Source organism: Amblyraja radiata, chromosome 19 (assembly GCF_010909765.2).
Source record: "Amblyraja radiata isolate CabotCenter1 chromosome 19, sAmbRad1.1.pri, whole genome shotgun sequence".
Taxonomy (NCBI): Eukaryota; Metazoa; Chordata; class Chondrichthyes; order Rajiformes; family Rajidae; genus Amblyraja; species Amblyraja radiata.
Genome location: NC_045974.1, coordinates 22,527,878 through 22,599,966, shown reverse-complemented (window position 1 = coordinate 22,599,966; position 72,089 = coordinate 22,527,878). Strand labels below are relative to the sequence as shown.

The following is a 72,089-nucleotide window of genomic DNA, read 5'->3' as shown; positions in this document are numbered from 1 at the left end:
TAGTTCTGCATCTCCATTAAGTGCCCGCTCAGACGGCCCCCTGAGCCACCCCACCCCAGGGCAATAAATACTCAAACAAATCTCATTCCACTGAGCGAAGGGATTTTCACACAATCTCATTTATCTTGAGACCGTGAACCCTAATTCTAAGCTCACCAACCAGCGAAAAGGAGCTTTTTGGCACCCGCTATGAATAATATAAAATTCTTACATGCCCTGGCAATGAGATCACAGCTCCTTCTTCTAAACCAGAGAATATAGACCCATTCTGTTCTACGTACTGTTACAGAATAAAGGGGCTATTCACTTTCACCTCGACCACTCTCTTTACGCTTCAGGCTTCTGGTTCCTTTTTGACAAAACCCAAACATTCAAAAAACATCAGGCACTAAATTAAAACATCAATAATTATGAAAATCAAAAACAAAAGTCAATAATTTATAATTACATACTGCGTATCAATGGCCCGTCCGGCATTTGTAAAGAAACACAGTCTGCTATAAATAATGTTAAAACATCCACGTGAAGCTGCCCAGTAATGGAATTCATTAAATGCTTCGTCCTGGAGAATATTGATTGAATGTTTCTTGGCGATTCAGTCTGCTGGGTTTACAGCTTAAACCATTCCAGCGTCTAATAAGCTAATCTGATATCTGCAATGGACAGAGTTTTTTGCATTTCCATTTTCCATTCCTGTGTGCTAGATTCCACTATGCGTACCCTCATTCTCGAACCTATATGGGGCCAAAAACGATAACAATATATTATTTTAAAAGAAATGGACAAAGGAACAAGTCTTGTGTTTTACCCCCAAGTGAACGATTCTAATCATGTTTTTAAAATTATTGGATGCTGAAAGAAACCGCGATGGCAAGAGGTAACATTTTGTTCTGAAGAAGGGTCCTGACCCTAAACATCACCCATCCTTTGTCTCCAGGGATGCTGCCTGACCTGCTGAGTTACGCCAGCGCATTGTGTCTATCTTTGGTATAAACCAGCATCAGCAGTCCTTTGTTCTAACATTTTGATATGTCTCCTAATGGTTACACTGCAATTAAAAATATAATGTCAAATTAGAACTGGACGATAAATAAATAACTCCAGAAGGAAAAAAATCCAAATAAAACCCTACTTGTACATTACTGTGCATTTACTGTGTTTATAAATTATCATATCGGACTATATTTTTGCTTCAAGTTAAGATATGTGAGGTAGTTATTCAGCAGCTAGACTCAGAATAATGATGTTCCGTCTTGTATTACTGATATAATTGATGTTCATTCTTCTGGAGAAAAAGTCCAAAATATATCCCTGACTTGTTCCATTTCAGTGCAGTACATTAAAATAATGGAGAGCGGACTGCAGACTTTGGCAGTGGGTAATTGCGAAAAAAAAGCAGGGAGAATGACTTTATAAATTTCTGCAACATCATACAGGTTAATACACTTTTTTTAAATGAATAGAATCGCTGTATCTAAGGGGCGGCACGGTGTCGCAGCGGGTAGAGCTGCTGCTTCGCCACGCCAGCGGCGCGGGTTTGATCCAGACCTCGAGTGCTGTCTGAGTGGCGTTTGCACGTTAGTCTTACTTTAGTTACTTGCTGACCAGCGATCACCCCTTACACTTACACTACACACTAGGGACAATTTACAACTTACCAAAGCCAGTTAACCTACAAACTTGCTTGTCCTTGGAGTGTGGGAAGAAACCGGAACACCTGGGGAAACATACGGTTAAACATACAAACTCCGTACAGACAGCACCCGTGGACAGGATCGAACCAGGTCTCTGGCACTGTGAAGCAGCAACTCTATCACTGCATGACAGCGCCGCCCGTTCACCCAGTGACCACGTTGGTCTCCTCCGGGTGCTCCAGTTTCCTCCCATGTCCTAAAGACGTGTGAGCTTGTAGTTTATTTGGCCCTCTGTAAATCGTCCCTAGTGTGTAGGGAGTCAATGAGAAAGTGGGATAACTTAGAACTCGTGTGATCACTGGTCGGCTTGGACTCGAAGGGCCGAAGGGCCTGTTTCCATGCTATATTTCTAAATTAAACTAAGCACTGTTTACTCTCAATGGGTATCCAGATCAGAGTGGACACGGAACCTTTGTTATGGAGGAAGCCATTTGGCATGTGCTGGCTTTCCCCACAAACCTGTACATTTTGTCTTTTCTAAATACTTATGCAATTCCCTATTGAAAGTTAGCACTAAATCTGCTTTCACCAACTTTTTTAAGTCAGCTCGTTCCAGATCACGATAGCTGAATGTGTGTAAAAAGTAGTCTCCCTTCACCTCTCCCATTGTTAATCTAGTTACAGTCTCACTTGTCAGTGGGAATAGTTTATCATTCTTTTCTGCATAACTACTCAGTGTTCATAATATTAAATCTCTACAGAACATTCTCTGCTGCAGGAACACCCCAGGTTCTCTATTAACTGGTCCAATATATCTGCCAACCTTTCTCCTTTAGACTCTTGGCAAGTGTGGACGCAGATTCGACTCGATGGGACGAATGGCCTAATTCTGTTCCTATGATTTATGGACATGGACTTCAGAAGAGCTCTAATCGGGGTGATGTACTCCCAGATTACACTTGGGTAGTTTATAACCAAATGATATGAACATTGAATTCTCCAACTTAAATAAATAGTCCCCTACCTCCTCTATCTATCCCGTGCCTTCCACCCACCTGTATCCACCTATCACTTGTCAAGGTTTACCTTGCTCCCATCTCTCTTTTCCAGCGGTCTCCCTCCTATTCCATCAGTCTGAAAAATGGACCTGGACAAAAGGTTGTGTGTCTATTTCCTCCCTGTATTGCTGCCTGACCTGCTGAGCTCTGCCAGCACTTTGCGTTTTGCTTGATATACCTCCATGTTGTTATCAGGAATGTGTGCATACCATATGGCCGGTTGGAGAGGTACATAAGCATCAAGGACATTAGAGGTCTGCACAGTTTTTGCAGATGCCTTACAAACCGCATATCAAAAAGCCACTGGGGTTTGCATTTGTAGATGACTAATATGCTGGGTTATATACATGCGCAAGAGAAAGAGATACTTTGCACAGATACACCTCAGAAAGCACAAGGTGATAACTAAACTCAGAATGGCATTGCACATGATAAAAGGGTTCAGCAAAACTATTTAGGTTAGAGATGCAGCGTGGAAACAGGCCCTTCGGCCCACCGAGTCCACACTGACCAACGATCACCTGTTCACACTAGTTCTATGTTATCCCACTTTCTCATCCACTCCCTACACACTCGGGGCAATTTACAGAGGTCAATTAACCTACAAACCCGCACGTCTTTGGGATGTGAGAGGAAACCGGAGCACCCGGAGGAAACACACGCAGTGACAGGGAGAACGTGCAAACTCCATATAGCTAGCACCCTTGGTCAGGTTCGAACCCAGGTTTATGGAGCTGCAAGGCAGCAACTCTACCGTTGCAGCCACTATTGTTTTTGTAAGGAGTGAACACAGATTTATACATTCATAATATGTAGGAAAGAACTGCAGATGCTGGTTTAAACTGAAGATGGACACAAAATGCTGGAGTAACTCAGCGGGACACACAGCATCTCTGGAGAGAAGGAATGGGTGACATTTCGAGTCGAGACCCTCAGTCTGAAGAAGGGTCTCGACCCAGAACCTCACCCATTCCCTCTCTCCAGAGATGCTGCTGTCCCACTGAGTGACTTCAGCATTTTGTGTCTATCTTCGGTTTACATATTTATAATCTGCACATAATTCAGACTAACCCAGAATTAGGACGGCCTGTGTATTTACTGCCTCGGTGAGGTCTGCTATATTATTTTACTGGGTTGTAGGCAAAACAAAGCATTTAAATGTACCTAGGTACATGTGACAATAAAGTATCAATGGATTAAAGTGTAATTGAATAAATAATTGTTTAAATGCCCATAATCTTATCTTGAATTCTATGACTCAATTAGATGACGTAAAATGATTATCGTTCCATCAGGATGCAAATCTGTTTCATTCCAGTCACTACGCACATTCCAACCATTGCACCCTGACTTAACAGAGGGTGAGATCTCAGCAAACAGTATGCCCTGTAAAATACCTACCCGTGCTGAGCTAACAGAACACATGCAAACTGCTACACACACACATTCTAACCTGTACACTGAGAATAACACTAAAGACTGACCAACAAACTCTTTTGCCTTTTCTCCTACACGCCTAGACGGAGTGATGTCTGATCAAATTCAGATTCCTACCATATCCTCATTGTAATTCTGCTGAATGATACATTACAGCAGATCTCTTTCCTCAAGTCTGCATAACACAGGAATATAGGAAGTTGAGTGGGCTATTTGATCCGCTAGGTTTAGGTTTATTATTGTCACATACCACGGTGCAGTGAAAAGCTTTGTTTTGCATGCTATCCCAACAGATCAGATCATATGAGCCTGCATACATAAACACTATCAAGTCAAACAATAGACAGAGCAAAGGGGAAGATATAGAGTGCAGAATATAGTTTTCAGCATTGTAGTGCACCAGTTCCAGAGTCCAATGTCTACAAAGGGGTAGAGGTGAATCAGACAGTACCCTAGCTTACAGAGGGGGCGTTCAGAAGCCTGTAAATAGACGGAAAGAAGCTGTTACTGAGAGAGGCTGCTCTTGAATCCTCTACTAATCAATGAGACCACTAAACATCCCTTAATTTGATCTATCAATATCAATTTATGAATTGGCCATTGCCTAGGTATTATGTACACACAAGGATCTGCAGATACTGGCTTACAAAACCCCCCCAAAGTGCTGGAGTAACTCAGCAGGTCAGGCAGCATCTCTGAAGGACATGAATAGGTGACGATTCAGGTCGGGACCCTTCTTCAGACTGCAGTCTTCAGTCTGGGGAAGGGCCCCGACCCGAAACGTCACCTATCCATGTCCTCCAGAGAAGCTGCCTGACCTGCTGAGTTAATCCAGAACTTAATGTTTTCTATAGCATGGGTATTGTTTGATGTGTGTGGAAGAGTGGTCCTAATTTGCAATAGTGTTTCCAGCTTCCCTCCTAACGGGCTTTTAATCTTTGAACTGTTTTGCCCCCAGTTGTAAACGAAAATAGACTTCATCCAATTACCTATCAATCCCCGCCTAACATTTGAGTCAGTCTGAAGAAGGGTCACGACCCGAAACTTCCCTATTCCTTTTCTCCAGAGATGCTGCCTGTCCCGGTGAGTTACTCCAGCAATTTGGGTCTATCTTTGATGTAAACCAACATCTGCAGTTCCTTCCTCCCCATTTAACATTTGACAAGCGTAATTTTCATTAAAAATAGAATCAATTAAAAGTGACGGGTATATCGAATGAGCCGCCAGAGGAAATAGTTCAGGCAGGTACTATAATGGCATTTAAAAGACACTTGAACAGGTGCGTGGATAAGAAAGGTTTAGAGGGATATGGGCTAAATGTGAGTAAATGGTACAGGCTTAGATTGGGCATGTTGATTGGCATGGACAAGTTGGGCCGGAGGGCATGTTTCTGTACTGCATGTTTCTGATTCTATAACACTTAAAGCCATTTGTCAGTTTAATAACTATTAAAAATAACTCCTCAACCTAAATTCCCAGCAATTACATATTTTAGCTTTAGCTTGGAACAGCATGGAAAATCTCATAGGTTTAGGTTTATTATGGTAACCTGTACCGAGGTACAGTGGACAGTTTTGTTTTGCATGCTATCCAAACAGGTCAGATAATATTATATGTAAATACAATAAATATAACATAGAACAGTATAGCACAACAACTTAATTTATGTGCCAAAACTAACCTGCCTGCACATAGTCCATATGTCTCCATTGTCCTGCATTTTCATGTACCTAACCAAAATAATTTAAAAGCCACTATGATATCTGTCCCCACCACCAACTCGTTCCGCCACCCACCACCAGCGCGTTCCAGGCACCCACGTAAAACACTTGCCCCTGTCACCAATGTATACAAGTCAAACTCTTTTTGGTCATTTTCCCCGTGGAATACAGGTCGTTCTGTGCTGCTGTCGACACTGTGGTAGATTTCAGCCGCTCCAGCACGTCCTCCCAACTCAACACATCTCTCCTAAGAAAGACACAAAGTGCTGGAGTAACTCAGCGGACCAGGCAGCGTCTCTGGAGAACATGGACAAGCGACGTTTGGCAACACCCTCTATCCATGTCCTCCAGAGCTGCCGCCCTGACCCGCTGCGCTACTCCAGCACTTTGTGTTTTAATCAATATCCACTCTGTCAAGGCCATTGGAGTCTTGTGTCTGAAGACGAGTCCAGACCCGAAATGTAACCTATCCATGTTCTCCAGGGATGCTGCCCTGACCCGCTGAGTTACTCCAGCACTTTGTGCCTTTTTCTTTTGTAAACCAACATCTGCGGTTCCTCGTTCTCTACATCTCTCCTAAGAGGTAGGACAAGGACAAAGAGGCGAGGGTGAGGGGAGGTTACTATTGTTCTGTGGTTAGGGGAAGAGTTTGGGGGGGGGGTCTCACCTCTACAAGGGGTTACTGCAGGGCAGTTTCACGCCGCGTTGTAGATGCCCACACCGATGCCCCGTTGTGCCAGCTTCTGCCGGCTGCTCTGCACCGCTTCCATGGCCCGCCGGTTCTGATACTGCACCATGCCCAGGGTGATCAGGGCGTTCCAGCCAGCGTCCTGCGGGCACCTAAAGTCCAGCTCCCTCCTGTCCGTCATCACCACCGTGAAATACACATACTTCCCCTTCCTCTCCACGCTGTCCACCGTCTTCATGTCGTCGAAGCGGAGCTGCTTGGCCCCGTTGCCGCTGGCTTCTGTCTGGTGTTGGGACAGCTCCAGGTATTTCCTGGGACGCAGCAGAAAGAGACCTTCATCGGTCAGGACACAATGTTTCTTCTTCCACAGTTGCAGCAGACCCTCGCTCCTCTTCTGTAACACCCCTTCCTTCATCACCTCCCCACTCCCCTCCTGCATGCTGCCTGGCCCTCTGCTGGGTGCTTGAGAGGGAGAGAGAGCGAGAGAGACAAGTTCTTGATCTTGTGGAGCAAGATCTCAGCAGCCAGTGCTTCCTTCTTCCTGCTTGCAGCCTGGATTTCAGAGCCCCTCTCCCCTCCTATCTCTCCCCCACCTCCCGCTCCCATCTCGCTCTCTGCTCCCACCAACCGGCCGCCGGAGGAACTGCGGCCCCGCACTCCACCACGTTGTAAACGCTCAAACCTCGTCAGAAACAAAAGGCAGAGGGGGAGCCTAGAAATTGTGACCTTTCTGTGCAGGACCTCAGAGTGAGGTCAAACGCAAATTGGAGGAACCGCACCTCATATTTCGCTTGAGCAGTTTACAGCCCAGCGGTCTGAGTTTTGATTTCTCTAACTTCAAGTAATCCCTGCATCTCCTCTCTCTGTCCCTCCCCCACCCTAATCGTCCTACCAGTTTCACTATCTCCTGGTGACTTTCACTATAACCACTCCTCATCAGCTTCCCCACAGCCAACAATGGACCATTGTGGGCTCCACCTTTCCTTGATCATCGATGCTGGCTTTGATTTGTATTTTTGCGTGTCGTCCATTAATTTGTTCTATGTATCTTTATTTGGTTCCCTCTCCCCTGACTCTAAAGTCTGAAGAAGAGTCTTGACCCAAAACATCACCTATTCCTTTTCTCCAGTGATGCTGCCTGACCCGCTCAGTTACTCCAGCATTTTGTGTCAACCTTCAGCCTCAGCAGAGTGAGTGGCTTGAAAATAAAATGCAAAAATAATTGACAGGGAAAATAGTATTAAACGTAAAAACATAGCTAATTGCGGGAGGTATCAGAGAAGGGTGGAGAAGGAAGGGTAGGAGGTGGAGAGGAATATATTTTAGTCATTTCCTAAATGTTTCATTCTCTGAAAATATGAAGCAAAACACTGAGGACTCACAGCACCTGCGAAAAGAGAAACAATATATGTCTTAGTGACATGGAACCGTACAGCATGAAACCCTTTGGCCCATCTCATCCATGCCGTTCAGGTTGCCGTCCTGCGAGCGTCCTAATTGCCTGCGCCTGGCCCATATTGCTTTAAATCGTTCCTATTGACGTGCCTGTCCAAATTATTTTAAATGTGGTAATTGTACCTTCCTCTACAACTTTCTCTGGCAGCTCGTTCCATGTACCCACCACCCTCTGTGGGAAAAAGTTGTCCCTCAGATTCCTATTAAAGCTCTACCCTTTCACCCTAAACCTATGCCTTCTAGTTCTAGATTCCCTTACTCCAGGTAAAATATTCAGTGCATTAACCCTATTTATTCCCCTATTTTATGGAGGTGTATAGAATTTCATAAATTAAAATTGTATACACTATAAAATAACTTTGTCCTCCTGCGCTCCAAGAAATAAAGTTCTAGCCTGCCCAACATCTCCCTGTAGCTCAGGCCATCGAGTTCCTGGCAACATCCTCGTAAATCTTTTGTGCAGAATTTCCAGTTTAATGACATCTTTCCTAAAGTAGGAAGACCAAAACACAGTACTTTTGTATTGAAAAATGCTTTTCTCTTTTACCTTAAACCTATGCTCTCTAGTTTTAGACCAAAATCAACACCAAAACCAGAAGGTTGTAAAGTGCGCAGTCAGAAGAGCTACTGTTCCTCAAGTTTGTATTGTCCTCCTCGTAACAGTGCAGGAGTTGTGTAATCAATTAGCACAGCAGTGAGGTGTAAGGACCATCTAACCATATTTAACCTGCACTCACCCTAGCAGATATTTGCTTTGTCCTTTCCATCCCGCTCACCATTTCTGCAACTAATTTGCTTCTCTCCCTTCCCCAGTTCTAACGAAGTCTTGACCTGAAACATTAACTCTATTTCTCTTCCCACCAATGCTACACCCATTAGTTTGATTTAGTTTAGTTTATTGTCACGTGTACCGAGGTACAGTGAAAAGCTTTTTTGTTGACATGATTACAATCAAGCCGTCCACAGAGTACCAATACGGGTTGTGTAAGATAAAGTTCAGTAAAGTCTGATTAATGATAGTCTGAGGGTCTTCAATGAGGTAGATAGTCGCTCAGGACCGCCCGATAGCAGCAGGTAAGAAAATGTCCCTGAATTTGGAGGAGTGTATTTTCACACTTCTGTACCCCTTGCCTGATGGGAGAGGGGAGAAGAGGGAGTGACCAGGGTGAGACTGGTCCTTGATTTTGCTGGTGACCTTTCTAAGGTAGCATGAAGCATAGATCGAATCAATGGAAGGGAGGTTGGCTTGTGTGATAGCCTGGGCTTTGTCCACAATTCTCTGCAATTTCTTGTGGTCTTGGATGGAGCTGTTCCCAAACATGTTGTGATGCATCCTACAAACCTGAAATGCCCAAGCTTCCATGCACATCGGAAGTCAGAGTAGACAGCAAAGTCCCCGACGACCCAATTGCTTTGGGTTTGATGCAGGATGTTCCGAGATCTGGATTCAAAGCCCAGAATGGGGTCAACCATTACACCATGACCACAATCAATCTCATTCAGTTTCAGAGGGATGTGCTCAGCTGTTAGAGACATAACTAGAGCCAGGATGTTTAGGCACTAAAAAACTCCTTTTTATTATACCTTTGATTTTTCCAGCATCTGCAGTTCTTTCTTAAATAAATCTTGGAGAAGACTGAACCAGCGGGCAGCGGCACGACCGAATGAATGACCGACAGTGGTGCCCCCGGTTTCACCACGGTGGGGGAAGTTTTTTTGCAAGTTATATCATGTTAACAAATTAATAATAACATTAATATCAATGTTAACATAGAAAACGTCATTGTAATCATGGTACAACTAGAGAAAATAACACAACCTTTTAGCAAAACGGCAAAAAAAAAAGGCTGATTAAGGCATTCGATTGTGAGAGGCATTATCCTGGTGAAATCATCCAAAAAGGCATGAAAAGGCACTGATGGCAAAATCCTGGCTCTATCACTTCCTTCTTGCATATAAATCAAATAGCAGATTTGTGGAGAGGGGCAGGATTTTCATTTAATGCCAAACTTGGAAAAGAATGGCATGGAGGTTGTTTATAGGACAAACTAGCAACATTGGCAGATGTGTAGGAAGGAACTACAGATGCTGGTATATACCGTAGACACAAAATGCTGGAGCAACTCAGCGGGTTTGGCAGCATCTCTGGAGGAAAGAATTAGGTGACGTTACAGGTTGGAACCCTTCTTCTGACTGTGTTTGCCGATGAAATTTAATTTGGAGGAATGAGAACATGATGAATTTTGGAAAGAAAATAAGAGGCCCAAACAAAATGGTAATGGGTGTGCAGGGAGACAGGGGACCAAGGGGCTGCATTCATAAATCTCTGAAGGAGTTGGCATGAATTGGTAGAGCTGTAAAAGACTAAATAGGATTCAAGGCGAGAGACGCATGACCCTGGTTAGACTTCATTTGTGCTATATCTTAGGTAGGCTGTCAAAGTCTTGGGAGATGGTGCAGAGGTTTAATGGAATTCATAAATGCAGAGGATGCTGTTTCACATGCATTTTCAGAAACTATTTGACATATCCCATTAAAAGGTTGTCCAACAAAATTGGTTTACAATCAATAGAAAGGTCAGGCTTGATAAAGAAATTACCTCTAAAGGACAGAAAGTAGTCATTTATGATGGTTTTACTGATTAGAAGATAGTAGACTGGGAGACCTCAATCACTTCATCCTGGGTCTATTCCTGACCTCTGGTGTGGAGTTTGCATGTTGTCCCCATGTTCATTTCCTCTGGGCACTCCATTCTCCTTCCCACAACACAAAAACAGGCATGCAGTTAGGTTAAGAGCCACTGTGAGTGAGGGACGGAATCTGGGAGTTGATGGGAATGTGGACAGAATAAAATGGGATGAGTGGAAATAGTTGCTCGATGGTCAGTACAGACTTGGTGAGCCATTAGCGCCCGTTACTGTGATGTATGGCGTTACGACTAACGACTGAGATTTGATTTATGTAGAGCAGTAGTCTTAGGAAAACAGAAATTATTGTTATGGCCCAGTGCCAAATGTGCTTGTAATTGACACATTGGAGATCCAACGGCATTTCAATAAGTTTTTAATTCTTTGAAGTGTAGCTCTTATTCCCATAATTTCACCAAAATTGACATTATAGTGGCAAGCCACTCAAAAAGCTGTGCTGCCTCACAACACTGACCCAAGCGCTGCTCATTAGCTTTCATCCAGTATTTAAATTTATGCAGGCAATGAATAGTGCAGGCTAATTTTTCCATGTTACTTTGCATGCACATTACAAGGAAGTCTGCATGGTAGAAGTAGATACCAAACAGTTGTAATAATGACATTCAAAACCAGCTGACATCCTGCTTAGACTGGCGACCAGCAATTAATTTGCATTACAAGCTGCCTAAAGAAGCCGCTAACATTATTACATGTTTTAATTCCCTTCCATGGAATCTAATTGGCCCAGGCCACAATGGCATTCAGACCCAATGGGCCAAATGTTTTTTAATAACTTTCCTTCTTCAGATCTTTGATCTGCTGAAGACTCAATATGAGTACAGATTCTACTATCTTTGAAATGTGTAGCAAGCTTTTACATGTGGTTAATTAGGCTCTGGCAAATCAAGTGGAACATTCGAGCAGGCCATTCAGCCCCCGAGACGAATCCATCTCACACAGGCGGCACTCTATCTCTAACTGAATTCCATGAATAGAAGCGAGGGAGGGGATTAAACCACATCCTACGAGGTTTAACGCTTGGAAAAATCAGACCCATTGATTAATAAATTATAATTTGTAACAAGCAAACTATTTTCATAATTACTATTAGTACTGTCCAATCTCACTGTGGTAGAATGTTACTGGCACTTGAAGCAGCCTTGATATTTAAGGCTCAAAGAATTACTGTTAAATTGGATAACTGGACTAATTGGCCTGGTAATAAAAAGCTGACAATAAATGGCAATTGACAGCAACGTGAGGTTTAGGGATTAGATCCAAATGTGCTATATATAGCAACAGATGTGTTCCACTGCCATCTGAGCTGGGTATTATTTGAAGAGACTATGACTAATGAAGCAAATGGTTGAGAACACCACACACATTCTCTGAGAATTGGCCCAGATAAGAGAATAACATTGCAGCATGCCCCAGAGCCAAAAAAAAAAATGGCCAAGTTATTAGGACAGCCTGCTTTTAGGGAGAAAATGTATTACAAAGCATTGGATCATGCCTGCTGCAGATATTGCCATCAAATGCTGAGCACTTAAAGTTGGGAATGTTGAAGGAGTCAAAATTAGAGTAAATGTATAGGAGGGAACTGCAAATGCTGGTTTACACAGAAAATACACAAAATGTTGGAGCAACTCAATGGGACATGCAGCATCTCTGGCTAGAAGGAATGGGTGACATTTCAGATCGAGACCCTTCTTCAGACTGAGGGTCCGGGGAGCGGGAGACAGAGATAAGGAAGGGTAAGGTGTGAAAATTTAACCGAGGATAGTCAAAGAACTAGGAAAGGGGAGAAGGTACACAAAATTGCTGGGGAAACTCAGCGGGTGCAGCAGCATCTATGGAGCGAAGGAAATAGGCGACGTTTCGGGCCGAAACCCTTCTTCAGACTGATGGGGGGTGCGAAAGAAAGAAGGAAAAGGGGAGGAGGAGGAGGAGCCCGAGGGCGGGCGGATGGGAGGAGACAGCTAGAGGGTTAAGGAAGGGGAGGAGACAGCAAGGGCTAGCCAAATTGGGAGAATTCAATGTTAATGCCATAAGGACGCAAGGTCCCCAGACGGAATATGAGGTGCTGTTCCTCCAATTTCCGCTGTTGCTCACTCTGGCAATGGAGGAGACCCAGGACAGAGAGGTCGGATTGGGAATGGGAGGGGGAGTTGAAGTGCTGAGCCACCGGGAGGTCAGGTAGGTTATTGCGGACTGAGCGGTGTTCGGCGAAACGATCGCCCAACCTACGCTTGGTCTCACCGATGTAAATCAGCTGACATCTAGAGCAGCGGATGCAGTAGATGAGGTTGGAGGAGATACAGGTGAACCTTTGTCGCACCTGGAACGACTGCTTGGGACCTTGAATGGAGTCGAGGGGGGAGGTGAAGGGACAGGTGTTGCATTTCTTGCGGTTGCAACGGAAAGTGCCCAGGGAGGGGGTGGTGCGGGAGGGAAGGGAAGAATTGACGAGGGAGTTGCGGAGGGAGCGGTCTTTGCGGAAGGCAGACATGGGGGGAGATGGGAAGATGTGGCGAGTGGTGGGGTCACGTTGGAGGTGGCGGAGGATTATGTGGTGTATTTGCCGGCTGGTGGGGTGAAAGGTGAGGACCAGAGGGACTCTGCCCTTGTTGCGTGTGCGGGGATGGGGAGAGAGAGCAGTGTTACGGGGTATGGATGAGACCCTGGTGTGAGCCTCATCTATGGTGGCGGAGGGGAATCCCCGTTCCCTGAAGAACGAGGACATTTCCGATGCCCTGGTATGAAATGTCTCATCCTGGGAACAGATGCGGCGTAGGCGGAGGAATTGGGAGTAGGGGATGGAGTCTTTACAGGGGGCAGGGTGGGAAGACGTGTAGTCCAGATAGCCATGTGAGTCAGTGGGTTTGTAATGTATGTCGGTCAGGAGTCTGTCCCCTGCGATGGAGATGGTGAGGTCAAGGAATGGTAGGGAAGTGTCGGAAATCGTCCAGGTGTATTGGAGTGCAGGATGGAAGTTGGTGGTGAAGTGGATGAAGTCAGTCAGTTGTGTGTGGGTGCAGGAGGTGGCACCAAAGCAGTCGTCAATGTAACGGAGGTAGAGGTCGGGGATGGGGCCCTGGTACGTCTCGAACAAGGATTGTTCAACGTACCCGACAAAGAGGCAGGCGTAGCTGGGGCCCATGCGTGTGCCCATTGCTACGCCTTGGGTTTGGAGGAAATGGGAGGAGTCAAATGTAAAGTTGTTGAGGGTGAGGACCAACTCTGCTAAGCGGAGGAGAGTGTCAGTGGCTGGGTATAGGTTGCTCCTCTGGTCGAGGAAGAACCGGAGGGCTCCGAGGCCATCCTGGTGGGGGATGGAGGTGTAGAGTGACCGGACATCCATGGTGAAGATGAGGGGGTGAGGGCCCAGAGAGTGGAATGCACGGAGGCGGCGGAGAGTGTCTGAGGTGTCTAGAACATAGGTGGGGAGGGATTTGACCAAGGGGGATAGGATGGAGTCAAGGTATGTGGAGATGAGTTCGGTGGGGCACGAACACGCAGAGACAATGGGTCTGCCGGGAGAGCCGGGTATGTGGATTTTGGGGAGAAGGTAAAAACGGGCCGTGCGGGGCTGGGGAACGATGAGGTTGGAGGCTTGGTCAGGTAGGGCGTGGGAATTGATGAAGTCGGTGATGGTGCTAGAAATGGTGGCCTGGTGCTCGTCAGTGGGGTCATGGTCCAAGGGTAAGTAGGAGGAGGTGTCCGAGAGTTGGCGCGTGGCCTCAGCTTTGTAGAGATCGGCGCGCCAGACTACCACGGCACCTCCCTTGTCGGCTGGTTTGATGACCCAATCTGGGTTTTTGCGGAGTGATTCGATGGCAGTGCGTTCAGAGGGGGAAAGATTAGAGTGAGACAGGGGAGTGGAGAAGTTGAGGCGGTTGAGGTCGCGGCGGCAGTTCTGAATGAAGAGTTCCAGAGCCGGGACTTTATGAGGGGGGTTGGAGGGGGGAGGGGAGAGAAGGGGAGAGATGGATAGAGGTAAAGCAGGGGTTACTTGAAGTAGGAATTAACGGGTCCTTTTCAGAATGGCAGGCAGTGACTAGTGGGTTGCCGCAAGGCTCAGTGCTTGGACCCGTTATTAACAATATATATTAATGATTTAGACGAGGAAATTAAATGTAAATCTCCTAATTTGTGGATGACACAAATCTGGGTGGCAGTGTGAGCTGCGAGGAGGATGCTATGAGGCTGCAGGGCAACTTGGATAGGTTGGGTGGGCAGATGCAGTATAATGTGGATAAATGTGAGGTTATCCACTTTGGTCGCAAGAACAAGGGGGCAGATTATTATCTGAATTTTGTCAGATTAGGAGAAGGGGAGGTGCAACGAGACCTGGGTGTCATCAGTCACTGTGAAAGTAAGCACGCAGGCAGTGAATAAAGCAAATGGCATATTGGCCTTCGTAGCGAGAGGATTTGTGTACAGGAGCAAGGAGTTCCTACTGCAGTTGCACAGGGCCCTGGTGAGACCACACCTGCAGTATTGTGTGCAGTTTTAGTCTGCTAATTTGAGGAAGGACATTCTTGCTGTTGAGGGGGTGCAGCGGAGGTTCACCAGGTTAACTCCGGGGATGGCGGGACTGACATAGGATGAAAGAATGGACTGGCTGGGCTTATATTCACTGGAAGTTAGAAGGATGAAAGGGAATCTTATAGAAACATAAAATTCTTAAGGGATTGGACAGGCTAGATGCAGGAAAATATTCCCGATATTGGGGAAGTCCAGAATCAGAGGTCAGTTTAAGAATAAGGGGTAGGCCATTAAGGACAGAGGTGAAGAAAAACATTTTCACCAGAGTTGTGAATCTGGAATTCTCTGCCACAGAAGGAGTGGAGCCAAATTCACTGGATGTTTTCAAGAAAGTTAGATTTAGCTCTTAGGGCTAACGGAATCAAGGGATATGGGGAGAAAGCAGGAACGGGGTACTGATTTTCGATGATCAGCCATGATATTGAATGGTGGTGCTGGCTCCTGCACTATTTTCTATGTTTCTAAGTTAGAGAAGTCAATATTCATACCGCTGGGCTGTAAGCTGCCCTAGCGAAATATGAGGTGCTGAGCCTACAATTTGCACTGGGCCTCATTCTGGCAGTGGAGACGGCCCATGACAAAAAGGTCAGTAGAGGAATGGGAGGGGGTGTTAAAGTGTTTAGCATCCGGGAGATCAGAGGTGTCGGAGGACTGAGCGGAGGTGTTCAGCGAAATGATAGGCGAGCCTGAGTTTGGTCTCGAACCTCCATCTCACCTGAAAAGACTGTCCGGGTCCTTGGACAGAGTCGATGGAGGAGTTATAGGGACGGGTGTTGCATCTCATGTAGTTGCAGGGAAAGGTGCTGGGGAGGAGTTGGTTTGGGTGGAAAGGAACGAGTTAACCAGGGAGTTGTGGAGGGAACGGTCTCTGCGGAAAAGTGTGGAGTTGGAAAGATGTGGCTCGAGGTGGGATCCCATAGGAGGAGGTGAAAATGTCGGAGAATTGTGCTGTAGGCTGATTGGGTGCAAGGTGAGGACTAGGGAGACTCTGTCCCTGTTGCGACTGGGGGGAGGGGAAGCAAGAGCGGAGCTGCGTAATATCGAGGAGACCTGTGTGGAGGACTCATCTATGAAAAGGGGAACCCCTGTTCCCTAAAGAATGAGGACATCTCAAGATGTCCTTATATGGAACCCTTAATCTTGGGTGCCGAAATAAGAGTAATTCAGGCAATAGGGAAGTTAGCGGGAAACAAAGTGCTCGAGTAACACAGCGGGTGAGGCAGGGTCCCAACCCATAAGGACCCCTATCTATGTTCTCCAGAGACGCTGAGTTACTCCATCACTTTTTTTTTTGTAAAGCAGCATCTGCAATTCCTTCTTTCTACATGTTGCTGGGGGTTTTGCTATAAACCCAGAGCAGGATCTGAAACAAGGATGTGAACATTAAAGATGGCATTGGTCAGAGCTAGTGACGCTGGAATCTTGCCATGCGGACTTTTTCAGTTAATTTTGATTTCTTGATAATAATGTCAGAACATCTGGAAAAACTGCAGATGGCGAAAATGTAAAAAAACTGGAAATACTCAACTAACATCTGTGGATAAAAGAAAAAAATGAGTCAATGATCTTTCTGATGCAAAGATCATTAACTTCCTGTAAATAGAAGCACAGCTAAAACATAAACCTCGAGGCATATTCAGATTCATTACCTTTGAGAAGAATATTTTCACTTTGGAAAAAGAGCTAACAATATCCCATTACATTTACGATCAACACTTAGGATCCAGTGGGTGCATAAATGTAATTTATTTATCTTTACAAGGCAACATGTACTGAATCATCTATTTGGCAATTACATTAGTTAGGCTGCCAGTTGAAGGACTGGATTTGGAGAAATATTTTAAACTTATTCTCTGGCAAGGCAATATCCAGTGTGCTGTTTTCAGATTTATAGACTGGGTGAGCTCAATGCTGAAATGGCACTGTAAAAAGGCAAAGGATTAGGAGCAATTTAGAATTTGGCAGAAGTGGTTCTAAAGGTTGAAACGAGCAAAGGTGCACTAAGAACAAACTGGGAAGGAATACATATGTACAGTGTAAAGGTTTCTACAAACATGTAAAAATAAAGATTAATGAAGACAAATGTAGATAGAATCTACAACAAGGTAACAAAGCAACCCATTTCGACTAAGCACTCTGGGTATTACCCACATCCCAAATATGAACTGATAGGTTAATTAGCTAATCCCGACGCCGGGGCAAGACCACCCGGTGAGAACGGCCAGGGACATCGGGCCTCCGTAGAGGCAATTGCGGTGGCCTCAATAGACCTGGCTTTGGGGTGAACATGGGGTGGGGACTGGTCATTGTGCCTTCCTCCACATTGGTATCCATTGTGGGGGTTGATTTTTTTGTCTAATTTGTAGTCCTGTAGGTCTGTGTCCAAGATGGCTGCCGTGAAGAGAGAGTGGACGCTGGCGCACTTTGGCTGCCGCTGCTCTCTCTTCACACTGTGTTTTTGATTTTCTGTTTTTGGATTGAATTGTTTTTAATTTGTGTCTCTGTGATGTCTTTATTACTTGTTATATTCCGATTATATGTTATTCCGATTACTATGTAAGGTGTCCTTGAGATGTCTGAAAGGCGCCCATTAAATAAAATTTATTATTATCATTATAATACTAATTAAAATTAATCATTAATACAAGTCGCAAAAAGATTGGACGTTGAAAGGCATCTGCAGCAGAATAAGTTGCAGGGTTACAGGCAAACTAAATTATCCCTACAGTAGAAACAGGGAACTGTGGATGCTGATTTATCCCAAAGGCACAAAGTGCTTGAGGAGCCCCTCTCTGGAGAAAAAGGATAGATGACATTTCAGATTGGGATCCTTCTTCAGTCGGTGGGTGTTCGATTTTATGGGAATGTGATGAAAATAAGGCTCTGGGAAAATTTGTGGATGAAGAGCATTGCCTTGTGAGCCAAACTAGATGGGTTAACATAGAAAATAGGCGCAGGAGGCCCTTCGAGCCATGGTTGATCGTCCCCAATCAATAATCCGTGCCTGCCTTCTCCCCATATCCCTTGATTCCACTAGCCTCTAGAGTATCTAACTCCATCCAGTGATTAAGCAGCCTCCTGTCACAAGGAAATATGATTAAAGGTCTTTAGTTGGACACTTGACTCTTTCCTACAGTCGTATGCTGCCTGCTCTGCTGTGTATTTTCCGTTTATTAATGTAGGTTTTCAACAGATGCAGTACTTTGATTTTTTTGAGCAGAAATAATGATTGTGCCCGGTACAGGCAGAATGTTACCAAGTTCATATTTACAGAGCATAGAGATACAAGGACAGCATTGAATATTATGGAACATGTTTAGAGATACAGCATGGAAATGGGCCCTTCGGTCCATTGAATCCACGGTGACCATCATTCACACTAGTTCTATGTTATCCCACTTTGTCTTCCACTCCCTGCACAGTAGGAGCAATTTACAGAGGCCAAATAACTTACAAAATACACATGCCTTTGGGATGTGGGTGGACTCTCAGTGGAAACCCTCGCAGTCACAGGGAGAACGTGCAAACTTCTAGACAGCAGAGGTGAGGATCGAACAAGTTCTCTGTGCTGAGGCGGCAGCTCTATCAGCTGTGCCACCCACAATAAAACATGGTTTCAACAATTAGCTCAGGTCCAACTCAGATTACAAAACACCTAATATAATTTCAAGCACCAGCAAAGGAGGGAATTGTTGGTAGCTGGAGCTAGACTTTGTGGCTGTAGTGAAAATAATGAATCAAACCTTCTCAACATGTAATTGGAGGAAATTCCTGCTCCTCCACAGTGTGACACAGAAGCAATGGACTGGTTGAAACAGGGTGGTGATAAGAGCGAGCTGAGAAATGTCGTATTAATGGTAAGATTACACTTTAAGTATTGTGTTCAGTTTCGGTCACTGCTATAGGAAGGATATCATTAAGCTGGAGAGTGTGCAAAGATGATAGATGTTGCCAGGAATTGAGCGGCTAAGGTATTGGGAGAGGTTGGAGATACAGCGCAGAAACAGGCCCACATTGACCAGCGATCCCAGTACATACACTAACACAATCCTACACACACTCGGGACAATTTACAATTTTTACCGAATCCAAATTAACCTACAAACGTGCATGTCTTGAGTGTGGGGGGGAACCGGAGCATCCGGGGAAAACACACGCATTCACGGGGAGAACGTACAAACTCTGTACAGACAGCACCCGTAATCAGGATCGAACCTGGGTCTCTGGAACTATAAGGTAATGACTATTGCTGCACCACTGTGCGCCACAAGCCTCTGTACTGTATGACAATGAAATAGAGAGCCAAATTCAAGTTAAACACAGAGGAAACAATTCAAGGCAGAGATATTAAGAATTTCATCCTTACACATTAAGACTCAAAAAAGTCAAGTGTTTTTTCCTAACACACAGAACTATTTATTTGAATAATACCCAAGCAGAACTTATCCTTTATATTTATTACATTTTAATTTTATCAAATTGGCTCAGACCATTAAGCCACCTTAACAGGAAGGTTTTTTAATTAAAATATTCGAATTAGTTAAATTTTACTGAGTTGGCCAATGGCACTTTTGACAAAGCAAGATACCTGACCAAATCAGGAACTCGTAACAATGAATATGACAACTATATACGAATATATTTTATTCAACTCCAGTAATCATAAAGAAATCATTGCGCAATTGAGGGCAAGAACGTCCACAAAAGGCAAACAGAGGTGATTTTTATGATGCAGCAAATGTAAAAATCAGTGAGCTGAAAGAATAATTGGAAGTCGGGTCTGAAATCATGTTGTGACTTGTATATAATACACCACACAAGTTGGACAAGTAAGAAAATCCGAAAATACTAGTTTTTATTCACAACCCAAGTGGCACAGCAGGACCTTTCAGGTGACGGTTAAGCTATGTTGTTCACAATCTCACATTAAAACAAATGAACAAAATCATAGCATAATTAAGCAAACATGTATGAACAGTACAGATGGTTGGACATATTGTAAACCTATTAACTACTCTGCAACTCCATTAATAGAGCAAGCCACATTTTTCAATGCGTCTCCCAGTAGGTAACTGACTGGAACTACGTGTTATACAGGAACACGAGTAATGAAGGCACAGCCAGTGTGAGCACAGACATGTTGCACAATTTTATTTCTATAATTTTGTATAAAGTCCACATTACACTCATCCAGCTACAAAACAAATCTTTCCACAGTATTATATATTTAGACAACAGAGCTGAAGAAAAGATTAATTACTTTGGTTGATTGTTCTCCAGCAAGATATTTCTCAACATATATTGGTCTCTGTATGCTGCTGTTCCTAAAGCCAATGGTGGTGCCTCTAACAAGTTATTTTGAAGAACCCAAATTTTTTAGCACTGGAATGACAAATTTTGGGACTTTTATAAACTCCATTTCATCAACAACCAATTAAAAAAAAAACAATGCAAGAGTACCAACCATATTCTGAACTGGCTGATTTAAGGGTTCATGATTAACCAAAAAAATGTTAATTGAAATTTGTCCTACCAAGAAAATACAAAACATTATAAGGCTGTTAAGTAACTATTAGTTGTTTATAGTAAGCCAGTACAGTGCAGTTGTTCAAGGCCACATAAGCAGGCTTCACTGCTGCTTGCACTCAGAGGGTGGGTTTGGATCCTTCTGTTGAGAGAGAAGAGCAAATGAGAATTGGCAGAAGCAGAGATGGCTTGGAAAAAGTATCTGCAACACTCCATATATCATTTTGTTCTCCAGCTATCATAACTAGTTCAAGTATCCACATTGGAATTCAATTTGCATACTTCAAAAATGATTAGTGACATTAAAGAGACTTGGTATATAACATGGTACACAGGAGAGCTTTCAGCCCTTGATGCCTGTAATTATGTTAAAGTAGTCCCATCTGTCTGGCCCACATCACTCCATTCCCTGCCTGTCTAAATGCTTCTGTTCATAATCCACTGCACTGTGTTTTGGGGAAATGGGTGCTGGAAAGTAGGATAACATCCTTTATCTACGTACATAGGTACACGTGAATATGTTTTACCAAACAGAGGACAGCAGGATTTTACATCACAAACCATGTTGTCAAATATACACCGTCGTAGCCCAAGAAGACATCGTGAATCACATTTTCTTTGAAAAAATGCGAGGTGAATGATCAAGGTCAAACTGAACAAAACAAGCCTGTATATTCAGTGACGCTTAAGAAGTGTAGTTCCAATTTCCCAGTCAAATAGACATTGATCAAACTTAAATCTTAAATTGTTGACACTTTATTTTGCTTCATTTCCAGAAATTATAAGATCACAAAAAAAAGCCAATATTTTGGATACATTGGCAGACCGAGAATCTGGAACTTTAAGCCACATGCCTCACGATTTTATGAATTCCAAATCTATTTCATAAAGTCAAACAGCATGGAAACAGGGCCATCAGCCCAACTCGTCCATGCTGAATAGGATATCTATCCAAAGTAGACCCATTTACTTGTGTTTGGCCCAGGTCTCTCAACCTTTCCTCTCCATGTACCCATCTAAATGTTATTTATAATAATGTGAGCAACATTGTCACCCAGATAATTTATGCAGATGACCGGCCATACAGCCAGCAGAATTCCCTGTGGCACATTACTGGTCATGGGCCTCAAATTTGAATAACAACCATTCAGCACTACCCTCTGATTTCTCCCACCAAGCCAATTTTATATCCAAATGTTTAACCTACCCTGGACTGCATTTGATAGAACCTTACAGACTAGGCTACCGTGTTGGACCTTGTGAAAAGCCTTGCTTAAGTCAATGCGGACTTGTAACACGCTGCCCTTGTTAATCCTCTTTGTCATCCCTACAAACAAAGTTAGACGATATCCCATGCATAAATCCATGCTGACTGTCCCTAATCAGTCCATACTTTGCCAAATGTAGTAGGTCCTGTCTCCAAATCCCCTCCAGTAGTTTTCCAATCATTAATGTTAGTCTCATCAGCATCTTGTTCCTTGGCTTGCCCTTGTAGCCTTTCTTCAAGGCCAATCTCCAGTCTTCTGCTACTTCACCCGTAGTTAAAGATGATGCAAATATCTCAGCCAGGCCTCCTGCAATTTCTACCTGGCTCTCCCCGATGGCCTAAAATATACTTGATCAGGCCACAGGGATTTATCCAACTTTATGCTTCATAACTTCCAGCACCTCTGCGTAAATTGAATATTTTCAAACACGTTGCTATTCATTTCCCTTAATTCTTTGGATTCAATGGCCTTCTCCATGATAAATACAGATGAGAAATATTTAACAACCGAATCTCCTGCGATTCCACACAGATGACCACATTGATAGTGGGTGTATTCTCTTCCTTGTTATTTCATTGCTCACAAATAATCTTGTAGAATCTCTGAATTCTCCTTTAGCTTAGCTGCCAAAGCGATTTCATGTCCTCTTTTTGCCCACCTGATCTCCCAGCTGCCTTTCTCTGACCAACTGTCTATTCCTCAACAGTGCCTCAATACTCCTAGCCAACCAGCTGGGATTAAGTGAATCTCTTGCAGATAAGAGATGTAAGAATATGTCATACTCTTATCAGGGAGATCAAGAGGGCAAAATTATGTGTTAAATGAATAGAGGACAACATGCTGGAGTAATTCAACAAGTCAGTCTGAAGAAGGGTCCTAATTATGTTCTCCAGAGTTGCAGAGTTACTCTTAACACCAAGTGTTTTTTTGTAAACCAGAATCTGCTGTTCTTTGTATCTATGTGTTAAATGAATATGAGGTATTGGAACATATTCATATTATAACAGAAGAGATTCTGCAACCCTTATCTTCACTCGAACAAGAACGTTGTCCCTGAACTCTCACTTTCAAAAGCCTCCCACTTACCAGACGTCACGTTACCTTCAAACATCTTCTCCCAATCAACCTTTGCAAGTTCCCATCTAATTCCTTCACAATTTTGCCCTGCTCCAATTTAAGACCTTAATATGTAGACTAGTCTTATATTTTTCAATAACTATTTTAGGTTTTGGGTTAACATTCTGCGCTATCATCTAGATTCCCCCCCCCCCCCCCCCCCCCCCCCCCCCCAAGTATTAGGAGTAAAGTCAATGAGCACAGCAAGTTTTAAATTCCACAGCAGTATTTATCTCGACAGTGAGTTTTGTGCTAAAATGAAGAGAATCCACCGAACCACGATCCCAAGTGGTTTCATTCTCTCTGCATTATACAGCTTCAATAATAAGCATCACCACTGTCATTAGTTGATAATATAAATGGAGCAGAATACTTGGATAAGCAGAGGGAAGTAAAACATCTACGTGCCAGATGACAGCTCTCACAAATTGGCTGAAGAATTGGCGTGCTAATGTGTCCATAAATCTGCAGCTTGAAACAAGTCCAGAAGTGCAGTTTTAAATAAATCCAAACTCAGCAATATTTTCAAAATACTTCACTGATTGTGGCAATACTATTGAACTAGTACACCAGTGTTGACCAAGCATTTCATTGCACTTGAAACCCATTAGTTAAGGCCAAAATTTAAAACTTACTGCACCACACCAAGATGTCTTAATTTCCTAACATCTTATTCCTTTTTTTGGGTGGGTGGGGAGAGAATTGAGGAGGGAGGAATTGGGGTACAGTTAGACAGGGGTAAAAGATGAGATAGATAGTCAGATCTTAGTGGGGAGTAATGACTAATCATTCAAATCACTTGCTTAAAAAAGTTCAAGTCATTTGAAGTTGGGGTGACAGATGATGTCAACCGGTAAACAAATGTAAATAAAATTAAAGGTAGACAAAAATGCTGGAGAAACTCAGCGGGCGAGGCAGCATCTATGGAGCGAAGGAATAGGTGACGTTTCGGGTCGAGATCCTTCTTCAGATTGAAGAAGTGTCTCGACCAGAAACGTGACATATTCCTTCGCTCCATAGATGCTGCCTCACCCGCTGAGTTTCTCCAGCATTTTTGTCTACCTTCGATTTTTCCAGCATCTGCAGTTCTTTCTTAAATAAAATTAAAAGTCAATTGCTCTGTATTCTCTCAAATCTATAACAATTCCTTCCTGCAGTGCTAATATTATTTGATTCAAATGTGATCGTGCTTTGAAAACAGCCACAAAATCATTCCAATTTAACGTCAGTATGGTCTCCATGTTTAACTAATGTAGTTATGAGTTTTATCTTCTGACACCATAGACAACTGATGCAGTGTTGTGGATAAACCTGTTGCAAGGACGTATGGCCAATATATTGTTCAGCTCCTCTTCATCTCATCACCTAGCAGTATCAAGCAGGGTCCTCTTCACTGGCAATCCAAGTTCTATCTCAAACACCAGAGCGTACACAAACTCCACAAAGCAACATATATTTTATCAATTTAGCTCTTTACAATACAGGGGCAGAAAGAAAATAATGGTGAACTTGGGATGATCAAACACATTGGAGATTACTACAAAGCATTTGAACGTACTTAAAATATAGGCAGTCAGTGAAGATTTAAAGTCCTCAAAAACCACTCTTCTATATTCAATTTCTCCAATTTCGAAAGCAGCTCAGATCAACACATTCAATATCACTTCTATAAAAACTTACACAGCACGCAAAATATCCAGGTGTATAATAAAAGTGTTTTTTGAGCTTGTATCTCACTGCAGTAATTATGCCAGATTGGATAGAAAACTAGGAATCAGTCAAAGCGTTGACAGTTACTGCAGCAAGAGTCGGATTAAGATGTCACTCACTAATTAGTACTTGACAAAAGCATATAGAATAAGTTAGTTGAGGTATTATGTAATAAAGATCAGCAAAGCCTTACCTACTAGGGGTATGGTTATTTCTAGCCATCATTTAAACCTAGTAAGGAAAAATTCAAAGAGCAGCTGACATGAAAGTACATGACTCGAAACTAATTTAAAAGTTCAAATTCCAAATTAAAACCACACTAATAATTTAAGTATAAGCCAAATCTACATAGTTTCTCAACTGTTAAAATAATCTCAATATAAAGGTAAATTGCATTACACTATAAAAAATAAACTTCCAAACAATATCATGATATAGATGAACAAAAGTTAAATCTGGACCTTTTTGGAACATTATGTACAATTTAAAATAATTCATTCCTCTATCTACAAGTTCTAGCAGTTAGGCAATGCAGACGTGGTTATATACACACATATCATTGCTCATTCTGCCCCACAATGTAAACCCATGCCAAATCTTTCTAAATGCTCTAAGAATGGGAAGGAAAAAAAAGTTTCTATTGACATGGGTGTCCTGGGTACATGGAGAAGCTAAGACCTTAAAGGGCAAAGCAGTTTTACCATGATGTCATTGTCATGATGAAAGCATCAAGTACATAAATGACCACGCAGCCTATTTTAGCTGCAGAGGAGAATTTGGAAATCTCCCAGATTCAGAAAAAGCTCCAAATTGCTGCCAGGAAACACCACCTGAAGGGAAAATAATTTGGGTACTTCACTAAGCAAAGATATATTCCCGATATTTCCTAATGGACTTCCATGGACAAATCTACCAGCGAAGGTTTATTTTTTTGCTATAAAACCATTTAAGTGACAAGAAATAATTTTAGAATATGAATTAGATGCTTAATTGTTACAAACTATTTTTTCCTTTGCCACCGATAAACATCCCGATAACTTCATGTTTAAATACTATTATCCCCAATTTATCAAAATCACCAATCCACGTTATTCCAATCAAAAGTCAACACCATTTGCTGCAATCCTGCCATTTTACTTTTTACTTAATACTTGAAAATGAACTATTTGCAGCAATTATTATCCATAGGTAAAGTTTCTAATTAACAATGAATACTTTCTTAGCTGTTCTACTTATGTTAGTGTTATCTACAAAATTCAAGGTTTACAACTCTACCCAATATTGTGAAAATGAAACTTACTTTAGATTACTTGCTCCTACAATTCAAGTTAGGTGGTTTGGACAGTTTGCATAGAAAGGAAATGGAAAATATAAGCTCAAGTGCCAATTTAATACCCCAAATTCATGAACAGTTATCAAACTAATGGCCATTAAAAATATTCATCCAACCATCACGGAAAGTGATGTGAACCTACATTTCGCACTGCTGAGGCAGATAATTAAGGGCGACAGGCTGAAAGGCACAGATCAGCTAATCTGCAGCTTTCACTCTGGAAAAGAAAGCTACCCAAAATGCTCAGCAAATGAGCAAAGCCATTGAAAACCTGAGATAGGTCTCCCTTTCTAGAATCATACCAATCGCTCTTTATTCTTTTCCTGTGGGTTAACCAAAGATTAATTCAGAATTTTCCTGCGTGAAATTCTTACTATGTTATAATTGCTTAACTTTTTAAACTTTTAACATACATTCCAGTACAAGCAGCAGACTACAGACTAAAAAGGTTCAATTCAATCTTGGCCACTGCAGAGTTGCCTGTGCTTAAAATTGATGTAAACTAACCAGACCAGTATACACATGACCAAATAATTTACTTGCCATCTAACGTATCCTTGAAGATAGCATGGAAAAAAATGGGGTGACTGATCACAGGTAAAGGACTGGCAAATTCTCATTTTGCTTTGCAGGCTATTTTTAAAGGGATTTTCTATTTCTTTGCAGATGTTATCTAAGATTACCCTCCCCCCCATTTTTTCTGCAGCAAAGATCTCATTTGCACATTAATAATTGGCAAGTCAAATCCTGTGCACAAGGCTGTTTAATCCTTAAAATTCAGCACTGACTTGCAACTCATTTGGTTGAAGAGTAATGTCAAATTACCCCAGTTTGACCCCCAATCTATTTTTTAAAATCTTTTACAAAAATCAGTATTATCAAACATATTGCAACAATTTCATAGAAAAACTTACTTTAGTGAGAGCTGGCAATGTCCCTGAAAAATCTAAACATCTCCAACTGAATCTTAGTTCAGGTAATGATAAATTAATGTAGAAAGCAGTCATTAATTTAACCTTCTAATTTTACCCATCCAATTTTAAAGCCATAGAGAAATATAGCACAGGAAAAAAAATCCCCACCATTGTTCCTCCCAGGATTCTGCCACTCATCCATAAACTGGAGGCAATATACAACAGACCATTAACCAACCCACCCACATATTTTTCAGATGAGAGAAGAAACTGGAGCACCCAAAGGAAATATAAACAGTCACAGGAAAAATATTAAAACTCCAGACATCACTGGAAGTCAGGATTGAATCACGTCACTGGAGCAGCGAGGTAGCAGCTCCACTTGCTGCACCATTGTGTTGTCCAAAAATTTTAGACTCAATTCTCTACTTTCCATCATGACCAATGATTGATATCCAGCATCTAAAACTGATCCTGCATAATAGATTTTACTCATTCTAACACCCAGCACGGTCGGGTGTCAAATTTGAGGTCAACTGCTAAATGGAACTATATTTCTTAAATTAAAGAGCTTGGTTTAATGAAACTTCCTAATTGAATCCCACAAATCCGATCTGTCCAATATGTTATCTGCTGACAAATGACAAATTAACTTCATCTCTGGAGGAATGGAACAGAAAACATTCAGTGCAAATCAAACATTGACCATAGAAATAAGCTGTACCATTTGGAGTCCAGAATTTAGAACCTCAAACCAACGACAAATTGTTCGATAGAATAAAAAGCTCATTTTACTTTTGAACGAAGATGAGCTCAAAATAACGACTGAATCTTCAAATATTTAGAACAAAGATAGGTGGCATTTGTGTGAAGGACACAAAAGAGAAAGCTAATGAATTCAATTCCCAACTCAGAACAAGGTGCACTTCTAGGATTTCTAATCAGCTAATGTACGATATTTCTTCTGCATTAAATTAAAGATTATGCTGACTCTTGCACACAATGACCTTCAAATAGGCAGGTGTCGGATTTTCAAATTCCGACCCACATTTCCTTTAAAAAAAATTAAAAGATCAGCGTATATAACCTCTACCTTGGTTGTAGATTCACTGCCATCAAAATCAAGCACCGTTCACTTTATGTACTTTCAAACTGACTTAGCTGCTCAACTGAGTAACTTTGAGAATCCATTAAACGAATTAACAAACAAGAATTGATTGACAATTACCATCCAAATTGCTCATTTCCAATTTATGGCTTTTTTGACTATCAGCTAACAACTAACAGCACCAGTTGACATTTGTGTTCTTATTTTAGCTTTACTCTCTTATGACCTTAAATAGAACTCAATGTCCAAGTGTTTTTCTCAATCACCATCAAACAAGGCAATTTGAATTCATTTGCCAAAATTTCAAATATTTGAACACGAGAACCTATCCAAAAATATTAATATCTTTAGTTTGAATCATTGAGCTGCGTGTTCGAGCTTCTAGAAATCCTATCTATCTATATTACTAAAACTCTCGTCTTGTTTCTATCTATCTATCTGTATGTGATCCTGGAACTACGTCAAAATGGTACACGATAGCGCTAATTTTTTGGCACCTCCTTATTCACTTTTGTCCCGTGGTCGTCCGTATAACGTTTTGTTCAGATTGATGTTATATTTCACAAGTTATTGACATTTACAAGTTAAAAACCCCCACTTTGAGAAGAATGACGACAGATGCTGTGACAGTTGATTGGAGATTCTGGCTGTTAGCAGCTATGACGTCACAATGGGATCTCAGTCCTCCAATCAATGGGATCTCATTTACATGCGCCGCCGTGAACATTCCGCCACCCGACAATGACATCACAATGGGATCTCAGCTGCCAATGAACAGTGTTGGGATAAGTACAAGCCAGTGCAATGAGTGAGGAGGGGAGGAAAATAAATGTTATTTAATCATTGTGTTTAGTGGGGGAGTGCGAAAGGGGAGAGATGAGGGAGTGACTGACGGTAGGGTAATCAGCAGCTTCCACCTCAAGGGGGTAAGGAAGGAGTGAGAATTAAAAACAAAATCAATTTTAATCAGATTCTTGGGGAGAGCTTTTCCTTTATGTGTGTTCCCGAAATTCCGCCAAAATGGTACACGATAGCACTACAATTTTAGGCCCACCTTACTCACCATTGTCCTGTGATGTGCATTAGCCAAGTTTCATTCAGATTGATGTTATATTTTTTCACGTTATTGACATTTTAAAATTAAATTAACTTAAAACAGCGCTCCCTCTTGCCAGCCACGCCTGCACAGTTGAGGGAGGCCAATCAGCCACGTCACAATTGAAAATGGCGCCGCTGACACGGCAGTGACGCAAAATGAAGCTGTCTCCCCGGGCATGCGCAGTGGGCCTGGTATCTGCACGTGTGCAGTTGGGGCCTTTGCGGATTTTCAGATCGCCATTTTTCTATCTTTCGCATGTACTTGCCTGGCCTCACAACGGGGACCCAATCGCTCCACGGGTAAGTTTTGTACTATTTCACACAGCTCCACGGGTCCTCTATTCACTTTATTAGCGTTAACTTAATTTGTGCCATCAAAGGCACAACTTTGAATGCGGCAGCCGCGCCTGCGTAGTGTGGGCCTGTCAGCCGCACATGCGCAGTTTGGTGGAATATTGTGTTGAGGGAACTGGACCCAATAGGTCCGCACTTGGTCTGGTATGTTATAAATGGCAGTTGCCCCATGCTTGGTGATTGTAGCTCATAAAGTATGGAAGTTTTGACATACACTTTTGCATGTCAAAAAAGGCATAATCAGCCAAATGGCATGCAATGTTAATCATTCTGATAATATTTCAAAAAATATATTTATTCCATTTGTAATAATTTGGATTAGAAAAATACAAAGGAATATAGTGCGATTTAGTAGATATATCAAGACAATGGTTTTCATACATTCAGCCCAACTTGAAACACAATGTAAACTTTCAGACAATATTCCACCCACTAACAAAGAACATTTTTTACTACAGGAATAGAATAAGAGAATGGCACAGAGCTACTGCCTCGCAGCTCAAGCGAACAGAGTTCAACCCCAAGACTGCGTTTCCCCCAATGCCCCAGTTCCCTCACACATTTCAAAAACATGACGATTTGCAGATAAATTGCTTGAGTTCAGAGATGAGTTGTAGAATTTAGGGTGTTTTGTCACCTTTGCAGATTTAGATGGCTTCTACAGATGCCCTATAAAAACAGGACATAGAAGGGCCTGTTTCTATGCTGGACAACTGTCATGTTAGATTAATTGGTCAAGCAGCAGAAAACAAGTCCTTCGTCCCACTGAGTCGGTGCTGACCATTCGGTCCCATTTGCATAGAAATTCCTTTCTAATGCATACATCACTTACTTTTATAATCAGATGGTGCTTATAAGATCAAGTAGGTAAGGGGCATAAAAGTTATCCCAAGAAGTTTATGAATACAGGAAGAAAAATCTCAAATTGTGAACTTGTCATTAGTACAAATAATCTTGACATTAAACTGTCAAACTACGACCAAGAAAAAATATCTGTGAAGGAATTAAAGTCTAAGAGCACACCGTCAAATGTAATAATTTCCCCAAAAATATTAGGGGTCACTTCCGCTGGGTTTCCCACAATCTTATGATTCACGGGAAAATGTTCGCATGATGGTCAGGAGTTTGCAAGATAATCTGCTTAATTTAATATTGTTCATAATATATTTAATATGTCAACACCACACCCTACTCAACAACATTTTGTTTGGATAAAGATTTGAGAAAATGCTTCAAAACATAGTGTGTAATTGCAAATGTCACAAAGGAGAATAATATTTGGATGAAATAATTAACAGTGACCTTTACAAATGTAGAACAGAATTAAAGTTAAAAGCAAGCTTGGCACCCAATTTCCCTGGAATAAAAAACACTTTAGAAAGTGAACAAATTCCCACCTTAGGGTCATAATCTGGGTCATTCTCTTCATCTGCTTCTTCCTCCCCTTCCTGCTTAAAACAAAAAAAAGATAGAAAAGGTGGGCTGATATTTATCTTAAAAAGTCAGAGTCACATAACTCAATGAGTACTTTAGTGAAGACAAAAGGTTATTACAACAAAGACAAATTCACAACATTGCTTATTTTCTCCCCAAAGCAATTCTCCCCATATAAATGGAAAAATGGTCACCTCATCATCTGCCTCTTCTCCCTCTTCATCATACTGCATTGGAAGAAAAAAAAAGATCAAGCTGAGTTTTGCATTCCATATCTAATGGATCAATATGAAAATCATTTGCCAGCTGTACACATCCCTTTATTTGAGGCTCAATTTCATAAACCCCATTTCAAGCATCACCAGGTGGCACTGACGTTCCAGCATTTAATTGGCTGAATTAATTGATTTAAAAAAAATCAAAAGCTTGAAAAAAAACAATTTCCAGACTATTGTATATCTAATTACCCTTGTGATTCAGTGCAAACAGCAGTTCTGTAGCAAGAATCAAGATTCACATGGATGAAAGTTTCAGACAACATGCCTGTTGTCTAGTAGGAAGACATTTCATTGGAGACACTGACAAGATCACTAAAATGTCACCTTTAGAATGTCTGAAGTCACCTTTCCAATCTAAGATATCAAACTCTTTCAAGAACTTGGAGTTTTATCCCTATTTAACTTGTCAAAGTATAAACAGTTTGTATCCAATAATGCTTCAAATAATCATTTCTTTTTAGCCAATGTCCTTTATATAGACACCAGCATGATGTGTGATCGTCATTAAGTGATTGATATTTCAGGAGAGACAGAACAAATGTATACAATAAGATTTTTGGGTTCCTATTTTCTGAAGATGCTCATTGATCGAAGAAATTGGTCATTCAGTTATTACACAATGTGCACTTTATAAAAGTACTTGTTTGTGCAAGATTAATTTGGATATTTATTGAACATCCCCAATTGCTCCCAAATTATTTGCTAAGGCATATCATGAGACATTTTAAGTCTGAGGTCACATGCACAGTAGATCCTGGATGGTTTTCTTGTAGGCCATTAGTGAACCACATGCGTCTTTTCATGTTTACCATTACTTATAGCATTTTTATTTCAGATTTATTACCGTACTTGAATTTAAATTTCACACATGCCTCGGAGGGATATAAAAATGAACATATGAACATATCCAGGCCTAATATTAATTCAGCAAGTTAACCACTATGCCGTCTTACTCCTTAACCAGATGAATATCAAGAGCAGGTTCCAGTACAGGTTTAGTTTTTGACATCCTCCATTAAAGCATGTTTTCACAAAATCGGTCTGGAGAATGTGAAGTGTCATAACATGGTGGAATGTCTATAAAAGTGCTGAACATATTGTTACTGCTTGCCTTTTTGTTGGGATGCCAGTTTATTGAAATGTACCAGAACACAAGCATATAGCATCAATTCACTGCTTGAATTCAGAAAAGGACTTACGTCATCATCATCGTCTTCAATGGCCTCTCCTGTGAAGTATAACACTGCTCGTGGAACTATGCGCTCATGCAAAAAGTGACCGATTTCAAAGTCAGCAGCAAGTATTGCCTCAGAATCTTCATCCTGTAAGAGTGTAAAATCTCAATTTCTAGCTTAATTTATATCTACAATATTAACACAAAATTTAGTTTTAACACAGCCAAAGTTAATCTCTCTTTGTCCAAGATTAGTGTTAGATCACCTCAAGGCACTGTTCCTTGAAGAACATTTAAAAGGGCAGATAAATGTCCTTTTCCACTTCATCCAACTTATTCCAATGCACAGGTCTCATTCTAAGCTACAAACATTAGGAACTGTAGATGCTGATTTACAAAAGAGTTGTTGCTGACTCAGTGGGTCAGGCAGCACCTCTGGAGACCATGGAGAGGCGACATTTCGGGTCAGGACCTTTCTTCACTTAGCGACTCACCATTTTGGGCCTGAATAAAGGTCCTGATCAATGTCACCTATCCATGTTCTCCAGAGAAGCTGTCAGACCCGCTGAGCTACTCCAATACTGTGTCTTTTTTCTCATTCTATGCCACTGCCCCAACTTCAGAAGCAGCAGCAACGATACCTTGGTTGAAAGAGCAGTCAACCAAGAAAAAGTTCAATTAAAAAGGTACAAATAACTGATGGTAAACCATTTATTATAAAAAGCAAATGCTATTCAAACTTGTTGCTGACTAGAGGAAATGAGCAAATGCTGACCGATGACACAGAAGAACCAACCATTCTGAGTCCTTGTTGCTATGTTACAGAGGCACAAAACTTTTGCCAATACCGGCATCTAAATAAACGGCAAGGTCATTAATTTCATTGAACCTGCTCGGCCATTCAATAAATTCATGCCTAATCTGATTGTAACATAGTCTACATGTAACGTCCCAGTAGTAGGTTGCACTCTCACCATCCCCCATTCTTGTTTATGAACTATGGTCACCTCTGCTTTGAAAATAGTCAGAATCCACTTTTACATGCCCTTGAGGAAGATGCTCATGACTCACAAGAAAATCACCTCATCTGTCTTAAATGGACATCCTCTTATAATTGAATAATGATTTTTAGTTCTAGATTTTCTCACAAGAGAAACCATCCTCGCCCCATCCACCTTGTTAAGACCGCTCTGGCTCTTGCATATTTTTTCCCCCCACGCATAAACTTCAGCAGAATTTCAGTCTGTTCATAGAAGAAAAATGCCATTTCAGGCCACCAGACTAGCACTTTGACCGTCTTAATTATGGTTGGAAAGACAATCATCTCTGGCTAGTTTCATAATGTCTTCTTTCCCCACCCTAACCAGAGATAATGTGTTGGAAGCAACTGCAGATGCTGATTTAAACCGAAGATAGACACAAAAAGTTGGAGTAATGCAGTGGGACAGGCAGCATCTCTGGAGAGAAGGGATGGGTGACGTTTTGGGTCGAGACCCTTCTTCAGACCAGACCCTAACCAGAGATAAAGTGTTCAACTGATAGATATTTTGGAGTTCAATAGACAATGTTGCTAACCAGTAAAAACAAAACACAGCAACTAAATAGCAGACTTAACAATCATGAGATGTGCATTGAATTGAGTTATATACAGCAATGTTAAAAACAAATCACTTTAGTCAAGGAATTCATGACAACCATGCCAAATCAAAATTCAACTTACCAGCTCACCATTCTCTGGAACTGTGAGGAAGAGGAAAAAAAAGAACATTAGAATCATATTTACAAATGTAGCACAAGATATTCAAATCACTAACTGTTTGCACTCACCTTCAGGTGGTGAAAAGAAATTGAAAAAAGAATCATTTGGTACAGTTTTTGTAACAGTTCGAACAGTGCCGCGGCCCTTATGCTTCTGTTTCTTTTTAATGGTTTTCATTGTGATGTTCTTTCCCTTTTTCCAGTCAATATTGCACCTATAATGAAAGTTACGAAACTCTTAAATATCCAACATGGCTGGTGAACCTCACAGTTAGACATTGGAGTCACAATTGGGTCTTTTTGTTTTACACCAAATTGTAATATGGATTCTGAGTCTACAGCACAATGAGTCTATACCACGCCAGAAAACTCAAAACTGAGATTTGCATAAGAACATTGCGTCTCAGAGAATGTGGAAGCTGGTGGGATGAAAGGTGATGACTAGGGGAACACTATCCTTGTTCTGTCCGGGTGGGGGGGGGGGGGGTGTTATGATTAGTTACTCAAAATTGAATAATTCAATGTTCATACCGCTGTGTTCTAAGCTATCCAGAACAAGAGGCGCTGTTGTAGTTTGTGTGTAGCCTCACTCTGGCAATGGAGGCCCAGGATCAAATGGTCAGTCTGGGATGGCAGAGGGGAGTTAAATGATTAGCAGCTGTGAGATCAAGTTGGCCTTGGCAGGCCGAGGTGGTCTTTTTTCAAATCCAAACTTTCTGCAGAAAATTAGCAAGAGAATTTAGTGCATGACAGGAGCGAGTTTCCTGTATTGGAGCATCAGGAATTTTAGTGATGCTCAGCCATCAGGCAGTCGGGTTGAGTTGTTTTTTGTGTGGCAGAAAATGAAGATTTGATTCGATTACAAATGCTTAGATTACTTTTGTGCTTCACCATAAGAATTTACGATGAACTTCATTAAATTATTATAAAGAATCTTAACAATGCATAGAAATGCAGCCTTTTCCTTTTTTAAGTCAGACTGGTGGATGGATGTGAAAGAGAAGGGCTACTTGAAAATTTGCTTTGGAGTTGTCTGGGAGGTGCATTAGTTGTGCTGTCTGCAGGTGACTGAGCACGGAAACCAGAGCAGTAACATAATGTTTATGGCACTAGATAAAAGAAAGTAAACCTGCAATGCAACAATCTTCACCAAAACATTTTCAGTGACAATTTGGTTCAGAATTAATAAATGCTCCAGGCAGTTAGATAAAGGAACATTAGAACACCCAAGGGCACAGAAGGTGCAGAGAGACCAAATAATTATATACTGGAAGCAGCATTTTCAACCATCTGCTGAGAAAAAAAGATCTGCATAATGTGCAATGGGGCCAATCCATATCAAGTTCAAGCTGCATAAAAGATGCTTAGTCCTCCTCCCAAATTAAAAACGAAACCCCATTTTAAAAAAACCCTATAAATAACTCTTCTTAATATCCCAGTAGCATGTTGGCATCCTCACCATTTCCATCAAGCTTTAGAAGGAAAACAGAGGCAGGTTTTAGGCACACAATCATGTAATGAATTAGATTGGGACTATTAAACAGATACCAATGCCTTTCATTTCTCTGCCTCTCCCTATCAGTGAGGAACTTACAGATTTTCATTCGGCATTGACTCACATATTTCTACTGACATTTATTGAAGCATTTCAGAACAAGATGTTCTAGACAGCGTTGAGTATCCCTCAATAATAAGCAGGTAGCAAAGCGTCCGAAATAGCGTTGCCCTTCAAGAATAATTGAACACTTGAATACTACCAGAATAATTTATTTCTGGAAATGCTCAAATTTGTTCAGATTGTTTGCCGCAATGAACGAGTGATAGCACTGCAATCATTAAAGTTTGAAACAGAACCTTGACAGTCCTGGAGGGACATCAACAATCCTGTCAGTTAGTTAATTATTCAGAAACCAGCAAAATTATTCAGAGGACACCAGAATTAAATAACAGTAAATAAAATAAAAAAAACACTCAGCAGGTATTTGTGTAAAGGAAAACAGAGTTAATAGCTCATGTCAGAGATCCTTCACCAGAATTTGACAATGGGTCCTTCAGTGCAATTAAATTCTTTGAACACTTGAATTTAACAGAGAAAACAGCATTGATGGAAAATATAATACATATAATACATACAAGTACAGGTGCACAACCTTTTATCCGAAATTCCGGAAACCGAAAAGCTCCGAAAATCGGACATTTTCGGTCCTGGAAAAAAGGGAGGGTATATTGCCCCAGGGAGTAGGAATCCCTAGACCTAGTACAGTGAGCGTCCACCGAGGATCGCCCGGAGAGGTTCCGCGGTCACCTCTCCGGGTGACCCTCGGTGGACGCTCACTGAACTAGGTCTAGGGATTCACAAAAATGCTGGAGAAACTCCGCGGGTGCAGCAGCATCTATGGAGCGAAGAAAATAGGTAACGCTTCGGGCCAAAACCCTTCCTCAGACTGCCCTATCAGTCTGAGGAAGATTTTCAGCAAAGGGAGGGGAGAGAAGGGAAAAGAGAGAGGAAGGATCTGCCGGACATGCTGTGTGTGTGAGTGTGTGTGTGTGTGTGTGTGTGTGTGTGTGTGTGTGTGTGTGTGTGTGTGTGTGTGTGTGTGTGTGTGTGTGTGTGTGTGTGTGTGTGTGTGTGTGTGTGTGTGTGTGTGTGTGTGTTTGTTTGGCGGAGTCTGAGGGGAGAAGGAGAGAAGGGAAGGGAGAGAAAGGTCCAGCGGCGGGAACGGATGCCTGGGTCCGGGCGTGAGCTGAGTCCGAGGTTTGTAAACGTTGCTGCAACCCCCGGCCATGCGTGTATTGTTCACCGCGTCTTGCTGGAGAGAGGGGGGAGGGCGGGAGCCGGGGCTGTGTGCGTGAAGCACGGCGACTAGAGGGACGGGAGAGCTGCCCCGGGAGTGTGAGGGCACCTCCCCTTCTCCATTCCCCCTCACACCCCCCCCTCCCCATCTACCCCTTTCTTCCCCCTCTACCTCTCTACTCTTTGTCGGCCCGCACCTATCTGCCGGGGGGGGGGGGGGGTGTGTGTGTGTGTGTGTGTGTGTGTGTGTGTGTGTGTGTGTGTGTGTGTGTGTTTTTGGCGGAGTCTGAGGGGAGAAACGCCGGCACTAAGAGCGAGCGGACGCGCGGACAGAAGCAACGATCATAGGACGGAATAGGTGACCAAAGATCTATGTAGGTCACATTTCGGCTCCAGGCCCCTCTTCTGACTGACTCAGGGGAAAGAGGAGCAAGAGCTATGGACGGTGCTAAGGACAAGTGAATGGAAGATATGCCGATATGTCCCGTTTCCCTTTCCCATGACTATCAGTCTGAAGAAGGGTCTCGACCCGAAATGTCTACCAACGCCGCTCTATGAACAATAGCTCCCCTCATGGCAGCTATTGAAAAAGTCGACCCGAAATATCACCTATTTCCTCATATTATCACGTATTCCTCATCAGAGATGCAGCCTGATCCGCTGATTTACTCCAGCCTTTTGTGTCTGTCTTTGGTTTAATCAGCATCTGCAGTATGTGCCGTTTAAAAAGGAAGTGATAAAAAACATTTAAAACTTTTAACAACACCTAAACTGTTCCCCCGCAACGCTGCGAGAGGCATAACTGAAGTCGGGTTGGGGTTACTGAAATGATGGAGGTTACGCTCCGGTGCGGACTACGCGTCAGTTCATTGTATTTCGCAGGAGTGGACCATCTTGCGCGCTATAAGATCTTTGCTCCAATTGATTTGATTACTCTAGCGTGGGGCCCCCTTAGGCACGGGGCCCAATTGGGAGAAATAGGTCCTATCGGCTAAAGGCCGGCCCTGACCGGGTAACTGCCGGGATCGAGGCGCAAACTCGCGACCTTGCGGCCATGAGCCGAGCACTCTACCACTGAGCCACATGTTAAAATCTACGCTAAAAACCTTCCGTTCGGAAAACCGAAAAATCCCGAAATCCGAGAAGTGTCTGGTCCCAAGGCTTTCGGATAAAAGGTTGTGCACCTGTACAAACAAGCAAAATGAAACAAGATTGCCGTGCATATAAATTAGTGCAAAGATTGGGATTTTATAGAGGAATTAAGTGTTGAGAGGCTACTTAGGAGGCCACTTAGCCCAGTGAGTGCCAGTTTGCTGAGCAACCTCCAAAGGACATAGGTTTAAGGTGAGGGGGGAGGGAAGATTTAATACGAACCCGAGGAATAACTTTTTCATACAAAGGGTGAATGGAATGAGCTGCCGGAGGAGACAGATGCATGGATAGGACAGGTTTACAGGGTTATGGGCCAAGCGCAGGCAGGTGGTACTAGTGTAGATGGAACATGTTGGTCGGTGTGGGCAAGTTGGGCCGAAGGGCTTATTCCACGCTCTATGACTCTACAGTAAGCTTTAACTGCCCTTCCATTCTCCTACCAACCACAACTGATCTACCCAGCAGTACATCTGAGGGGCGTGGAAAGAGATTGGAGCACCCAGGAGAAACTAAGTCCCAAGAGAGCATTCAAATTCCACAGGTCTGAAGGTTAGGGTCAATCCCACATGACTTTTACCTCAATTGATAACAGAAGGGAAAAGGCACAACCTCAGTTTTTTAAACAATTAAATTGTTTAAAGTAAATTCTGCAGGCTTTCAGGATGGCTCAATTTTAAATATCTTTTAATGTCCTTGCTTAATATTTGATATGACATAATTCATTGGAACAATACATCAGCAAAAATGTATTAATAAGATTTACTATTTAAATACAGCATCTCAAACCTCAATGCAGGTTGAAGTTGGCTTACCCAGTGCATCCCATAATTTCTGGTCCGTCAAATGAGAAAGGGTCTGATTCATCAGGTTCTGATCTCATCTTGTATGTCTTTGTCACTAATTCATTTGAGAAAAAATCGTTTGGCTCGAACTTAAATTCAAGAGTAAAACTCTACATTAAAAAAAAAGTGGTGAGATAAAAATTAAAACAGAAAAGTACTATTTTGTTTTAAAATGTGAATCAGCATTCTTGCACACAGCAGTTTGCATTAAGAGTTTTTGCTCTCAAACATACGGACAAAGTAAAATCGATGCTTAATGCCACAGAATAATCATGTATAATTAGATGCATATTATAATAACACAAGTTTATTATAAAACAACAGGTACAATGTTGGTAACTGGGCTGCTGTAAGGTGGAAGTGTTGCTGGTAGATTAAAATGTCGTCTTTGGTGATCACTGGGCCTCAGAGACGAGGGCGAACACCACAAAAAGGTTTCTTCTTCTTCTCCACCCCCACCCCCCCCCACACACACACATTTTCAAAGGCGTTGTAAAGAAAGTCAGTGGAGTGGTATGCTCTTTGTGTAAGATGTTGGAGATCGAGGAGCATTCTTGTGTCCCTGATAACAATTCTGGCAGGAAATGTGTCCAGGTAGAGCTTTTGAGACCTCATGGATGGTTGGAGCAGTAATTAGACTCGTTGAGGAAGGTAGGACGTGGAAACATGTTTCATAAAAAGTAATGTGAGCAGTGGTCACACCAAAGTTTCAGTCGGATAGATGGGTGACAGCTAGGTGGTGCAGGAGCTCCCTGTAGCTATGCTCCTTTTAAACAAGTATAACTGTCTGGATACTTTGATTCACGGGGTAGGAGAAATTTCTTTCCGAAAATGCATACAAAAGGCTGACATTTGGGTCATGAGCAACACCTGGAAGCCTTACAAATGCTGACAGCCATTGGAGTGAAAATCTGTGTACATTTGAGCCTCAAACTCAAACTTTGTGGCCTGGGAACCAGTTTCCTTTGGGATATGGGTAAATCTTCAGGATATTGCTGAACACATCAGGTAGCTCGGACACAAGATGGCACTGGTGAGCCTGGTAGCTCCCACTGAGCTGTTGTAACATTGAAATTAGCCGTGAAGAAGCAGCTGTGAAACCACCAGCCCAGTAACTCATACTTGGACTAACAATCCAGGGACCAGAAATCAACTATTACCAAATTTGGTACTTCCAAGTTTGAGACACATTTGCCAATGCCTGCAGTTGGCTGGTTCCACTTTGGTAGAGCCGCTGCCTCAGTGATAGAGACTTAGTTCACTCCTGTACACAGTTGCTGTCTCCGTGGAATTTGCATGTTCTCCCTGTGAAAACGTTGCTCTGGTTTCATCCCACATCCCAAAGACATGTGGGGTTGTAGATTAATTGGTGTCTGTAAAATTGCCCCTGATGTGTGGATGTGAAAGTGGATTAACATAGAACTAATATGAACGAGCGATTGATGGCTATGTCAACTTGGTGGGTCGTAGGTCCTGTTTCCATACTGTATCTTTCAATCAATCTGGTCAGATAGCTACAGGACCACGAGGCAATTGGTGGTCCCACAGAGGAAGTCACAAACACCAGACAGCTAATTGTGATAGTAACACCCATGCAATAAAGATTTTCCTTTTCAGTTTTCTCTCCAGTACATAGTCACCACTTTGTTTTTCGGTTAGGTCAGATTGTCACATCTCGTTCAGGAAGCGCATGAATTTCCAGACTACAGTGAAGCCTGTTAATGGGATCAGTTCAGTTTAGTTTATCGTCATGTGTACCAAGCAAAGAGCATAGAGTGGAGCAAGCTGGTTCACTCCGCGAAAAAGCCGTTGTAGGTGATTTGTAGTTGTAGCGCCATTTCTGTAACAGGCTTCCGTCATGGCGTCAAGCTAATTCAGGGATATTCTGCTATATCAGTCTGAGAGATTAAAGGATAGACACAAAATGCAGCGGGCAGGGCGGCTGACAAAATAGGTGACATTTCGGGTGGAGACCTGTCTTCAGACTGAGTCAGAGGAAAGCGGAACACAAACGGAACTCAAACCATCCTCTCCCCCCCCCCCCCCCACCCTTCCGACACGGACATGGAGCGATCGTCAGCCCGCCCTTTTTTTTTGTTAAACATTTATTTCCTTCGGGTGTTTTTAAAAAGAAATTCCTTCCTTACCATTTACGTACTTTTTCGATAGCTGCCATGACCCGTTTGAGATCATTCTTTGCCCTGCTCCTGGTCTCGGCCCGCACCGATCTGCCGGACATGCTGTGCTGTGTGTGTGCGTGTGTTTGTTTGGCAGAGTCTGAGGGGAGAAAAGCCGGCACCAGGAGCAAGCGAACGCGCAGACAGCCGGACGAAAGCAAAGATCACAGAGTGAAATTCATAGGTGAAATTTCGGGTCGAGACTGAGTCAGGAGAAAGAGGAACAAGAAATATAGACGGTACTAAGGACAAATGAATGGAAGATATGCCGATATCTCCCGTTTCCCTTTCCTAGACTGTCAGTCTGAAGAAGGGTCTCGACCCAAAATGTCACCTATGCCGCTCTATGATCTTTGCTTCTGTCCGCACGTTCGCTCGCTCTTGGTGCTGGTGCTTCTCCCCTCAGACTCCGCCAAATTAACACAAACACACACACACACAGCATGTCCGGCAGATCGGTGTGGGCCGAGACCAGGAGCAGGGCGAAGGATGACATCAAACGGGTCATGGCAGCTATCGAAAGTCGACCCGAAATATCACCAATTCTGTTTCTCTAGATACTGCCTGATCCGCTGATTTACTCCAGCCTTTTGTCTGTCTTCGGTTTAAACCAGCATCTGCAGTTCCTCCCTGTACAAGGTATGTGCCGTTTTCGTGTGTATTAACATGTGTCAAATCAGATTAACAATCACGCAAGTTTCCACACACACTTACTTCAGCAAATAGTGACCAAGGCAGTGCTGACAGTGATGGGGGGAAATTTATGAGGGTTTACTGCATTTAAAAAGAAAATTTAAAAAAATTTAAATACACACAAACTGTTCCCCCGCAATGCTGATTACATTGCGAGAGGCATAACTGAAGTCGGTCGGGTTTACTGAAATGGTGGAAGTTACGCTCAGGTGCGTACTACACGTCAGTCCATTGGATTTTGCAGGAGTGGACCATCTAGCTCCGCTCTATGATCTTTGGTACCAAGGTACAGTGAAAAGCTTTTGTTGCATGCTATCCAGTCAGCGGAAAGACAATGCATGATTACAATATACTACATACCACAGTTACCCATACAATACAATAAGGGAATATCATTTAGTGCCAGGTAAAGATCATAGTTAGAAATGGTGCTGTAGGAATAGATTTAAGTGTGTAGCGATTGTACTGTGATTGTAGATCTGCTTCAGTGGTTAGTATGCAAGTAGTCGTCTGGGTTGCGCGCCATATTGAAATCATCTTGGATCGCCCTTAAGAATGCTGGCATCTTTGGTAGCAATTGTTAATTTGAGAAAAGATGCCAGTGCAGTTTCTTTTAATGTGGGGCGGCTATGACATAGCACCTACAAAATCTAGTCTCGACAGATTAAGGTAGAATAGCATGGAAATCAATGCTGATAGGAAACCAGACCCTGCTAATAGAGAGAAAGGTGTACATCTTTGTATCTTACAGCCCCTTTCAGAAACACAGGTTACACTAAAGAGCCTTACAGACAAGTCAAAATATCACACAATTCAGCACGCAATTCGGGATGGTGAATAGATTCCGGCCTTTCTAATATCTTACACATTCTGTGGCCAAAACTAAACTTAAGCAACTTACCATTGGTTGACCAGGATCTGAAAATTTAACCTTCAAGTCTTTTAAATGCTTCAAAATAGGCTCATCGTGTTCCTGAAAATTAAAAAAAAATCGGATTTATTGGTGCTGCATATCGCAGATTGCCAATCCAGTCGGGTTTTGTAGCCCCACATACCAGTTACCCGTATAATCAAGTTTTTAAAACCAACAAGATCCACCAAAAAGAATCAACACAAATGGCACACGTACACACATTAGCTGCCCACTTTTAAATTAACCATCAAACCACAAATCTATATTCTCACCGAGGTTAATTAAGAAGGAAGGTTAACCATTCTATTGAAAACATTAAGCAGAATTTGCTGCCCTCTGCTGGAATAGTATCCATTTTAAACAATTGATTCCTGGTGCTCTGGCAGTCTAAAGGGTCACACCCAGAAATGTCACCCATTTATGTTCTCTAGAGATGCTGCCTGACCCTCTGAGCACTGTGTTTTACTCATGATGCAGGCATCTGCAGTTCCTAGCATTTACGAGCAATTAAACCTCACTGGTCATTGCAAGAGACTACAATTGGAGCCACTGGGGATCAGCCATTTCAACTAAAACATGGTGCTCAGTACAAAACCCACCAATTTTCTAGAATAAATCAGCAATGGTAAAGTGCTAAGGCTACAAGGTAGATTGGAAGATTGGAAATTCAGCCCTAGTATGCAAGGGGCCGTTCAAGGGTGATAATAGCAGGAAAGAAGCTATTCTTGAATCTAGTGTATGTTATACAGTTCATTAAAGTTAAAATGTTTCTAAAAATAAAATTAAAATTAAAATGTTCGTAGTTGCCAGATGTCTGAAGAAGGGTCTCGACCCGAAACATTGCCCATTTCCTTCGCTCCATAGATGCTGCCTCACCCGCTGAGTTTCTCCAGCATTTTTGTCTACCTTCACAGTTGGCAAAGCGTGTTGAGGATCCCGTCACCACTCAGACCCAGCAATTGAACTCAAGCGTACAGGTGCCAGTGAGCTCTACAGTCCATATCTATACAAACTGCACACGTAGAGGGCCCTTGCCCATGGGGAAAATATGGTTCTGAAACTTGACTATTATTTCATTATCCATTTAAAAAAGCTTACCTGTACCATGTCACTAAGCAAATCCACATTCTTAAAAACAGTTAACCAAAATTCTGGAATTCCCTTTGGTGCATCCTTTTCTTCATCTTTCTTTTCTTCTTCCATTTTCGCCTTTTCTTTCATTTCATCCTGTCGCAAATCAAAGTATTAATAAACCATAGGTATCATCTAGAGACAGGACTTGTACTAGTTCATAAAACACACAGGTGGTAGAAATCTGGAACTGTTCTACAAATAATCGTTTTTGCTAATTATTACTTTCAATTAGACTGAAAGAATTTTAAACAGCAAATATTTTAAGAAATATGAGCAATGGCAGAAATGTGGAATTTGATCACAGGTTACCCAAATCATTGAATGGCGGTGGTTTGATGGTTCAAATGTTACTATGTCAAATGGATTTGACCTAATTTATTTTTAATTCAATTCTAGAAATTTACAGCACGGTAAGAATCTATGCAGCCAAGTGCCTTTTTCCCCCAGAATAAACAGTTATCATGAAAATTTGGCAAATGGAAGATTGAAAGGGGGAGAGAGAAATTATAAAGTTGCAATCAAAAAAATAAAATAAAAGCCCACTTCTTCCAGATATTTCCTCAACAACCCTATTCTTAAAATACTGAAGTATTAAGAGAGGATGAGTTTAGAAAAGGGAAATAGGAACTTCATATCCTTTGTTGCATAGTATGGAGTCTTGGAGATTTAAATCTTATCCATTTCATTCGAATTGATGTAAAGCTATTTAAGATTCCTATATTGCATGAAATGCTAATAAAATACCAAAAACAAAGGCTTTTTTACAAGTTATAAAACAACCTAATCTAACTGACAGGAATCTGATAATGGTGCAATGGTCTATTTCTAACTGAAGTCACTGAAGCAATGCAAATGATACTATTCAATGATTATTTGCATTATCCTAAACAAAGTTGTGGTAAGTTAACCATGGAACATTTGTTGCACTATCTGCCTTACACTACAAGTAAATATGAACCAGGCTAAATTCTAATAAATCATGCCGCCTGCTCAAAAAAGCTTACAAAATTAGGAATATTTACTGATAATTCCTCTTCTTCATCTCCTTGCCATTTGCAATCTTCCTCCGTAGGCTCAAGGATGGCATTGATGATATCACTCCTCTGAAGCAAAAACAAGAACCTCAATTAATGAGTCAAGTCATATGCACCGAAACAGAACGATGAAATTCTTACTTGCAGCAGCACAACAGCTCTGTAAATTTACTGACCCAGGTCTTTTATCCTCCTTAGTAATGCGTGCAGCTACATGATAATAATAATAATAATAATATATTTTATTGTCATTGCACATAAGTGCAACGAGATTTGGGTTTGCAGCTTCCATCCGATGTCATAACTTAACTAACTAATAACATTTAGATTTAGATACCCCGAGAAACATGGTTTGTAAAAACAACAGTAAAACAGTTCAAACAGACTAAAGTGCAGATGTGTCTGTGCGACGTGACCATCCGAGGGAGACAGTCCATGGGGGGTGGGGGGCACTCAGCAGGGCCGGTTCAGAGCCGCTATAGCTCTGTGAATGAAGCTGTTCCTGAGTCTGGAGGTTCGGGCGTAGAAGGCCTTGTAACGTCTGCCGGAGGGAAGTAGTTCGAACAGTCCATTACAAGGGTGTGAGGAGTCTTTATGGATGCTGATGGTCTTCCTGAGGCACCGTGTGTGGTAGATGCCCTCCAAGGCTGGTAGCGGTGTCCCAATGATCTTCTGCGCTCTGTGGACGACGCACTGAAGAGCTCTCCTCTCCGCCTCTGTGCAGCTGAGATACCACACAGAGATGCCATACGTTAATATGCTCTCTGTGGTGCAGCGGTAGAAGGTTGACAGCAGCTGGTGGGGCAGACCAGTCTTTTTTTAATGTTCTCAGGAAGAACAGTCGTTGCTGTGCCTTTTTGACCAGCGCAGTGGTGTTGGTGGACCATGTGAGGTCCTCTGAAATGTGAGTGCCCAGAAACTTAAAGCTGGACACTCTCTCCACACTGTTCCCGCAGATGGAGATTGGGGCGTATTCTCCATTATGTGACCTCCTGAAGTCAATAATCAGCTCCTTGGTCTTGGAGGTGTTTAGTGACAAGTTGTTAGGTGTTATGATTAAGATAGTTTGCTCTTAAGAAACGAGCAGGAGCCAAGATAGCCCCAACAACGAAATGTTTGAGTGCCCTGATTGTGGGAGAACAAAGAAGGGAAGAAGATAGAACTTTTTTTGCCTCCCAACACAGTGAGTAATGTGGGGGAGTCGCTGTGGTGGATGTTCATGTTAAAAAATTATTTGGGTGTCTTGTTGCTCTTTATTGGTATGACTGTATGGCAAATCAAATTCCTCGTATGTTGCAAAACATACTTGCCTAATAAATTAATATTATGATTTTGATGTTTGACATGGACACTGTGGGCCAAAGAGTCTATTGTTGTGCTGTATTGTTCCATGCTCTATGAAACTGTGTGTCCTTTCAACCCCACGAACGGCCGCAAATCAAACCCTCGTCTAGTCAGAGGGCGACTGGATAGCCAGCACCATGAAGGAAATCTAACAATTTTTATTCAGAAAAAAATATTTCTAATCATCCTTTTTTTCCTTCCAGCTGCTGATCTGGTTTTGTGCAAGACAAGTACTCTGGAATTGTCAAAGGGGAATCAAACTCAAGACGTCAAAATAAATTTATAAATCCTTTCCAATATCAATTTATCTCGTGAGCTGTGCCACAGGGTTGATCCCAAAGCGAGTGGCATCCATGGGTGAGGAACTGAAATGTGTGTAGTAAATTAGAACTTGCTATTATTGCAATGTTGTTCTTAAAATGTTATTGAATTTAAGGCAGAAAACTCCCAACTCCAAATGGAAAACCAAAGGTACCATCTCACCTGATCAAAAAGGGGTTGATAGAGAACAGCATACTTTCTTTGCAATTCGTGAACTTCTTCATAGAACTTGGCCTCTATATGTGCACATTTCACCTGAAGGTTCTTCAAAGCATTTACACGCTTCTTCACAATTTTAGGCAAGCTAAGTACAAGAATAAGACCAATTAGAATTGACTTGCACCTGGAATATAGCCAGTATTGTTCCTGTAGTAGTTTAACAAAAATTTAAAAGAAGTTTAATAACTTCAACACAATGTAAAATTTCTCATATCCTTCATGCTGGACCGTGCCCAACCACAACGAGGAGAGTTGTCTAAACAAAATTGATATCAAATCAAAGTTTAGTTTACAGATAAAACATGGAAACAGGCCCTTTGGCACTGAGTCAACATCAACCTTTGATCACCCGTTCACACTAGGTCTATGTTATCCCACTTTCTAATCTACTGCCTATACACACAAGGGGCAATTTATAGCAGCCACATACTCTACAAAGCCACGTCTTTGGATTGTGAGATGAAACCAGAATACCCAGAGGAGACCCATATGGTCACATGGAGAGCATGCAAACTCCATACAAACAACATCCATGGTCAAGATCCAACCTAGGTCTCTGACACTGAGGCAGCGGCTCTACCAGCAGTGCCGGTGCTGCCAAGGTGATGCGTTTAACAGGGTGCAAAGTAAATAATTGGGATTCAAACTAATTCACTTTATGAAGCTAGACAATGAATCCTCAGTAATTATATCACATCTGAAGGACACAACGTAATTGAGAGCATTAATAATTTTCATTGTGATGCATTTCAGTTTATGAATATCGAAGGTCAACAAAACATCCAGAGGCATAATGGTTGAGCACACTGTTGCTCAGTTTTTTTGTATAGCCGGTAAACTATTGCCTCTGAAATGCTAATGCAATTTTATTTTGAAAGCACGCACCAATTAATTCCACCACCACATAGGCCCAATCATGAGCAATCTGTAAATTTCTGCAAATAAATTACTATATTTGCAAATCTGTAATCGTTTGCCCATCACTTTAAATGAGTGTCCCTGGTCCTTGCACTAACAATTTCTCCATTTTAACCTTATAGGTTTATCAAATCTCCTCTCAAATTGTTTGCTTCAAGGAATATCAAAATATCATCAAACTCAAGTTCCTCATTCCAGGAAATCATCTACACTCACTTAACTTTTTTTCCTGTTTCCAGCCGGGCAACCTAGGCAGCTTTTTAGGTTGCCAAATGACAGTTTAGGTGGTCATTTAAAACGTTTCGCATAACGCGTGCGATAATGTGCTCGGCGAAGTGCGTAGTTACCAGTCGGAATTATGCACAATGAAGCAGTCACATATTATTTCTGCTTCAAATAAAGAAACAAACTAAACATATTCACCAATCAAGACATGATATATACCACAATGACATGCAGCAAAATTATAATACAGTATCTCAACTCTTTTTACACATTGCAATGAATGCAATTTCTATTATTTCTTTCCACTTCCAAACAAAAATGTGGTTGGATTATTCAGCGAATGATCAACCTCGGTGAGACCAAACGCAGGCTTGGTGATCGCTTCGCACAACACCTCCACTCAGTTCGCAATAACCAACCTGATCTCCCGGTGGCTCAGCACTTCAACTCCCCCTCCCATTCCGAATCCGACCTTTCTGTCCTGGGCCTCCTCCATGGCCAGAGTGAGGCCCACCGCAAATTGGAGAAGCAGCACCTCATATTTCGCTTGGGTAGTTTACACCCCAGCGGTATAAACATTGGCTTCTCCAATTTCAAGTAGTCCATGCTTTCTCCCTCCTTCCCCTCACATTCCCAGCTCTCCCACAGCCTACTGTCTACGCCTCTTCCTTTCCCCGCCCCCCGACATCAGTCTGAAGAAGGGTCTCGACCCGACACATCGCCTATTCCATCGCTCCATAGATGCTGCCTCACCCGCTGATTTTCTCCCACTTTTTTGTCTACCACCCATTCACACAAGTTCTGTTATCCCACTTTCCTCACCCACTCCCTACACATTAGAGGCAATTTTACAGAGACAAGTTAACCTATAAAACCATGCGTCTTTGGGATGTGGGAGGAAGCCCACACGCTTGCAGGGAGAATGTGCAAATTCAACAGACAGTGACCGAGGACAGGATCAAACACAGATCTCTGCCGTGTGAGGCAGCAAGTCTACCAGCGGTGCCACTATATTTTGTTTTCCAACACACAAAAAAAATCATACGTTGATAACTTTAGTTACTTAAAAAAAGAAACTATCCATTTTCAGTCTTAAATCTCTAAGTGACGCTATGTCCCCTTTACAGCTACTGTATGTTTTAATTCAGTTCAAGACTATGGGGCAGTACATTGGCCATAAAGTTGCTGTCTAAAAGTGCCAGAGACCCAGAATTGATCCTGAATATGTGTGCTATCTGTATGGAGTTTGCTCCTTTTCCCTTTGATCGCATGGGTTTTCTCCAGGTGCTCTTGTTTCCTTCCACATTCCAAAGGTGTGCAGGAACCTTTTTCAGACCCAACCCAAAACGTAATAATTTCCTTTTGTCCAGGTTCTGTCTGACCTGTTACTCCAGCTTTGTGTCTATCTTCCGTTTAAACCAGCATCTGCAGTTCCTTCCTACACACACGATACAATACGATAGAACTTTATTAATCCCAGGAGGGAAATTGTGTGTGTGTGTGTGTGTGTGTGTATATATATATATATATATATATACACACACACACACACATATATATATATATAATATACTAGAACAAGTGCAGACCCGTTGGGTCTGTTCCCCCAACGTGCGGTTTGGGGCGGGAGGCGGCATGCAGCATCACACACTGGGATGTGGGAGGAGGGGGGGAGAGGAGAGGGGGGGGGAGAGGAGAGGGGGGGGAGAGGAGAGGGGGGGGAGAGGAGAGGGGGGGGGAGGAGGGGGAGGGGGGGGGGGGGGAGGGGGGGGGGGGGGGGGGGGGGGGGGGGGGGAGGAGGGGGGGGGGGAGGGGGGGAGAGAGGAGGGGGGGAGAGAGGAGGGCGGGGACGAGGACGAGGGGGGGAAGAGGACGAGGGGGGAGGAGAGGAGAGGGGGGGAGGAGAGGGGGGGAGAGGAGAGGGGGGGGAGAGGAGAGGGGGGGGAGAGGGAGAGGGGGGGGGAGAGGAGAGGGGGGGACGAGAGGAGAGGGGGGGAGAGGAGAGGGGGGGAGGAGGAGAGGGGGAGGAGGAGGGGGGGAGAGGAGGGGGGGAGGAGAGAGGGGGGGAGAGGAGAGGGGGGAGGGGAGAGGGGGGGGAGAGGAGGAGGGGGGGGGACGAGGAGAGGGGGGGGAGAGGGAGGGAGAGGGGGGGAGAGGAGAGGGGGGGGGGGAGAGGAGAGGGGGGGGGGGAGAGGAGAGGGGGGGGGAGAGGAGGAGGGGGGGGAGGAGAGGGGAGAGAGGAGGGGGGGGGGAGGGAGGGGGGGAGGGAGGAGAGGGGGAGGGGGGAGGGAGAGGGGGGGGGGGGGGGGGGGGGGAGGGAGGGGGGGGGGGAGAGAAGAGGGGGGGGGAGGGGGAGAGGGGGGGGGGAGAGAGGAGGGGGGGGAGGAGGGGGGGAGGGAGGGGGGGGGCGAGAGGAGGGGGGGGAGAGGGAGAGGAGGGAGGGGGGGAGAGGAGGGGGGAGAGGAGGGGGGGAGAGGAGGGGGGGGAGAGGAGGGGAGGGAGAGGAGGAGGGGGGAGAGGGGGGGGGGAGAGGAGAGGGGGGGAGAGGAGAGGAGGGGAGAGGAGGAGGGGGGGAGGAGAGGGGGGGGAGGAGAGGGGGAGAGCGGAGAGGGGGGGGAGAGGGAGGAGAGGGAGAAGGAGGGGGGGGAGAGGAGAGGAGGGGGGGGAGAGGAGAAGGGGGGGGGAGAGAGGGGGGGAGAGGAGAGGGGGGGGAGAGGAGAGGGGGGGGGGGAGAGGAGAGGGGGGGGGGAGAGGAGAGGGGGGGGAGAGAGGAGAGGGGGGGAGAGGAGAGGGGGGGGAGAGGAGAGGGGGGGGGGAGAGGAGAGGGGGGGGAGAGGAGAGGGGGGGGGGAGAGGGAGAGGGGGGGGGGAGAGGAGAGGGGGGGAGAGGAGAGGGGGGGAGAGGAGAGGGGGGAGAGGAGAGGGGGGGAGAGGAGAGGGGGGGGAGAGGAGAGGGGGGGGGAGGAGAGGGGGGGGGAGGAGAGGGGGGGAGGAGAGGGGGAGAGGAGAGGGGGGGGAGAGGAGAGGGGGGAGAGAGGAGAGGGGGGGAGAGGAGAGGGGGGGGAGAGGAGAGGGGGGGAGAGGAGAGGGGGGGAGAGGAGAGGGGGGGGAGAGAGGAGGGGGGGAGAGAGAGAGAGGGGGGGAGAGGAGAGGGGGGGGGGAGAGGAGAGGGGGGGAGAGGAGAGGGGGGGGAGAGGAGAGGGGGGGAGGAGAGGGGGGGAGAGGGGGGAGGGGGAGAGGAGGAGGGGGGGAGAGGAGGGGGGAGGAGGGGAGGGGAGGGAGAGGGCGGGGGGAGGGAGGGGGTGAGAGGAGGGGGGGAGAGGAGGGGGGGGAGGAGGAGGGGGGAGAGGAGGGGGGAGAGGAGGGGGGGAGAGGAGGGGGGAGAGGAGGGGGGGAGAGGAGGGGGGGGAGAGGAGGGGGGGGAGAGGAGGGGGGGGGAGAGGAGGGGGGGAGAGGAGGGGGGGGAGAGGAGGGGGGGAGAGGAGGGGGGGGAGAGGAGGGGGGGGAGAGGAGGGGGGGAGAGGAGGGGGGGAGAGGAGGGGGGGGGGAGGAGGGGGGGGAGAGGAGGGGGGGGAGAGGAGGGGGGGAGAGGAGGGGGGGCGGAGAGGAGGGGGGGAGGAGGGGGGGGAGAGGAGGGGGGGAGAGGAGGGGGGGAGAGGAGGGGGGAGAGGAGGGGGGGGAGAGGAGGGGGGGGAGAGGAGGGGGGGGAGAGGAGGGGGGGGAGAGGAGGGGGGGGAGAGGAGGGGGGGGGAGAGGAGGGGGGGGGAGAGGAGGGGGGGGAGAGGAGGGGGGGGAGAGGAGAGGAGGGGGGGAGAGGAGGGGGGGGAGAGGAGGGGGGGGAGAGGAGGGGGGGATGAGGAGGGGGGGAGAGGAGGGGGGGGAGAGGAGGGGGGGAGAGGAGGGGGGGGAGAGGAGGGGGGGGAGAGGAGGGGGGGGGAGAGGAGGGGGGGAGGGGAGGGGGGGGAGAGGAGGGGGGGGAGAGGAGGGGGGGAGAGGAGGGGGTGGGAGAGGAGGGGGGGGAGAGGAGGGGGGTGGAGAGGAGGGGGGGGAGAGGAGGGGGAGAGGAGGGGGGAGTGGAGGGGGGGGAGAGGAGGGGGGAGAGGAGGGGGGACAGGAGGGGGAAGAGGAGGGGGGAGAGGAGAGGGGAGGGAGAGGGGAGGGGGAGAGAGGAGAGGGGGGGGAGAGAGGAGGGGGGGGGAGAGGAGAGGGGGGGAGAGGAGAGGGGGGGAGAGGAGAGGGGGGGAGAGGAGAGGGGGGGGGGAGGAGACACTTTTTGCAAACATTTTAGAACCAATAGACACATTCTGCAAGCGTTTTAGAACCACTAAGGACACTTACATTTGAGTAGACATGTGTTCAGTGTTATTCACAGCTCAGAGAAACGTGACCCTCTGCCTTCCTCCAGCTTGCAGACACTGATTGAGGCACACCACTTCCTGGTTTTATGGTCCCTCCCCCCTGCCGCCAGCAGGGGCAGCAGAGAGAATGGGGAATTTTGTAAAATCATTAATATCTCTGTCATTTTTCATCGACGGGAAAAATCCTCGGCACACATACGGCGGAGGGGGGCTCTGAGCAAGGTGGCCAAAAATGACGGCCGTAGGTGGCGGCGTCCTCTCGGAAATCGCAGCACAGATGGCCAAACCCGGTCAAGAACAGACTTTTAGTAATATATAGAAGATAATATATATACACACACACACACATATATATTCATATATAAATATACAGTTTTGTCTTCTCGTTTATAACATTGTTTACAGAGTACTATGTTTACATATTCTGTTGTGCTGCTGCAAGTAAGGATTTCATTGTTCTAACTGGGACACGAGAGAATAAAACACTCTTGACTTGCGTTGCTAATGCGTGGGATAGAACTAGTGTACGGGTGATCGGTGGCCGGCGTGAACTCGCTGGGCCGAAGAGCCTATTTCCGCGCTGCATCTTTAAATTAAACTAAAAACACTAAAACCAGAAGGAGTCTAAAGAAGGGTCTCTACCCGAAACGTCACCCAATTTCTTCAATCCAGAGATGCTGGTTGCTCCATGGAGTTCCCCCGCACAATTAAAGCATGGAATAGTCTTCACCCTACCATAGTTACCCAACCAGACGCATTTAAATTTAAGGTAGCTCTTTTTTCCCCCCACCCAAGAACCCTTTTTTAGTTAAGTCCACCCTCCACCACCTCCAGTTTAAATTCCATTTGGAATATTTTTGGAGGACCAGGAAACCAAGAAGCAAGAGTTACTCCAGGGAGTTATACCAGCTCCAGGGAGTGATTCTGCGTTGGGTTTCAGCGGTCGCCGCGAGGCGGCGACCGGACAGCAATGGCGGCCAGATCTCCCACAATGCAAAGGGAGGGAGAAAGTGCCCAGCACTGACCAGTTGCTGTGGCAGTGCGCATGTGCAGGGTGGCCGATGATGTGCTGGCCGTGGTATTGCGCATGTGTAGGGGGAGGATGTACAGGCCGTGGCAGTGCGCATGTGCAAGGCGGACGGCCATGCCGGCGGATGAGGAGCGGCCGGAGAGCGGAGACCCGGCGGCCCGGACACGGATGGCGGTCGGGCGGAGATGGAGAGTGACAGAGAGAGATAGAGAGGGGGGCCCCACTCAGAGTTGAACGGTAGGTGTCCTGGGTGCTTGCCAAGCCGGGCAAAATGACACTGATTTTAGGTTGCCCGGCGGTACTTTAGGCGGCCATTGGCAACCGGGCAAACCTTAATTTCGAGCCCTGCATGAGGTCAGTTGACCATAATTAGTTATCGTACGCTAAAACCTATCAAAGATTATGTACATTCATGGACTTTATTCCAATACGCCATTGATGCCTCCTTGAACTTTCTATCAGAATTTACTTCTCTGCATCAAATGAATCAGTGGCAGATGAACCTTTTGAACACCCATTCTGACAATTCTACTCCCTCCTGCAGACCATTGCTAGATTTTCACCCATCACAACATCATCACATTTGATGCTGCAGGGAAATAGTACGCCATACCGTTTCCCGAGACATATATACCTCCAAAAACACACAACTAGGAGGTCCAAATATTGACAACGAATCTCTATTTACTCTCTATTCGCAGATACATAAACACAATACAGCACAGGAATAGGCACTTCAGCCCACAATGTTTGTGCAGAAAAATACACCAAAATCGATATTTAAAATTCAGATCAAGTGCTATGATTTTGGAAGATAAACACAAAATGCCAATGCAACAGCTCTGGAGAAAAACTGCCGATGTTTCGGGTCGGAATCCTTCTTCAGACATGATTTTGCAGCTGGCCCATTTTGCTGAGCCAAATAAATGAAGGAACTACACACATTGTGAGTCAAGATGAGCTAGCATTTTTAAAAGCTCAAAGGCACAGCCATTCCAGCAGTACACTATTCCACTTAAGAACCTCAGGGGTAGCTCAAATTCTTGAAGCTGCAATTCAAAGTCCAGCTGCCCCTCACTGCAAAGTCTTTCCCAATTGCTGGATGGATTCTTAAGAATACAATGTTTACTCGATGTATCATAAACTGCCACATCACAGAAGTCTGCAACAGTGGCATAGCCAATAGTCTTTACCTTTCTATATAACCAGAGGGGTTTCCTACAAGTCCATCGAGTCGCTCTTGTAGTGCTGCCAAAATCCGTGGATTCTGCATCATCTGAACTGTAAGTTGCCGAGCTGTTAGTGTGGCGGGGGTGGAAATTAGACAATCAGTTACGACAAACAGCGAATAGCAAAACAGTTTAACAAGGTTACAATAATTACTTAAGTTATTGGAAGGCGAAACTTCAAATGTTGCAAATACATTTGTCAACATACTTGAAAGGAAAAAAAATTGAAAAATTAAACCTCTCCCTTCGTTGAAGCAAACGGATACAAAGTCATTACAGCGAGGGATATTACAAAGGGAGAATAAACAAAACTGAACTTCACAAGCTTTTAGAAAGCAATGAGGTCAGCTATCTGATCAACATATACACGGTTGCATTTGAACAAGAGGCAAAGTCTCGGGAAAATGTTATACACAAGATAAGAAAATAATTTTAAAACTAATTTAATACAATGAGGGCCGTGCAGCAACACATCTAATAGAACCCCTAACCTCAACATCAGAAACCTAGGTTCAATCCTGACCTTGGATGTTGTCTCTGACGAGTTTGCACGTGAATTAATTGTCCTTAGTGTGGAATCTGGGAGGAGTTGTTTATAATGTGGGATCAGAGAAAAAAAAAGCTGCTGTTGGACCAGTGGGTCAGCATCATCTGTGGAGAGGACTGGACAGTCAGTGTTTCAGATCACCACTTGTCTGGACTGAAAGAGTAGAGGGGGGGGGGGGGGGGGATAGCTAGTATAAAGAGGCGAGGGGGAAGAGCGAGACTAAAGCTGGCAACTGAGAGATGAAACGCGTAGGAAGGAACTGCAGATGCCGGTTTAAACCGAAGAAAGTGACAAAATGCTGAAGTAACTCAGCGGGACAGGCAGGATCTCTGGAGAAGGAATGGGCGATGTTTCGCGTTGAGACTCTTCTTCAGGCTGAGAACGAGACATCAAAGAGAGAGTGAGAGTGTGTGAGTGAGTGTGTGAGTGAGAGGAAAAGCAAAGGTTACTTGAAGTTAGAGAAGTCAATATTCTACCCAAGCAAAATATGAGGTGCTGTTTCCCCAATTTGCACTGGGCGTCACTGACAACGGAGGAGGGCCAAGACAGAAAAGTCTGAAAAAGGGTCTCGACCCCGAAACATCACCCGTTCGTTCTCTCCAGAGATGCTGCTTGTCCCGCTGATTTATTCCAGCTTTTAGTGGCTATCTTCGGTTTATATCAGCATCTGCAGTTCCTTCCTACATAGAAAGGTCAGTGTGGGAATGGGAGGGTGAGTTAATTGTTTAGCAACGGTGAGATCAGGTAGGTTTAGGGGGACTGAGCGGAAGTGTTCAGCGAAACGATCGCTGAGATGGGGCTGATGGGGATATGGACAGGTAGGGAAGGTTGGAGATAGCGACAGAGGCTGGAAAGTGTTAAGAGACAAAGAGTTGATTATGAGGTTTGAATTTGACCTCAACATTGTACTGGAGGAGGCAGACGACAGACAAGTCGGTACAGGAATAGGAAGGGCATTTAAAATGGCTTAAAATAGCTACAGGTGGTCGCTGCAGACAGACTGGCTCACTGCCTTGGCTCACTTAGAGAGGCAGCCACTGAGAGTACCAAATGCAACTAGGTCAGAGAATGAGCATGCAAATCTCAGTCTCATCTGGAAGGGCTGTTGAAGTGAGGGAGGAGTGGAATTCGTGTAAATGAATGGCTGATAGTTAGTAAGAATGGTTGGTAGACCAAATGGCCTGTATCCATGCGGTATCTCTCCATGTCTCTCAAGGATGAACCTTCCAGGTCCATTCAACTTTAAAATACTTTAAAACACAATACTTCAGCAAGAGAATATCTCAAAATTAAAAATGGAGCTATTACAAGGACAAAAGGATGGAGATTTTATTGAGAGTATAAAAATCAAGAGCCAGTTGTGGCAATAGGTAGACCTCTGATCAATACCAGTGGAAGGCCAGTGGAGATGACACAAAAAGATAAAAGGCAAAATGAAATTTGGTTCATCTGCTAAGTAAATTCAAGATTACAACGTGTACAAAAATACCTTTACTATCTTCAGATGCTTCTTCCTCCTCAATATCTTCCACATCTTCCATATCTTCCTTCTGATCACTTTCAGTCTGCTCTTTGCTATGACAGATGGGTGTTCAAACATCAGTGGAAGATTTCACCAAAAGTCAACTTTGAAGACTAATTTATCCTATTTGTTTTTCCGATTATCAGGATTGGAAACTCTGCTGTGACTATTGCACGACTCTTTTGTTACAGTATGTACAACATTAATATTAGGGGGCCTATAAACAGTTCCCACTAATGTCCTGTATCTTGTTATTTCTTGGCTTTATTCTAACAGATATTACTTTATTTGCCAAGCTATAACCACTTTTATACCTTTATTTATATCATTTATATCAAGATATTCCTCTTCCTTTTCTAGTTTCTTGCAAGTGCATCCTGGAATATTTAATACCAAACATTTCATAAACATGATATTGTGGCCAGTTTGCTCAATCTCCCTGCAGTCATAATATCTCACCCAATTAGGAAGCAAGAACTGAGATCTATTCAATGTGGTTATCGGAATCCAAGCGTCAGCAACCCAGGCCAAAATCTCACCTTAATTTAGGTCTCTTGCATCCTGGTTGCACAGCGCGGTAGAAATCTCACGTATGCAGGTAATCCATCACAAAGACATCTTGGTCTTAACAAGACTCAATATTTCATTTTAATAATTTAACTTGGGTACTTACCATCAAAATGGAATTCATTCGCAGACACTTTACTTGGAGGAACAGAAAGCCAGAGCTTCCACAACTTCCTCTGTTGCTTTCAAAGTATCCACTTTCAAAGATGACAAACCCCTTAATACTCCCACTGACTATTGCATTCCGTCCAATATTTCACATTGGTCCTCTTGATCTACCAAGTTGCATCCTGCACGACTATTGTGAAAGCATGGAAATTATTCCAAGAAATTTACCCCTTTCCTTTCACACCCAGGTTACCCTTTTGGTCCCTAAAGGCCTCTTCAGCCATTTGTACTGTACTTATAAACGATATTGGTCAATTTTACTTACATTTAAAGAGGCACAGAAGGCTCATTACACAATTTCTGTCAAATCATTTGTACCACCTTCCACGACAGGGCACAAAAGACCTGCAATTAGTCTGGCCCAAAATATTACACAAGTACTTCTACTGAAATAAAGCTCACATTCTTCAACCCATCCAACAATTTAAATATTACAGTAAAAAAAACTGAAATATTCATGGACATAACACACCTGAGAATTACACGGTTCACTGAAGCGGAAACAATTACTATAAAATAGCATCCAATCTTTGCTTCCTTATGTGGTTTTCTCAATTCTGCATTTTTAAACTATCCATTAAATGAGATAAATACCAAACGTTAAAGGGCACTTTTCAGATTTTAAGAGGTTTCTGTGATTCAGATACTTACTTGTCAATGTCTGCCATCTTCAAAAGATAAGTACCTGCTGAAGGAAAAGGAAAATTTCAACGCGGTTTTCAACATCATGGATTTCTATACTCAACATACTCCCGAAATTGTTTATGTTTACCAAGCAATCAAAAAACATTGGGTCGGCACAGTGGAGCAACAGATAGAGCTGCTGCTTCACAGCACCAGAGCCTGGGTCTGACAACAGACAATCCTTACATGTCAGTAACTCACTGTATACTAGCCAAAAGTTACATCAACATAGTAATTCAAAACTAGTATATATTCGAGTGCTGAATGGCTGCTTCCTGATGTCACAGCACTTTAATGTCAATGTGTAGCACTATCAGCTATGTACTTGGCCAAGCATGGTCTCCATTGGCCAGTGAACCCCAGATTTCATAGGAGGTAGGCCATTTATTATTGAGATGAGATAAAACTTTTTCACCCAGAGTTGTGAATCTGTGGAATTCTCTGCCACAGATGGCAATGGAGGCCAAATCACTGGATGTTTTCAAGAGAGTTAGATTTAGCTCTTAGGGCTAATGGAATCAAGGGATATTGGGGAAAAGCGGGAACGGGATATTGATTTTGGATGATCAGCCGTGATCATATTGAATGCTGGTCTGAAGGGCCAAATGGCCTACTGCACCTACATTTCTATGCAACGCTCAGAAGTCCTCAAATTTCATCCCCTTCCTGCCGCCTCCCATCCACCAAACAAATGTTGCCATTTCAAATCAGATTTTCATCATTTGTGACCAAGATTCTTTCATTCAGTTAATATACTAACTTACCCAGGTTTGATGACAGATTTCACTTTTGTCAATAATTGCATGACCTCAGCCTCATTTATTGATAAATGACCACTCAAAAGTGTTGAGTTTCATCAGTACTCTGTTTTCCCACTGGTCAGGCTAACAGATTGTGCAATGTTCAGATGGATCATAGGTTTGAAGTTATTTAATATACCAGCAAGTTCTCCCCGTACCTTAAATAACAAGTTCCATAATCCATCTGAACATTATCCAAGAGACTAAAATGTTATAAATCACCACTGGCTGACTTGGTTGCTTTGTAGACAGAAGCTAGTTTGTGGCACCATCGAGTGTGGCAGCCTCGCCAACAGCTGTCCGTCCTTTCACCCTTTTTTGTTATTTTTAGTATGTCTAAAAGTTTGTTTTAAAGTTAGTCTTTTTTATGTGGGGGGGTTGGAAACCATTTCCCAGTCAATACCTGGTCGTAGATTTGTCTTTTCTCCGAGTCGCATCTTCGCCCCCACCTCGCGGCCTAACAACTGGATTGGCGCGAGCGGGACGATGCCTTACTGGGGATCGCCTGTTGAAACTCCGGAGTGTTGGGCCTTTTGCATTAACACCTTGGAGCTGTGGTTTGCTGAGATTCTCGCCGCGGGCGGCGCTGACTTTAACATCGTGGAGTCCTGGGATCCTTTGCCGAGAGTCGCCAGCGTTGAATCTCTGCCCCGCTCGGTCTGTGGACCTCGGGAGCCACGGTCTCCGGTAGGAAGCGGCTGATTCGAAAACTCCAAGCCGCGAGTGTGTTTTTCCGTTCCGACGCTAGAGTTCCGATCATCCCGGCAAGAGGGCCTGTACATCAGGCCGTCCGTAGCAGCGACTGCGGAGGGTTCAAAGGCCCCGGCCACGGGTGAACAAAGAGGAATATGACTGAACTTTATTGCCTTCCCCTCACAGTGGAAAACGTTGATTCCACTGTGTGGGGATGTTTATGTTAAATTCAATCGGGTATTGTATTCTTTTTATTCGTATGGCTATATGTTAACTCAAATCTCAGTACCAATTGGTGCATGTGATAATTGTAGATCAGTGCATGCTCCTTTAACATAGTGACCTCACCACTACTAACCACTCCCCATTATCTTCAGTATAATTGTAGCCTCCCCACGTCTCTCTCGCTCTCTAGCTCCAGTGACAGGCCACGGACAGCTAGGGCACAGTGTGTTTTATACCAGTATCTATAATAAAACGTTTAGTGAAGACATAACGTGTTTGGAAGTCTTTACAGGGAAAACTGAATGCCGGAAAACTGGAAGTGAACAGCTGGAAAGCTGTGCTTTTGTTTCACCTACGGAGGTAAAACATTGCAACTTTAAAGTTCTCACAATCCCTTGGAAGGAAGAATGTACTTTGTTAAGTGATACATGCTCATCAATCATGCATTATGCATTAAAGTTGAATTGTGGAATTTTGACAGTCTATTACTAAACCACTTATTGTGCTATCTGTACACCAATCAAACCTTTTCGTCATAGAAATCATGTTATTCAAATATGGCATGCTGTGGAATTATTGTAGCTTCTGTTAATGCTGAATAAACTATCTTAACATGAATTTGAAAAAAAAAAAAAAAAAAAAAAAAAAAAAAACTGCAGCTTGTCGTTCCATTGGCAGGCCGATTCCTGCTCCACGGAGGAGCCTAAACAACCTTGCTGAGACCGATAGCGCTCTTGGTTCCCAGCACCATTCAGACGTACTCCCTGATTTAGATAACGTCTCCTCCCATGATGAATCGTCTATTTTTTCGCTCTTGGGTGCACCTGCTTTGATAAAGGAGCATGCACTGATCTACAATAATGTGGCTTGAACTTGACTTGATATTAGAGCAACATGCGCAGGTAACTCAAGTGTAATTTCATAATTCTCAAATATGATTGGGATATTAGAACCTCTACATTTAGAAGAAATAGAAGTCATAATGAAGAAACAAGGAACTGCAGATGCTGGTTAACAGTCTGAAGCATGATCTCAACCCAAAAAGTCACCTATCAATGTTCTTCAGAGATGCTGCCTGACCTGCTGAGTACTCCAGCACTTTATGTTCATTTGTGGAAAAGGTGAACCTGCCATATTTTACATATCAAAAAAACCCAAACTTGGATTGTTATTAAAGCCATGGCTGTTCTCTCAGGTGAGAGATAAAGATCGCTTGGCAAACTGAGGAATGGAAATTGGAAGTCTCTGGATGACACTCCTCTCCCACATACCAATAAAGATGCATCAGACTATTTGTCTTCCTACCATTGATTGGCTATCTGATTTCCTCTAAATACAAGGGCCAATACACCAAAAGGACTTTTCAAAATTACGATGACATTCTACAAGTCCTGCAAAGTGTGAAAGGGAAATATCAAATTAAAATCGGAATAGAAACACATGTCCATCATTATACAGTAAAACAGAAGTTTGCTCTTTCTCAAATTAAGTTCCAACTTTCCACCAGGCAACCAAATTGCTATCCTGCAATGGCACACGTTTTTACACCTCAGAAGCGGATGTTTTTTTGATCAGTGCTAATTCATGTATAAATCCTCTAATCATCAGTTCAGGTGGATGATCGTTTCCAATTTTAGTTGTTTAACACTCATGCAGGGATTCAAATTTAGAAGAACTATTTTATCTATTTTACAGGAATTCAGATAGATCGATCTTTATAAAAACAGGAAGTGCTCAGAAAGACAATACCAATTTATTTAAAATGAACCAGTTAAGTCAAGCAGCTGACTTAGTCCCTCCTAATGGAGGACAGATAATATAGTAAAGTATTAGTTAATTTAAGATTCACATTTCAGATTAACAAACCCCAAAGTGCTGTAATAATCAGCTATGACCCTGACATCTCAATAGTGAAGTAACTATCTGAGTGGCTAGAAAAAATAAATAGAGACATCAATAAAATGGGCAACAGCAAAGAAAAAGCGGGATCCCACCAAAATCAAGATTGTGGGGAATAACAAATCCCACCCATCAGTATCACAAAAGGAAATATGCAAGCTTAACCTGCATTTGCCATATTGTAACTACCACCAGAGTAACTGCTGCCCCACAGATGGAGAGCTTTCACGGATTTCTTCCAATCATCACAATGTTAAATGCTGTCCTGATTTTATATGACATGAAAAGCCCCACCCTTGGATATCCACTTGTCAATGGAGCCTTGACTGGAGAAAAGGGCCACCTCCTGAAAAAGATCCTACAGAGCATACTGATAAGATGAGCTCCATTCTGAGACCCGTAGCCACAAATGTACTTCCAAAACCGTTCATTAGAGGTGACTGCATCAACCTTAGTTTGACTATATTCTGCTGCAGGCTGTCCACTGCTTTTGAGGAGGTTAATGCCAGGTGCCTCTAAACAGTCGCAGTATTTCCTTCCTGTAATGGGTGCATTTCACAATTCCTTCAATGTGAATAAGGGTTTATATCTGCAGCACAGATGTTGGCTGCTACTCCCAAAAACAGCCCATGTGTTTTGAAATTCTTTTGTTTTACCAAATCGCTAAATGGCGAGGCAGGTGTGGCTCATGGGTTTAGCGATCTTGTGGAGGACATTAGAAATGTTGCTAATAGCAAGCAGTACAATTTGGGTCAGCTATGGTATCCACTCAGTTGTCTGATCTTGAGGGTCACACAGCTGCATACAGCAAGATATCTGTTAGTTTTGTGTAATAACTACAGAGCCATAAGGTAGTGTGGTATCCTGCATGGAGCTGCTATTGTCATATGAATTTAATAGTTGTATGGATTTAATAGCCTACTAACTCCATGAACACAAAATACAACCTGCTGGCAGTCTTAAAGTATATTATGGTAGATAAATCCCCAAGACCTTTCCAAGTCTATCCTGTAGCTTTACATGAAGCTGGGAAACAAATTGCTGGATCCTGGCGTAGATCACTTTTAGCCATAGGCGAGGTACCAGAAGATTAGAGCATGGCTAACGTTATGAATATTTTTTTTTAAAAGAACAATCTTGGTCAGTATGGACATGCTGGGGCAAAAGGGTAATTTACATGCTATATGACTATGACAGTTGCTATGGCATCAGCAAAATAAGAGAATCGTTAGTATTAAAATAAAATGCATTCATTTCAAAAAGGGATCCAAGGAGTTAAGCTCAAAATTATTTATGTCCCTTATATTGGTAATTATTGGCCAGGGGAAGTTACCATTACTGATAAATATGTTTTAGAAATGTTCTACGACACCAACTCACATTATTCCCCAGACGTTTTTATACAGCAAGCAAGTCGATGGATGAAATTTATCAGATACAGTGTACCAGCAGTCATTGCCATTTGAGGATCAAGGCCTCAAAGCCAGTACTAAGCTTGTGGTCTACTGGATCTATGCCCTCTTGTATGCTTCAAAGACATAATTGAACTGGGTATTGCAAATGACACTGCTGCAATATCTTCCAAATCCTCTGGCAGGAAAAGCATACGGATACCTGCTCTATTTGCATTTGTATAAGAAACCAGAGTTAATTTGACTGAACACATAGAGTCTGGCATGACTGGCAGGAGCACACCATCTGGCAACTCCCCAAACCAGAAGAAACTCTTGTCCCACCTGTGGATGAGTCTGTAACCCTGTACCTCACAGTACTTGTGCATATGACAAAACATTTGACCATAACCTAAAAGTCACTCTTGACCCCAAGGAATTGTCTCAGAGAAAAGAGAAATAGAAGTTACTGGAACAGGAGAGACCACCTTCAAAACAGGGTAATACAGAAAACACAAATGCCAGCAACAGTTCTTTCAGCATTATGCAAGATCAAGTTACAACACAATATTTCAAATGTGCCCATAGGGCACAATGTACAATCTGGAAACAATTTATTCCTCTTTAATCTTCATATAATACAACTCAATAGACATTCCAAACAAGGGAGACAAACCTCAAATAGTACTGCAAGTTTCCTAACCTTTTTCATTCGCACTAATTTCACCCCTTCTCAAGATACTGGTTCTTTTATGGAATTAAAAATGAGTAATTCAAAAGATTACAAATTTAAACGACCTTTGTGTTATATAGTTTAAAATGCCAGCTTTTGGATGACTTTATAAGGATGCAGGAATGACAAACTGATCTTTTTATCAATGGCAAACGCAAACAGTGACACGTTTCTACATAATAGTAGATAATGGCAAAATATGGCTCACCATTTGGCTTTCAATTTTAAAAGTACACATATAGAATGAACACTAACAATACTCCTTGCAGAAGTAGTCTATTTTGTTCTTGAAGGTATCTTTCGTCTCCAGCTAATCACTTGAATATAGAGAAAGCATAGTTGCATTTGCTGTCCTCAAACTTGCACACAAATGCCATCAAAAGCACAGAGATAATTTCTTCAATATACAGTCACTCCAACTGCAACGTTGAGCTCAATAAATTGCAGCATGATAGCCAAGATCAATGAATGGACGAGATAAAGTATGGATTCCTTGATTACTCAAGAAGTTGGCATTGCCAAGGATCCTACAGGGTTTTACACATATAAAAAATTGGACGTAGCACAAAAATAGATGACATAGGGCACAATAATGAACGCTGACAAAATTTTAAAATGGCGTAAAATTCCACAGCATCATACACATACTATTTTCCTCCTAAAACACGCAGAATAATTTCATCAAAAAGGGTTAGAAAGTTAAAACCCTGTCAGCCGTGCCAGTCAATCAGCAAAAAATAGCCCACAGGAAGTCAGAGGGTCAATTGATAAACAATCTGCTTGATCCCAATAGCGCTTGGGGACCAAAACCATCTTTCCAAGAACGAAAGAAAAGAAAACATTAAAAAATTGTCTTCGAACTAGATAGAATAAAAACCTCAAGTTGACAATTCAAAAATGATCAAGAAGTGAAAAATACAGTTGACTTTGAATTAAACACAAATCAACCATTTTGAAATCAGGAAATGTATTTTTCTGGGTCCAATGTTGGTTGTGACAATGCGTGCCTTCATCGACCATGGCACTGAATACAAGAGTTGGGACATTGTGTTAAAGTTGGACAAAACATCGGTTAGCCGCACCAGGAGCATTGCGTGTAGGCCTGGTCACCCAACTACAGGAAAGATGTGACTACGCTAGAGAGGATGCAGATTCAGCCACTAGGGGCGCCGCATTGATGGCAGCCTCTGCCTATAGTCTGTTTTTCTGTCTTTTTTAAATTTTTAGTCAGTTTTAAAAGTTTGTTTTGGAGATTTCTTCAGCTTTTCTATGTGGAGGAGGGGGGTAGGGTAAAGGGGAAACAGTTTCCCAGTCACTTCCTGGCGAGGACGCGACTATTCTCCGAGTCGCGGCCTACCACCTGGATTGGAGCGGCCTTTCCTGCCGGGGACCTGGACCAGAGCTTCAGCAGCGGCGGCGCAGCGCTGGATACAGCGCGGAGCGGGAAATTGGTTACCTTGATCGCCGTTGAAGTTCCGGAGTGTTGGGCCTGCTACTTTAACATCGGAGCTGTGGTTCGTAGAGCTTCCAACGCGGGCGGTCCTGACTTCAATATCGCCGAGTCCTGGGGCCTTTTGCCGAGGGCCGTCAGTGTTGAATTTCCGCCCAGCGCGGCCTGTGGACTTCGGGAGCCGCGGACTCCGGTAGGAGGTGGCCGTTTCGGATGACCAAGCCGCTGAGGATGTCCTCCAGTCCCGACGTCAGACTTCCATCACGCTGGCAAGCGGGCCTGAACATCGGGCCGCCCGTAGCAGCTACAGCTGGGTGTGTTCGGGAGCTCCCCCCCGACCACGGGAGGACAACAGAGAAGGATGACTGAATTTTGGAGCCTTCCCTCAGTGGGAAACTTTGATCCCGCTGTGTGGGGATGTCTGTGTTAAAGACTATCGTGTTCTGTGCTTTATTATTCGTATGGCTGTATGGCGACCACACATTTCAATTGGTACATGTGACAAATTAATGTATCTTGTATCTTGATTCATAAAAATCTTGCCTGAATTGGAGGGTTGAGATAAATAGAGATTGGATAGGCTTGGTGTTTTCCCTGGAGGTTAAGGAAGTCGCGAGGTGACTCAGAGGAATATAAAATTACGAAAGGCAGATGGAATCAGTGTGCTTCCCATGGCAGGGGTGTCTAAAACAGGGGGGGGGGGGGCATAGATTTAAGGTGAGCGGGAGGAAGGTTAAAAAGGTACATTTTTCACACAGCAGTTGGTATCTGGAATGAGGTGTGATAGAGGAGACAGAACGGTAACATTAAAAGGCATCTGGGCAAGTTCTTGAATGAACAAGACATACCCAAATATAGAATTAATGCAGCCAAATAGGGTTAGTGTACACAGGCATGATAATCAGTATCGATATAGCAGACTAAAGAACCTGTTTATATGCCGTATAACTCTTACACTAAATTTTCCAAGTCATAAACTTAATTTTATCTGACCCCTTTGAGTCAGCTGTGCAAGTTCGCAGGGTTGTTCTTGAGAAGATTTCTTGATCTTGGATACCAGTTATAGTACCCACAGCAGAGGGAAAAACTACTTTGTTATTTTCACTGAAATAGGATCCAGTTCTGTGGGCTAGACATTTGAATTCTTTTTTCAGTCAAGAGAAATATTGTAAAATTCATTGTGCACATTTTCCGAAAAGACAATTTTATCGGTCCGGCTGACTTTTAGGAAAAAGGTCAAAATAATTGTTTTGTTATCAAGCGACATTTCCTTAAATGCTCATCTTAACACCAATTGTAAGTGTTAAAGAGAGCACAGCACAGTGTCATTGGCCCAATGTTTGTGCTGACTAAACACCCACCATTTATATTGACCCCACACTCATACCATTTCATTCTGGAGACATTCACATCAACCATCCATTACCCCCAACCCAAGCAAATTATAATATTCATTCATCCATACACTTGAGGCAATTTACTGTGGCTAATTAACCAGCCAACACTTCTTTGGGATGAGGGAGAAATCAAAACTACTGGACTGAACCAAGCCAAAGGAAGAATGTGCAAACTCCACAAACAGCCCTGGTACACTGGACTAAACTCATGTCACTGAGCTGGAACTACAAAATAATTTACTGTACAAGGCTTAATCTCTGCAAGTACCTTATGAGCAGAAAGAAACATTCACCTGCTTGACGCTTCAAAGAGGGAAAATGATTTATTTTTTTAATCTGTCAACGTGGACAAACAGCTCAGAATGACACCATAAATCAGTACACCGGTGGATCCAAAATTGTCTAATATACAGAAATTAGATCCATGAAACTCAGCGAAAATGATTTTCATTAACCAGCTTCTCACTGTTTTGAACAAATATTGTCTCTTACCACTTTGGTTACAGTAAGATTCAATAAGCATTAATGAGATGAATCACTCATTAACATGCTTATAACATTATAGGCTGGCTAAAATACTAGATTTATCGCTAACCTTATCGACTAGAATTACCCATCTAGATAACCGGTCCCTCTCAATGCGCCAATTCTGACTTGCTAAAAGCTTAACCAACTTGCATCATGGCAGGTATTGTTTAGGATTGGCAAAGAGATGTACACAAGTCTCCATTAAAAAAAAATAAAGGTAAATTTGAGCAGTTTAGTGCTAGTTGTACCAAACTACAGATTAGAGAATGTATTAAAAGAATATTTTAAACATTCCCACCATAATCAGTCAGCTAGGGGCCCATCCAAAAACATCACTTATCCATGACCTCCAGAGATTCTGCCTGACCTGCTTACTCCAGCAATGTTTTAAAAAAAAAAAAAACATTTTTCATTGTTCTTCCAGCTTTCTTCTCCTTCTCCCCTCCACCCTTCCCTACAATTCTTGTTTGAGGTGTACCGTGGCCCTATCCCTGAACTCTACTTCATTAATGACTGCATTGGTGCTACCTCCTGCAAACGTGCAGAACTCACTGACTTCATCCATTTCACCACTAACTTCTATCCGGCACTCAAATTCAACTGGACCATTTCCGACATCTCCCTACCGTTTCTTGACCTCACTATCTCCATCGCAAGTAACAGACTACTGACGACATCTACTACAAACCCACTGACTCCCATGCCTATCTGAACTACACTTCTTCCCACCCTGCTTCTTGTAAGAACTCCAACCCCTACTCCCAATTCCGCCGCATCTGCACCCCGGATGAAGTGTTCCAAACCAGGGCATCAGAGACATCCTCATTCTTTAGGGACTGGGGGTTCCCCTCTTCGACTATAGATGAGGCTCTCACCAGGGTCTCTGCTATATCCCGTAGCTCCGCTCTCACTCCCCACCCCCCCACTCATAACAAGGACAGAGTCCCCCTTGTCTTCACCTTCCACCCTACCAGCCGTCACATTCAACAGATAATCCTCCGACATTTTCGCCACGGGATCCCACCACTGTCCACAGCATCCCATCTCCTCCCCTTTCGGCTTTCCGCAGACCGAGCCCTTCATAACTCCCTGGTCAATTCGTCTCTTCCCACCCAAACCTCAACCTGGTACTTTCCTGGTACCTCCCTCCTCGACTCCATCCAAGGACCCAAGCAGTCTTTCCAGATGAAGCAGAGGTTCACCTGCATCTCCTCCAACCTCATCTACTGCATCCGCTGCCCTAGGTGTCAACTGCTCTACATCGGTGAGACCAAGCACAGGCTTGGCGATCGCTTCGCTCAACACCTCTGCACAGTTCGTATTAACCAACCCGATCTCCCGGTGGCTCAGCACTTCAATTCCCCCTCCCATTCCGTATCCGAACTTTCTGTCCTCGGCCTCCTCCATGGCCAGAGCGAGTCCCAACGCAAATTGGAGAAGCACCTCATATTTCGCTTGGGTAGTTTACACCCCAACGGAATGAACATTGCCTTCTCCAATTTCAGGTAGTCCTTGCTTTCTCCCTCCTTCCCCTTCCCAGCTGTCCCACAGGACACTGTGTCCGCATCCTCCTTTCTTCTTCCCGCCCCCCCTACACCAGTCTGAAGAAGGGTCTCGATCCGAAACGTCACCTATTCTTTCGCTCCATAGATGCTGCCTCACCCTGAGTTTCTCCAGCATTTTTTGTCTACCTCCTTCCCTACAATCAGTCTGATGGTCCAGACCCAAAACGTCACATATCGTGTTTTCCAGAGGTGCAGTTAAGAATAACAACTTTATACTTTGTGTATTCTTGGTAAACCTTCCTCTAGTTCCTTTTTTTCTACATTCCAATTATCGCTTTAAAAAATAGATGATAAAAATCACACTATTCATCCCATGGATCCAAATGCTTTAGTGAGTAGAGAAATAAGGAACTGCAAATGCTGGTTTACACAAAAGGGCACTCAAGTAGTAAAGGAGTAACTCAGCGATCAGGCAGCATCTCTGAAGAACATGGATAACTCCAGTGGGTTATCCTAGAGATGCTGCTTGACCCGCCGAGTTACTCCAACACTTTGTGTCCTTTTAGCGTGAAAAAAATTTGAAAGCCCACCATGACAAAAATTAAGTAAACGTCAACCGGTCTATTAATTCTCACCCATCAGAAATTTGGGCTCAATGGCAGGGCAGGCAGGTGAATGGGAGCCAGCGCCTAGGGCGCCCTGACTGGGCAAGGCGAGATGTTACAGAGGATGCTGATGACAGGATGGTGATCATGCTCGAGTTATGATGAGCCGGTCTCACACAGCATGGGTTACTGCGAATAAATGACTGCAACCAGTGTAGGAAGCGTTCCTCAGGAATAATGGGGTGGCTGTGGGGAAAGGGAGCCGGGCAACGTGCTTCGGTTTGAAGATTAACAAGACGCGGTAGATAAATCCAGAGGGGGCCGGGTCACCTCGGCAGTAGAAGTAGAACAAAAGGGAAGCAGCCGCCTCGCCTGCCTCATGTGTCACCCCTCCCTCCTGTAGACCCCCGGACCCCAGCAGCGGGAACACCACCACGTGCTGCTGGGGGAAGATATAGAGGGGGGCACCGGGGGAAGATGGGGGACCCTCCGCCCCTCGTCGCGATGGAGGTAAGTGCGACACAACCGGGTACTTAAGGCCTGGGGGATGGGGCATCTCCCCCCCTCCTCCCCACGGTTGCGGGGCTCCATCTCTCGCGGATCACAGGCGTGCAGCGAGCGGTGGTCGGGGAGGGGGAGAGGGGAGCCTGCGGCCTGCTTTACCTCACAATCTCCCCCCTCCCTCTCCTCCTCATCGCACCCAACCCCCTCCATGGTCTTTCCCACCGCCCCCTCTCCACTCCTCATCCCCCTAGGGGTCTGGTCCTCGCCCCCTCCCCGCCCTCCGTTGCCCCCGGGTTGTGACGGGTGGGTGGGCTGCAGGCCCCGGGCTGTCGGGCCGCCGCTTACCGGACGCACGGCTCCTGCGGCGCGAGCTGCTCTCCGATGGCGCTAAAGGAAGGGCGGCGTGTCGATTGGCTGGCTATAACAACACGGGGAGCGCGCCCAGGCCCCGCCCCTCACAAGCAGAGCGCCTGCGCGGCTCCGTTCTTTCTCCCGCCCATCCTCCCTCCCCCATCCCTTACGTCACTGCACCTGCGCATGCCGCGGATCCAATTCTCTCTCTCCATCCCCGACTCTGGCTCGCTCACACGCATTCACCAGCATTACGCATGCGTAACTCTGACTTCTCTCTCTCCCCTTCCCCCCCCCCCCCACCCCGGCACTGCGCCTGCGCCCGCAGCGGCTCCCCTTCACCAGCCAGTACCGCATTGTGCCTGCGCACATCGCGGCTCCGCTTTCTCTCGCTCCCCGTCCCCGTCCTCCGCGCATGCGCTTGCGCTTACTACAGCCAGACCATCTCGCCCTCACAGACCACGTCTCCCCACCCCCACCTCGCGTGCACGAGCACGCTCCCTCCCCACGTCGCTCGTCCCGGGCGTGCATCTGTCAATCAACGCGCCTGTCAAGACTCATTCATAATTCCCCTAGATAGACGCACTGCTGGAGTAACTCAGCGGGCAGGCAGCAGCATCTCTGGAGCGAAGGAATGGATGACGTTAATTAACTGGCTAAATTGTAATTTGTTTCTGAGGCCCCTCGACCTCCAATAAAGGGAATCGAAGGCCCCTCAACTAAGTTTGCAATTGAGTATGAACGATCTCTCATGTAAAATTAAGCAAAATAACTGCACTATTATTATTTTGGAGTCAAAGGTGCACAATTAATGTTGCACAATCTTAAAGCACTTAGAATGAAGCAATGACTTAATCCTGTTCCCTTCACTCCTGGACATAATTAGGTTTTCAAATTTGTTTCTAGTCAAGAACCTAAATTTAAAGTCAGAGGAGACATAAATATGAGAAAGCTTTTATTTCAAATTGTAGAGAATTATGATGCATTGTTTGAAGTGAGCTGGAATTGGATTATGTGGTGATTTCCAAAAAGGAATTACCTCAGCGTAGCAAGCCTCTTGACCTATCTGGCCCATGCACTATAGCAACCTCCTCCCACTCCAGTTCATTTCACCTTAGGGTCATACTTTTCATTTTTATGTAGGATGTCCTTAAAAGCATAATGATCGGTTAAGTTGGGGAAAGGCACTGGAGAAGGTGCAGGGTTGGGTGGCTAATTAGCAGGTAAACACTGTAAAATTGCGTCTCTTGTATATCTTTCTTTACATTCTGGTCTAATCGGGGCACTGTGCTTATTATGGTGATAGTCTTGCTGATAGTATGCACAAAAGGTATTTCGGTATACCTGGGTACACGTGATAATAAAGAAACCATTGAACAACCAACAAAGTGGTCTAGCATTACTTTTTAAGAAAATATGTTGTTTTTTTAAATTAATTAATCTATTCTAGTTTTTATATTTGAGTAATGTCCCATAATTAAAAATGTAACCTCTTTAGCTTAGCTTAGTTTAGTTTAGAGATACTGAGTGGCAACATGCCCTTCTGTTCACCAAGTCCGTGCCGACTAGCGATCCCTGTACACTAGCACTATCCTGCACACTAGGAACAATTTACAGGTCACGTCAAGTCAAGAGAGTTTATTGTCATGTGTCCCAGATAGAACAATGAAATACTTGCTTACTGCAGCAGAATATAGTAAGCATACAGTAAATACAGAACAGTTCAGTGTGTCTATATAGCATAGACCATCTATATATACACATAAATAAACAGATAAAGTGGAATAGGCTGTTATAGTTCAGAGTTTGTTTGAAGGCGAATTTAATAGCCTGATGGCT

The 72,089-nt window shown here is 43.8% G+C and overlaps 2 protein-coding genes across 6 annotated transcripts; both read right to left on the bottom strand.

Moving 5' to 3' along the window:
• Positions 1–420: 420 nt before the first annotated feature.
• Positions 421–7,121, bottom strand: phlda1 (pleckstrin homology like domain family A member 1). Its single transcript, XM_033037996.1, has 2 exons — positions 6,518–7,121; positions 421–734 (listed from the first exon to the last, which is right to left on the bottom strand). Exon 1 carries the CDS (start codon positions 6,975–6,977, stop codon positions 6,546–6,548), a length of 432 nt encoding a protein of 143 aa, XP_032893887.1. The 5' UTR covers positions 6,978–7,121; the 3' UTR covers positions 421–734; positions 6,518–6,545.
• Positions 7,122–19,859: 12,738 nt separating this feature from the next.
• On the bottom strand, positions 19,860–70,365 carry nap1l1 (nucleosome assembly protein 1 like 1). 5 transcript variants are annotated; one of them, XM_033037993.1, is made up of 17 exons: positions 70,245–70,365; positions 58,137–58,173; positions 56,718–56,803; positions 54,646–54,748; positions 46,866–47,007; positions 45,009–45,107; positions 43,969–44,097; positions 42,859–42,930; positions 39,058–39,197; positions 34,369–34,514; positions 34,262–34,281; positions 32,567–32,689; positions 31,284–31,316; positions 31,053–31,103; positions 26,149–26,164; positions 25,042–25,079; positions 19,860–20,896 (listed from the first exon to the last, which is right to left on the bottom strand). In XM_033037993.1, the coding sequence occupies exons 2-15, from the start codon at positions 58,151–58,153 to the stop codon at positions 26,150–26,152; spliced, it is 1,176 nt and encodes a 391-aa protein (XP_032893884.1). In that variant the 5' UTR covers positions 58,154–58,173; positions 70,245–70,365; the 3' UTR covers positions 19,860–20,896; positions 25,042–25,079; position 26,149. The 5 variants fall into 5 exon arrangements, with proteins under 5 accessions (XP_032893884.1, XP_032893881.1, XP_032893882.1 ...); XM_033037994.1 differs by lacking the exon at positions 26,149–26,164 and having other exon boundaries at positions 20,353–20,896; XM_033037990.1 differs by lacking the exons at positions 25,042–25,079; positions 26,149–26,164 and having other exon boundaries at positions 70,245–70,364.
• Positions 70,366–72,089: the final 1,724 nt, after the last annotated feature.

Excerpts from the sequence above, each read along its gene's own strand:
- phlda1 (XM_033037996.1), bottom strand. The coding sequence starts at position 6,977 with ATGCAGGAGGGGAGTGGGGAGGTGATGAAGGAAGGGGTGTTACAGAAG.
- nap1l1 (XM_033037990.1), bottom strand. Across the intron at positions 34,282-34,368 it reads TTTCTTTTCACCACCTGAAG|TTCCAGAGAATGGTGAGCTG; the intron begins GTGAGTGCAAAC and ends TCTTCCTCACAG. Across the intron at positions 31,104-31,283 it reads GAGAAGAGGCAGATGATGAG|GAAGGGGAGGAAGAAGCAGA; the intron begins GTGACCATTTTT and ends TGTTTTAAGCAG.